The sequence below is a fragment of the Populus trichocarpa genome, chromosome 8 (genome assembly GCF_000002775.5).
Source record: "Populus trichocarpa isolate Nisqually-1 chromosome 8, P.trichocarpa_v4.1, whole genome shotgun sequence".
In the NCBI taxonomy this organism is placed as follows: domain Eukaryota; kingdom Viridiplantae; phylum Streptophyta; class Magnoliopsida; order Malpighiales; family Salicaceae; genus Populus; species Populus trichocarpa.
In genome coordinates, this window is record NC_037292.2 from 17,003,919 (window position 1) to 17,076,007 (window position 72,089).

A 72,089-nucleotide genomic window follows, 5' to 3' on the forward strand; every position below is an offset into this window, starting at 1 on the left:
GCCACGTGTTTATGCAAACACTCATCCCATTAGCTTTTCGTGATTTGTTGCCAAAGAGGATATGGGATGCACTCACGGAGATCAGTCATTTCTTTAGAGATTTATGCTCCGGCAAGTTGAACGTTGATCACATTGAGAGGCTTGAAACGAATATTGTCGAGACACTATGCAAACTTGAGATGATATTCCCTCTATCATTTTTTGACTCAATGGAGCATCTCCTCATACATCTACCGTTCGAGGCAAAAGTTGGAGGACCGGTCCAATATAGATGGATGTACCCATTTGAATGGTTAGATATTACAGTTACAATGTAATTCATATATAAAAGTATTTTATTTGTTTTTCTTCATTGAAAATACTTGATTAATTCAATACAGGTACTTGTTCAATCTCAAGAAAAAAATTTAGAACAAGGCGCATGTTGAGGCTTCGATATGTGAGGCCTATATTGTTGAGGAGATCTCAACATTTATCTCGTACTATTTCGAACCTCATCTGAGAACGAGAATCAATCGCGTTCCACGGCATGATGATGGCCGTGAAGTGTCTTCCAGTGGGAATTTGTCAATATTCTCCAATCCTGAACGACCCACACCTAAAAATGTCGTAAGAAGAAGATATTTGTCAGAAATAGAGTTCAAACAAGCACACAATTATGTTCTATTTAACTGTGATGAGCTAAGACCTTTTATTCAGTTAGTGTATATATGTGTAATACTAATTAAACTTTGTCAATAATATACTGTTAATTAGATATTGTAATATAATACATTCATTACCACTTGCAGGGAACATCGACAATATTTGCTGTCCAATAACTCACAGCTGATCGAATCCCAGATCTTTCAATTACAAGATGAACAATTTGTCACATGGTTCAGAACACATGTAAGCACTATCACAAACTCATTCTAACTTGCAAAATTATTGTATGCATGTCATTACGTGATTCTCATTTACTGTTCATTGATGTACATTATATACAAGGTTTATCAAATGGGAAGGGGTGTTGCTAAGTCATTGTCTTCACTAAACCTGGACCCTGAAAGAAAAGTTAAGTGCTACAACGGGTATTTTATCAATGGATATGTTTTTCATATTGAAGAATACGGGCATGGTAGAAAGACATACAACAGCGGTGTTTATGTTAAGGGATCAACTAGTAGTGAGTTCGAAGATGACTACTATGGTAGATTAGAAGAGGTCGTCGAACTACAATATCATAGCAAGCAGAATAAGGTGTTTTTATTCAAATGCTATTGGTATGACACAATTGACAGAGGAATCAGAGTTGATCTGCACTATGGTCTAGTCGAAATCAACTCAAAAGCTAGACCCCGCAACGTAAACGATGTCTTTGTTTTCGCAAAGCAATGTCAACAAGTTTATTACACATACACCCCTTCTTTTAGAAAGGATCAATCAAGAGTGGATTGGGTGTCCGTTTTAAAAACAAAACTCAGGGGTCGTGTTGAGCTTGTTCAGGATGAGAACGAAGACACAAGTGTGCGAGATGAAATCTTTCAAGTTAGTGAGTTGGTTGAACCATATCGAGTTGCTCCTTCGGTTGACTTGGAAGAAAATTCAAATTTTCATGTTTTTGATGATAGTCTTGTTGATGTTGACGCAGAGGAGTTGAATGTTGTTTTGAGCTCTAGCGGACAAACAAATGTCGATGAAGATGATGACCATATTGAAGATTGCGATGAAGGTGATGACTATTCAATTGATGACGAAGAAGAAGAAAATTCTGACTAACTATCAGAATGAAGCCCTGTGTAAAACCCTTTTTTCATGCAATATAGATTATGGATGATATATTTTGTAACACGAAATATGTATTGTTTAAGTGATGTTGTTATTGTTTTGTGCGATGGACAATTTATCATTTAAGTGTTTGCAGGAAGGTAAATAGGCAATACAAATATAATCTTTCTTGTACACTTACCGACGTCCATACCGACGGAATAAGGTCCGTCGGCATTTCACATAGAGTTCGAAAATAATTACTTGAAATGCCACCATTACCGACATCTATGCCGATGGACCTTATTTCATCGGCATTTCACAAAGAATTCGAAAATAATTACGTGAACTGCCACAATTATCGACGTCCATACTGACAGATTAAGGCCGTCGACATTTCACAGAGAGTTCGAAAATAATCACTGGAAATGCCACAATCACCGACGAATTTACCGACGGACTAAAGACTATTGGTAAATTGTCGGCGGATAATATTACCGACAAAATCACCGACGGACTATGCGAATTCCAAAGGGCGGTGCATTAAATGCATCCCTGATTGCATGATTTTTCCGACGGACTTACCAATAGAACGCGAAAAATATGGAGGGTAATTAAAATTGTTGGTGCAAAATTCAAAAATTACCGACGGATTTTCGAATGTCACCGACGGAATAAATTAAAATAATATTTTTTTATTCTCTGTCGGTAAAACTGCCCTATATATCCCAGCGACTGCCCCTTCAGTTTATTTTTTCATCTTTTCCGTTCTTCACTTTCAATTTTGAATTTTTTCCTCTGATTTCTTCAAGGCATTCACCTACAATCTCTAGCAAGTGTTCTTGTGAATCTTCATCAGATTAAAATGTATGTGTTCCTCTATTTCATTTACTTTAAGGGTTTTTTTTTGTTTTAGCTATTTTTTCTGTGTTTTTTGTTTTGGTGTATTTTTATAATGTAGATAAAGTCTTGAAATCAACACATTATTAAGGTAAGCATGTTTCATTCCTAGAGTATATAGTTTTTGTTTTTGAATTTATTGGATATAGTTTATTGTTGTATTGGCATAATTATTGAATAATTTGTTGAATTGTGATTGTTAATATTGAATTTACCTTAGAATAAGTAATTGAATATGTTGGAATAATTAGTAATTTTACTACATTATTGCATGATTTGTGTTTAATCATTAATTTTAATTGTTAGTCTAGAGTTTTTGTTGAATTTATTGAATATTTTTTATTGTTTGTATTTATATAATGATTGAATATGTTGTTAATGTTGAATTTATTTTGTAATTAGAATGAATGTTATATGTATAGATGTTATGTTATATACAATATTAGTATAGATGGAGTCAATTGGTTGTGGCTTTTGTCAATATTTGCAGGTTTGTGGATTTGGGTAGTATCCAGTATAGGGGAGGTGCTGTCGAATTTTTTTTAACATTCGAATTTAATTATATAATTATTCGTATACAATTGTGTAGATACGTAGAACAAAAACCAGAGCTGGTCGCTCACGTATGGTCGCAACTAGTTCTTCTAGCAGCGAGGATGACGTATCCTTAGGTGCCTCTCAAGAAGAGGCACCTACGCCACCTGCATCGTCAACCAATGCTGCCTCTTCCAGCGCGGGTTCACAGCGCAGAAGTGGCATGCCTTCGCGGCGGAATCAGTTCACCCGCAAGTACGAGGCACAGTGGAAGGACGACCTTTCAATGTAAGTTTGTTAAGGTTTTATTTTTTTCTTTTAAATTATAACATAACTTATGAACAACTAATCAATATTTCATGAATTTAATTTATTTTCAGGTTCACAAACATTGAGGCCGCCCGAGTAATATCATCAGCGTTTAAATCGTCGATGGAGATTCTATTATTTCAATGGAGTCAGGTATCCAGACATCCTGAATGGATACCTCAAATCGATGCATGGTTTAACAGATTTGAGGTTGGTGTTAATTTCTAATTTCCAGCTTATTTCTAATAATTTATTAATATAATTGTAAATAAATTATTATTTTTATTTATCTAATTATTTATACACAACACAAATTCGCCTAGGACAGGGCACATGACAAAGTTGTGAGGAGGGTGTGGGAAAATCACGCGGCAACTAGGTAACATCGAAAACAATACAAGATTTTTTTAGAAAAAAAATTATGTTTCAACTTCTAATTTCTCACAAAAAAGGAAAAAAAAACTGCGAGAGATAGGGGTCTCCAAGGTTGGAATGACGTGGCGGTTTGGAGGGATTTCAAACCGATATACATCCCAGAAGATATATGGCCGCACTATCTTGAGCACATGACGTCTGATCGGTTCACACAACGCTCACAGTCCGGTGCTGGCAACTGGAATCGGCCAATTCATGGCTCAGTGACAACGAACACCGGCGGCTCCATTCCGTTTGCTGCACATGCGAAACGGATGGTAAGATTAATTTAAATGAAATATATCGTTAAATTAATTTGTTGTTAATTAATCTTTTTATATTATAGGCTACGTCTCTTGGACGTGAGCCGAGCCCGATGGAGCTGTTTGTGGAGACTCACGTGCGGAGTCAAGACCGCCAAAAGGGGGTGCAATAGTTCGTTGACAACCGTGCTCAACACACTTCGTGGTATGTTTGTTCGACCATTTTATTTTGTAAGTTATTATTTTTATTGAATTGAATATGATGATTACTTTTTTTTTATTTTCAGGAGACCTATAACAGCCGGTTGAGGGAGAGATATGGGGACGATCTGTTGACCCATCCGGAATTCGATCCGGATTTGTGGATGGAGGTTGGATCGTCTGGTGGACCCGAGAACACTACGGCCGAGAACTTGCAGGCGACCCATAGTGTTTCAACCGTTGGGAGCTCCCAATCAGTATCGAGCACCCAATCTAAGGAGTTCGTGGCCTTACAGCAACACACGACTCAGCTCACCGAAAAATACGAACACCTATCACCGGAGCATACACAACTCAAAGCAGAGCATGCACAACAAAAAGCGGAGGATGCACAACGATATGCACAACTCAAAGCGGAGCATGCACAACTATATGCACAACAAAAAGCGGAGCATGACCAGCTTCGCGAATTTGTCATGAACATGGCATCACAGAGTAGTGATACATGTGCGCCTCCTCTTTTTTGGCCGTATAACAACCAGCCTCCTCCTTCTCCTCCAGCTCCACCATTATGTTAATTTGTAATGAATATTATTTAACTTTAATAGTTAATTTAACATTTAAAAAAAAAACACATTCACTTTGTAATGAATATTATTTAATTTTATTTCTTTTGTTTTTGATGTTTATTAAAAAATTTATTTGCATAATTGGTTTTTTATTACCATTAATTTATATAATTTTATATTATGTATTCTAAATAATTTTTTAAAAACATATTTAAAAATAATCACAGAGGGTTTTATCGACGGACTATATCCGTCGGCATTTGACAGTAGCTACCACCGTCACCGATGACTTTACAGACGGATATATTCGGTCGGTATTACAGCCTCACCGACAACTTTACCGACGGACTTAATCCGTCGGTATTTTACAGTGCCTGCCACAATTATCAACGAATTTATAGACGGATATATTCGGTCGGTATTCCAAACACTCACCGACCAATTTACCGATGGTATGAATCCGTCGATATGTCACACTATCACCGACGGGATAAATCTGTCGGTATATTTCAAGCGGGAAAATTTTTTTTGGCACGCACTTTCTATCTGTAAAACCATCGGCAAATGTTTTTTTTCCGACCAATATAGCGACGGACTATGGTATTACCGACAAAAGAAAAGCCGACGGACGTCTTTCGTCGATGATTACGTTGGTAAATAAATTACCGCCAAAATCTTAATCACATACCGATGGAATATTTCCGTCGATGAAACTGTGAAATCTTGTAGTGATTGGTTTTGGAAGAATAATTCATTTGTCTTTACAAACTTACTATGTAATGCACTTAGCAAGTTTTTGCTCTATAAGTATTGTAAAGAGGAGGCATTTGTTGCTATCCAATTTTTACCCTATTTTTTAAACATTTTCGAGAAAAAAACCAAAAATAAAAAATAAAAAAGAAACCAAAAATTATGTTCTTGACATATTTGCCTTGTTTTTGACGTTTTTTTTTTTCAAAGAATTTAAAATCAAAGAAAAAAGAGAAAGAGAAAGAAAAAATAAAATGAAAAAATGCATTTTATTTTTAGTGATCTATTTATAATTGTGGAAATGAGAGGACCAATTTGAAAATTGAAAACCTTTTCACCAAGCAATCCATTTTTTTAAATCAAATGTTTTACAGTCATTCTCTTAATCCAAGAGTCCATTTTTTCTTTGTTTTATCTCCAAGTTATCAAATGAATGGTTGAGATTCATTATTGAAATCTAATAGGTGATCTTGGTTTGCTTTGCCTTCAAACAACATAATTTTATTTACCTATAAATATGTGGTTATACCACATACAAAGGGGGGATAAATTTTAGGAGAGAAAAAAAATTAAAAAAAGTATTAATACATACTCTCCCCACACCCACACAACACAAAAACCTTAAACCTATTATACCCAGACTAGCCGCCAGCCAGACGAGAGGCAAAGAAAAAGTAAAAAACTAGCAAAAAACGACCATAAATCCCCTCCCTAGCCTTAGATCATCCACCATTGTCAATAACCTCAACCAACCATAACAACTACTGAGCTAACCACCATCTTCCCCAACAACCCGCAACCATTCTAGCCGACCAATACCCTTGAGCCACCACACCTTTAACCGTAAGCTATACCCACAGCCTTCTACCCCATCGAGAACCAAACCAGCCCTCTGTCCTAGAAGCCCCCATCACCAGCCACCCTCACTCCACACTAGCCTTCCAATTGACAACCTCTTGTCCCTCTCTCAGCCTCAACACCACAAGTGGTGGTAGGTTTCCCCAAGTCAGCCCACCAATCCACCCTCAAACCTCATAAAACAGCCTTGAAGCACCCCTTATCTCTTGTCCATAGCCTTCAACCTTCCACCCGTAAAGCCAACAAGCCACCACGACAGATCGACTCTCCTTCCTCGATTAAACCCCATGGTAGCAGATCTGAACCAAGACCCAGCTGAAATCGCAAAGCCGGGTTGACTCTCACAATCCAGCCTATCAATTAAATGACAACCAACAAACCGAGAGGAAGAAAGAACCACATCTAAAAAAGAAAAAAAAAACAATTGTTGTGTTTTTTTCTTATGTTTGCAGGTGACGGTGATTCTCACAAATGGCATATGTAAAAACCAAAATAAGTAAGTGGTGGAGGTCGATCTATTCTAAATAGAAATTGAGGGTGGAAAAACCAACCTACCTTAGATGGGGATTGTGGGGGATAAAACCAGCCCTAAGATAACCCAAGAGATGGATAAGAAAAAGGATGACTAGCACCCAAACACCTTCATCTCATTTAAGATGAGTATAAATGTTAGGGAAGAAAAAGAGGACTTTTCCTCTCCCCCATAACCGACTGTAGCCCTAGCTACAACAACTCCTCTCTAAGAGAAAAACTCACCCAAACCCAACTGCATGCTACCTACCTTAAGTGTTTAAGGGAAGGGAGAGTTAGAGAAGAGAAAGATGGTCAAAGCCATGGAAGAAGGAAGAGCATAGGGGGCTGACTGGTGCAGCAGGAGAAGAGGAGAAAAAGAAAACCGAGAGGGAAAGAAGAACAAGATCATCAAAGACCTTTCCTAAGATTTGTTAAAATCATGAGGTAAGAGTAGTATCACTTCCTTGGATGGTTGTTACCTCAAAATTTCAAACAAAAGAGAAGGAGAAAACTCAAAATGGAAGATTAGGTTTCTTACATTTTAATTCAAGATTAAGGAACTAAATGAGAAGAACCTAAGTAGATTAATGAACGAATGAACACATGTGCAGACTCTTACAAAAGAAACATGAATGAACATGAATGATTTTGAATGTATAAACCTAAAGGAGGGTCGGCCAAGTTGAAGGGATGGATAGATTGTGAAATGAAATGATGAAATGCATGAATTGTGATCTCGTTAAACTCTTAGGAACATACTTGAACCAAAATAGAATTCATGCTTATGTTAATGTCTTGATTTTTGCATATATGATTTGAAGAACTTGTGTGAAGGTGAAATGAAGTGATAGTATGTGCAGAATTGTGATGTTGTTAAGCCTTTATAAGCATGCTGGAGCTAAAACAAAAATTATACCATGTTAATGCTTGATTTTGTTTATGTGATGAATGAACTTGTATGATTATGAACCAAGTGAATGAATGTATGATTATGACATGTTCTTGGGAACATAATTGTGTTAGAAATGATAATATACATGTGAAAATTTGAAAGAAATGGACTCCTATGTTCGGCCAAGAAGATGAAACATAGAGGAAACCTTGCATGATGAACATCCCTAGAGAAACAAGACATATGTTGGAAATGGAACTCTTGTGTAATGTGAATTGACTATTAAATTGTGTTTATGAATTGGCATGATGAAATTAAAGACATAGAATACATGATTGTGGCAACATTAGGTTTCAGTCTTGAAGTGATAGTTAGGAGAACCTTTGAAAAATATACATGTTGAGACATGGTTGCGTATTGCTTGATGATTTTATGATAAATTGGATGTGATTTGGTGACGTTCTATGTCCAACTAGGTAGGGGTATGTTGGAAGGGGGGAAAGCTTAGCGTGGACCTTACACTTAGCCTAGGGAGAAAGTAAAACTAGAAATAATTCAATCGTTACTAATGATTTCTGAATCAGTAGCGACATAGATTTCATTGATGATTTCTAGATCAATAGCGACTCAATTTTTGTTGACGATTTCTGAGTCAACTGTGGATTGTGTTCACTGATGATTCCATGTGTCAGCCATGGAATTTGTTTTTATCAATGATTTCTAGGTCGGCAGCGACTTAGTTTTCGTAGATGATTTCTAAGTCAATAGTGGATTATGTTCGTTGATGATTCCATGTGTTAGCTGTGGAATTTGTTTTCGTTGACAATTTCTAGGTCGTCAGCGACTTAGTTTTCGTTGATGATTTCTAAGTCAACCATGGATTGTGTTCGCTGACGATTTTATGTGTCATCCGTGGAATTTGTTTTCGTCGATGATTTTTAGGTCACCAGCGACTTAGTTTTCATTGACGATTTCTGAGTCAACAGTGGATTGTGTTCGCTGATGATTTCATACGTCAGTCATGGAATTTGTTTTCATCGATGATTTTTGGGTCAGCAACGACTCAGTTTTCACTAATGATTTAGGTGTCACCAGCGACGATTCATGTGTCATTAGTGACTCAGTTTTTCGCTAACGATTCCTATGTCGCTAGCGACCTAGTTTTTGCTGACGATTTATCTTTTCATTTTCATTATATAATCTATTTGGTAATTCATTTTTATATGTATTTGAATCAAATTTTGGGTTGTGGAAAAAAAGATGGAGAATTTTGCTGAACATGTCAGTGTTTCCGTATAAGACATGGGTGCAGATTGTTGTTGCATCAATAGTTTTTCATAACTACATAAGAAGGAATTCTATACAAGATGTTGCTTTTAATGAATCTGAACGTCATCCTGATTTCGTGCCTCAAGATTTTTTACGTGATGTTGTTCCATGATCACAAACATATGAAGGTAATAGTACTTCGCATATGAATTATGTTCAAGATAGAATTGCTTCAAGTTTGATGGGAGAACTGTAGGATTTTTAACCCTAGTAGTAGTTAATCATAATTATGTATTAATTGTTCATTGTCATGTATTGAAAAAATTAATGTTCTATTTGGTCATTTTATGTCTAACCATAATTTCAGTCACAATTTTAACTAAACACTAATGATATGTTTTTGATGAAAAGCAATTTGAACCACAATTTTAACTAAACACATAATTTACATAAAGCAAGCACATAAGAAACTGATTTTTCAAAAATCACTTTTCTCAAACCATAATCATATTTTTTACCACAAAAACAAACATACTAACTTAAAAATGATTTTGGCCTAGATTCAACAAGAAATACCAGCATAACATCATGAGAATCATGTAATAAGAAAAAAAAAATAACACAACAACAAACACATGATTCTAGAAATCAAAGTTTAGAACCAAAAGACATGATTTTATGTAAATATCAACATTGGCGCAACTAAGGTCACATTCAGATAGTAACATCATAAAAATTCGAGCATGATATGAGTTTAAGGCAACAACCAATTGAGCATAAAAAGCACGCAATCAAAAGAAGACCAAACCATTAACATTAAACACCAACTTGTTACTCCTCAAAAGTCCTCGATGATCTACTACCTCGAGACATCATGAACTAAGAATGACCAACCACACTTCCATTAAAATTGTGAAAAAACAAAATGAAATCAATAACAAAAATCATTGAAATGAATGTTTATAAAAGAACATAAGTTTATTTGTTAAAACAAAAAGGAAAACGCATGATTGTTTTAATCCTTTTCAAACTAGGTGCAAATTTTGATATTCTAAAATGTACACACACACACACACACACACACACACACATATATATATATATATAATTTGCTTCTGATGATACTCTTGAAAGAGCTTTAAATATATGTGCATATATTTTTAGGCACCAGACTATAAAAATGGCCGACACCAAGTTTCTAAATGCATAGACTAGCTAACTAGTACTTCTTGCCTAATGATTCTCCAGGCAACACGAGATGCCAAAAAGAAGAGATAAAAAGACCAACTTATACTTCCAACTTTTCGTGGAGGAGCTCTAGTATTGCTTCATTTTTCTTGAAAAAGGTAGATAGGCAAATATTCATCCTGTCTAAGGTGTGTGTGGTGGAATTTATTCCACTTTATCTTGAAATAGAAAGAGAAGAAGCAGTGAGATTAACTCCTTCCACAAATCTCAAATTCATTTATATTTCTTTTCGTGGTTGGCCTATAAGTTTAAACTTCAATCATGCAACACTAATACTGTGAAATGTGACTGAGAAAAAAAGGGGGAATACTTCATTGTTACGCTTCAAATAGTAGCTACTAATATTAGTTGTTATCAATATTATTTATCTTTATTTTTGAAGATTAACACCATCATCATCTTTAATTTAAATAATAAAGTAAAGTTTTAAATTAATTCTTAGTTAGTTCTTTTTTATGATGAATTTCATAATAATTGAGATAGAATGTGATGTAGAATAAAATAAGAGGTAATATGTTAAAATGAAAGTGATGAAGGGAAGAATTAAATAAAGTTTAAGAAATAAATGGAAAGAAAATAAGTTGACGTAAAAAGAGATTGAGTTAGAGTGTGAAAGGGGGATGAAGAGAAAATGTGTTTGAGTGATGGATGTTGGAATTGATTTATAAAACATATAAATGCAAGTGCAAAATCAATATATTTTCAAAGAACTTTTGGATAGCAAAAGTTTTAAACCTAAAATAGATTTATTAATTGGACAACAGGCCTATAAGCTCATAAGTTTTAGTTTGGGTTTGAATAAAAAAAATATTTGTTATTAAATCCATATTATAGTCTCTAAAATATCTTATTACATGAACCAATACATTAATTATATGATGAAAATAAATGTTATTATAAATTAATTTCTGAACTATGAATATTCTTGAATTATGAGTAATTCATGAGTTATAAACATTCATAATTATTTTTTTATGAACTATGAACATTTATGAATTCTTTCATGAATTATGAGTAATTCATAAATTATAAACATTTAGACTCATAGTCATAGATATATGACTTATAAGTGAACTTTTTTTCTTTCCACGAAGAAGGGGACCTTATGAGCTATAAAAAGAACCAATATAAGCCTTCACGGGATGAACATTCAAACCCACAGTCATAGATATTTTATCCTGACAAGACGGATATATTTGGCTGATGAGTGAATTGATTTAATCATTGAAGAGTCTCCAGACTTGAATGAGGGGAGCTTTTGAAGGTATTGAGCATAATCTATCAGTCATTTCATCAAGAAAAGATGGACTAGATTGTCATAACCAAGAGATTAACAATTTTATTGACTTGGCCTTCAAGTCCATAAGATAAAATCGGATCTCATCAGTGGTATTATCCGTGGAAACATGATCAAAAAGTCATTGATCGCTCTTCTAGGAGCTATGCCATTATCATTTCTAATCACCATTGGATTGGGAGCCTCAAAGTTTTGAAATATTTTCAACATGTACCGGCGAGATGTTGGTTCAAATCGTGTAACTTTAGGAGTTATAGCAAACCAAGAGTTCCATTACCATTATCACCCTTAATTACTATTAGAGTTGGGACTTCAAGGTTTCAGAAAGCCTTCAATGGCTACCAACAAAGTATTGGTTCAATCCGTGCAACTTCAAGAGTTATTGCTAACAGAGTTAGTGGACTTGACATGGTAGAGAATCCCCATGTAGGGGATTACCTTCTATTCCACTAGTCATATTTTCACTATAACCAAAGGAACTGTGTTTATCTGGGAATAATACTTTTGACGATTACATAGAAAATCTTCATCAAATAAATGTTATTCTCTCTCATCTTTAAAACTAAGAAATTAACTATTTATTTAAGAATGTTATTCTCTCTCATCTTTAAAACTAAGAAATTAACTATTTATTTAAGAAATAAGTTTTTAATTGATGGATGTTAATGTGAATAGTTAATTAGTATGTGTAATAGAAATTAGAATGAGAAGCTGTGGTTGAATAAAACATGAAGTCTTACATTTTGATTTTTTGTTACAAGATTTGAATTGTAAAGATTAATTTTGTTGAATTTGGGAATTTTTTGTGGTAATTTGTTTTAATCAATTATGTCTCATAAATAAATTATTTTTAATATTTTTAAGTTTAGATCTTTGTAATTTTTTTCATGTGTAGCCCCAATTAAACCTAACAGAACATCCAATGCAAGTGCAAAATCAATAAAAATATTTGTATTATAATATAATCCATAAGAAACAATATAAAGACATTATCCCAAGGTATGTGCACAAATACTTCAAAATAGTTTTAGTATCTATCTTGGGCCATATGAAAATATGGAATTGCTATGTATAGGATATGGAAAAATAATTAAATAAATTAAGAATAATAAATGAATTTTTAAGTATGTTATGATTACATGTGTTGATATGGAAAAATACATGGCAATATGGTTGAATATATTTTAAAGGTGATAATTTTTTTTATCAGTTATTATATGGTTATAAAATTAATATGTAAAAACTATCATTAACTCTTTTATAATGGATTATATATGTAGCACAACATTATAATTTATAGATCTCGAATTTAATAATTTAATATATACCTTAAGATATTTATAACATTATAGTCATATAAATTTCAATGGGTTATTTTTTATTTTTTTATTGTTATGTTTTATTATTTTCTAATGTATTGTCAAATTTAAAATGTCAGATTAATAATTTAAAAACTTTCATGTCTGCATATCCTATCCTTTTTTTAATTTTCAAATTGCTGCATTCTCATGTTCGTATCATACACTTTTGTCTAAAATTCATGTCCATATTTCCTAGTTGAAGAGTATCAATACGGTGGGATGGTCTCCTTTCCTATCCTATATTTCACATATTTGTCAAATCCGGGCTGGAAATTTATTTCTTTTATATATCGATACATGAAACCTATGCTTTCCTTTTCAAATTCTTTTTCTTAATGTAAAGAAATTAAAATAAAAACTCAAAGAACTCAGTCTTTTATTGTGCACACACTCACATTTCACTATGAATTTTTACAGTTAAATTATCATTTTATCCTTAACAACTTAAGCCTTATAGCATGCTTTTAAGGGTAATATGGTACTATCCACGAGAAATATTTGTGATTACAAGATTGAATTGGGGGTGGAGAAATCTTTCAACCTTTTATTTGCACAATGTAATGTCAAAAAAACCCTCAAAAGTTGAATTTTCTTAACTGCTAGTGTAGAGGTGTATTTGGTTTTTTCTCTTTCTTGGAACAATGTAATTACTAAAATACCATTTGAATTAAATAATCTATAGCTTACACTGAGGAGGGTTTTGGTCTTTTTGTTATGGTTTTTTCGTTAATATTGTGTGAGGTCATAGGCACTTAGGTATTTGCATAAATTAAATTAAAAGAGAGAGAGAGAGAGAGAGAAGCTGCTAGTGTGTGCATTGCACTCACCAATGTGTGGGATGTGTCCGCGCTTTTTGAGCGGCGCATGCAGTGCCTTCCAGTGGCAGAACACCCATTTTAGGGTGGTGCTCAATGCGTCTTGTCGCCCGTTTCATTATGGTGAGGCACGTGCAGCCGCCTCGTAAACTGTGGAGCGACCACAAATTTTTTTCTTTTCCCTCTCTTTTCTCTCTCTTCGACCTTGAAAAAACTAGAAGAGTGTTATGTTTTAGTTTTATCACATTCAGTCTTCATTATTTTAATTGTATCAAATTTGATTCATTTGTTTTTCAATTTCATCCTTTGACATTTGATTTTTATATCAAATTTATCCTTTTATTTTATGATATTTCAGGTTTGACCCTCAATATTTTGATTTTTAATTTTGATTCTTAGTCTTTTTATCAAATTTTAATTTGTTTTCAATTTTATCCTTGGATCTACGATCTTCTTTTTAATTTTTTTCACTTTTGGTCCTCTTTCTCTTGATTTTGATTTTTATTTTGGATTCTTTTGTGAATTTGATTTTTCTTTTCAATTTGGCCCTTCAATTCAAAATTTGATGATATTTTAGGTTTGACCCTCAATGTTTTGAATTCTAATTTTGATTCTTAACCTTTTTATCAAATTTTAATTTATTTTCAATTTCATCCCTAGATCCATAAGCGTTATTTTTTTTTAGTTTGGTTATCATTCTCTTGATTTTTATTTTTTGTTTTGGATTCATTTGTTTATTTGATTTTGTTTTTTAATTTTGCCCTTCAATTCAAAATTTTAGGTTGTCCTCTCATTGGTTTTCTTCAAATGAGTTCTTTATTCTCTTTATTACTATTTTTTTATCCTTGAATTTTTTATTATTTAATCATGCAACATTTGATTTATTAGGATTTGGGCTCCTTTTTTCTTATTGTTTTATGCCCAACCTAGGAGTCAATCCGAGATAATTATCGAGTCACGGGTTGAGTGGGTTGACTCGAGCTAACCAAAGTTAACCAAATCTTTTTATTTTTAAAAAATAAAAATGATATCATTTTGGAAAAAAAGAAGAATTAAGGAAATGAGTCAAGGAGTTTTGACCCTATTTTTACTGGATTTGCCCTGATTTAACTCGAGTTTTCAGATCTTTTTTTATTGATTTTTTCCCGATTTTATCCTTCTACATTTTGATTTTTGAGGATTGACAATCGTTATTCTTTTTCAATTTTATTTCTGTAATATCGAGTCATGGATTTTTTTTTATTCTTTAAAATAAACTGATAGCATTTTAGCATTATTTTTTTTATCTAGTTTGTTAACTAAATAGGGGCATTCCCATCCATGTCCGTTTGTTTATCAAGGGAAAAATTAATATCCTCCATACTTGCTCGTATTGGGTTGGGTTTTGTAATATACCTATTGAAACGAGTAATTTTGTCATCCTTAATCTTGTAAGAAGTGAAATCACATTACTCCTGTGAGTAATTACATGCATCGATTTTTCTCTTTATAATATTTAATGGTTTTAACTGCTTCATTGTAATTAAGTTAAAACTTGCAATTTATTTAATATTTATTCAATAATATGTAAGATTATTGCCCTCTTCTTTGAATCCATATATTTGTACATATTAGATAAAGATGGTAAAAAAAAAAAAAGCATTATCCCCACACTTTTTATACCTTGCAATGACAAAATTTCCATATATAGGTAATTAAGACGAAATATTTATCAAAGTGGAAATATATTTCCTTTTAACTTTCCAAACCCAAAAAGAAAAACTTGATTTGAACGGTCCACACATTTCTAAGAATATGTGGAGATGAGAATTGAAATAGAAAGACTTTGGATTAACACACTGCTTGTTGTTATATATGTTTATAATAAAACTTAAAATTAATTTTGTACTCTTCAATAATCTAGCAATTAAAGACAAAATTCAAAAATTATGAAAAATAAAAAGAATGAAGGCTCAAATTTATACAAAAACTATCATGAACATAACCCTCACAAAGATCAAAGCAAAGTTAAAATCTAGATGTTAGACAACAATCTTCGGAATATCCATCAACTTGGATTGGAAAAATAGGCATAAGAAAGTTGCGTTATGAAAATATTTCAAAATCAAACATGATTAGTAGAAAATATAAATGCTAAAAATTCTCTTATCACTGAAGTGATAAACAATTAATTTGAAAGAATGCAAGCTATTTAATATATTCTAATTTTAAAATAAAACTTAGTGAAAAGATTTAAGAGGTAAGTTTTTCATTGTAGGATATAAAATATTTAAAATGGTGCACCATTAGACAAAAAGAGTGTGCCAATAAATGTAAATAAACTAGAACTGTGAAAAATAATAAACAAAATGATTTCTTTAAACCAAATCAAAGTATAACAAGTTTTTTATTGGTAATGCAAACATGTATCCTTAGTAGGGGCAATAAATGGGTTGAATAGTAGGCTTCCACATTTATCAAAAATTAAAAATAAATAAATAAACATAAGAACACACACATGCCAACTTAATTAGAAAATCTTCTTTTGTTATTTTACTTTCTTCCCATAAACATTCTTTTACATATTTAAAATTTACAATGTGCTACTATTTTATTTAAGTAGCTCACTCCGATAACTTGAATGACAATGAAACAAATAGCAAAATAAGCACAAGCTTTATTTTTAAGTTTTTTTTTTAAGTTATTACTAACCCAGTTATTAATTACATTTAAATATAATTTTTTATATTAATATTTATTTGTACTTTTTTTGTAACATATATTTGGATTTATTATTAGAATTTGAATATATATATGATACTTAGTTCTGGCATCAATTAATTTATGTTTGCAAAGTTATGGTCATTCGTCATTCCGTCATTCCATAAAATGTGAGAAAAACACCAAGATTTAAGTTGGTATATAGAAAAGCATATATATATATATATATATATAACCTAAGTTTGTTGTCTATCATATCAAGAATATGCATTAACAAAATTGTTGTTGTAGAACTTATTGTATTCTACTTCTATGATTGTAGTTGTGTTCTTGATTTTGTCCTTTTTTTTTATTTTGATATTACTTTCAAGAAATGTTAATTACAATAGTTAATTATATGATTGTTTTTGCTATTTTTTTTAAGTTTAGTATATTATGATAGAAAGCAAAATTGTGTTATTCTATTAACAAACAAAAATTATAAATAAGTTAAAACTAATGTAGATGATAAACACAACGCTACATCGAAGCATTACAATTTTTAATGATACAATTCATGTAAGGATTGAACGATTAAATTCAGATTTTAGCGTAATGTTACCTATTATCTAGTTTTACGTTATCGAGCATAACTCTCAATTTGACCGTTTGATCAAGCTAAAATACTTCCAAGTATTTTTAGATGTATTGTTCTATATGGGATTCAACTTTCAAGTCAATCGGAGGTCATTAAAGTCTTGTAATATAAGTCAGAAAATACAATATGAATTTTGTTATTTGTTGCTTTTTGACTCGTGAACTTTCTACTTGGAAATTATTTTTTTTCTAATAATATAGATATTCAGTAACATATTTTTCAAATGTGGTAAGGATTCTTTTAGTGTTTCAAAATTATTTTCTTAGAATGATTACTTATTTATCATAGCTACATAGTTTTGGGCTGATTCTTTCTTAGCATATAATTTTATGCTAACAAATATAATTTTAAATCTGATCATTTGATCGATTTGAAATTTTACCTGAAGTTCTCGAAGGTCTTATTTTATATTAGGTTACAATTTCATATCAATCGGACATTGAGAAGAGCTTGTGATAAAGTCTACAAGCTATTGTACATGAATTGCAAATTAGTTTCCTAGTTGATATATGATTCTTTTACCTATTTTATTTAGAACCCTTTTATTATTATTTCATATTTGTTTAGGATATTTTTACCTAGTATAAATAGGATTATTTAGCTTGTACTTAGGTTTCAGCTTTCAACCATTATATTTTGAATAAATTTGTGTTTTACATGATGTAACGCTTTTTTTTTCTAGGACAAAGAACAAATATAACTTATCAAAGTATAACTGACCTTATGACATATTTCTTAAACTTTTCGTTCATGAATCGGTTTTCATTGGGTGGAGGTTCATTCCAATAGTATTTGTACTTTGATTTAGGTAATCTCTATATCACACTTCTATCAAACTTGATTCTTTAGCTTTTCGGGATTTGTCTTTCTTGCGTGTAGATTTTATGATCATGTGATCATAGGGTTCACATCATACAATACACATCTATTATATTTAAATAGCATCACTTAAATTATTTGAATGACAATAAAATAAATGAAATTTTTTTTTATTACAAACGTTATAGTTAAGTTTGAGAAAATATTTATCACAAACCCAGTTATTAATTACATCTAAATATGAGTTCTAATATTATTATTTTATCTATAATATTTCATTGTAAGAATTTTTTTTTGTAATATATATTTGGACTGATTTATGGAATTTGAATACATGATACTAGCATTAGCTTCAATTAATTTATGGTTGCAATGTCATTCCATAAATTGTAAGAAAAATTTCAAGATTTAAGTTTCATATATTCCACATCGAAGTGTTACAACTTTTAATATTAACATAAAATAATTATTTCCATACTTGATTATCGTCGGTCTTGGTAACGCAAACTCGTAACCTAAATGGGGGCAATACATGGGTAGAATAATCTAGCAGTTACATAATAGTTATAAAGAAAAAAAACACATGGACAGACACAAACATATTTGCTAACTTAAACAACCCACCTTTATTTTTTAATATATAGTTTTTTTTTTCCTTATATAATACTTATTAACATTAGCAAACCATGCAATTGTTTTAGGCATCGATCAAAACTTTTGTGCTCGATTAAAGATAAGATTATTGGTATAACAAATAATATATTGAATTAGTTCACATGAACTGAAATAGAATTATAATTTTATGAAAGTGATGTTTAGTGCTTTTTTTATTTTAAATTCTAATGAAATTGGACTTTTAGTTTCCAAATTATTAGAAACTTTGTAAAAATGTGGGTATTTTAAGCTTCATGCACAACACTTATATATGATTAAAAATAGTTTTATTAGTATAAAAAATAATATATTAAAATTCATTATTTTGCACTGAAATATAATTGTAATTTATGAATGTGAAGCTCAATGCTTTTTTGCTTTTTTTATTTTTAAATTGTAATGAAATTGGACTTTAGTTTCAAAAGTTTTAGAAATTTTATAAAAATGTAGGTATTTTTTAATAAGAACAAGTATTTATCAAAATGAAAAAAACTTTTCTATTAATTTCTCAACTCGAAACCTAGATTTTATAGATTCACACTTTAATATATTTAAATATCATCACATATGGAATGAGAAAATTAAATCTTCATTCATGGTCAAGTTTGATAAATGTAACTATACTTGCAAGCAAAAAATGGAGTGTGAGATTTTTAGTACTCTATATTAGAAGCAAGAATTCTAATAGTCATTAATTAAATATTCAAATCTCACATATTTAAAATCGACATTGTAGAATTATTATATTTAAATAGCACCACTCGGATTATTTGAATGACAATGAAACAAATGAAAAAAATAATCATAAACTTTATATTTAAGTTTGACAAAAAAAAATTATCATATACTCATTTTGTAATTACATTTAAATATGAGTTGTTATATTACTATTTTATCTATAATATTTCTTTGTACGTATTTGGATCTATTTATGGAATTTGATTACATGATGCTAGCATTGGCATCAATTAATTTATTGTTGCAATGTTATGGTCAATTATCATTCCATAAACCATGAGAAAAATGACAAGATTGAAGTTGGTGCGTCGAAAGGCATATATATATTTTTATTATTTTTATTATTATTATTATTTTGATAACCCGGGGTGTCCGGGTCAGCTTGCACGCACCACGACTATTCCTCGGGTCTATTGAACATCCTGCAAGCCCAGTAGACAGGTAAGGCACCGCGGGGGTGACATGCGTGCACATGGAGGGTCGAACTCGGGACGGGTGCAAGGCAAGCCTCACCTGTTGACCACTGAGCTAGACCCTCAAGTGCGTCGAAAGGCATATATATAACTTTAGTTTGTTGTTTATCTTTCCAAGAATATATATTTAAATATTGTTGTTTAGCTCTTATTGTATTTTACTTTTATAATTGTAGATGTTGTCATCATTTTATCTTTTTTTATACTACTTTCGAATTTATCACTTCAAATGAAGAAGAGTTAACTACAATAGTTAATTAAATGATTGCATTTGCTATCTCTTTGAAGTTTAGTATATTATAGTATGGAGCACAATTGTGGGTGAGAAGGGCATTGCTTTCGTTATCCCACATCGAAGCGTTATAACTTTTTATATTACCATAAAACAATTACATACACACCTTGTACTTAACGGGTTTGGTAGCACTAGCGTATATCCTAAGTTGAGGCAATAAGCGGGTTGGAGAGTTATAGAGTTGCACAATAATTCTAGAGAAAAAACACATGAACACTTGCTAGACAACCCTTTTTTGTACACATATTTTTTCAGAATTGTTTTATATAATACTTATTATTATTTGCACACCATGCAATTATTTTAGCTATCAAACAAAACTTTTGTGCTTTATTAAAGATATCTTTATTGATATAACAAATAATATATTAAAATAGCTTTCAGCACAACATATATACATGGTTAAAGATAATTTTATTACTATATAAAAAATAAAATATTAAAATTCTCTTTTGAACTGAAATAGAATTGTAATTTTATGAATATGAAACTCAAAGCTTTTTTATTTTTAAATTGTAATCAAATTGGATTTTGGTTTTTGAATTTTTAGAAGTTTTATAAAAATGTAGGTTTTTATTTTTAATAAGAACAAGTATTTATCAAAAGAAAAAATTCTCTTAATTTCTCAGCCTGAAATCTTGATTTCATAGATTCACTTTTTAATACATTTAATTAGCATCACATATGGAAGGGGAAAACTAAAACTTCATTCATAGTCATGTTTGATAAATGTAACCATAGTTCCAAATAAAAAATGGAGTATGAGATTTTTAGTACTCTATTAGAAGCAAGAATTCTAATGGTCATTAAATGTTTAAATACACATATTTAAAACTTGAAGTGTGCAATTATTATATTTAAATAGCATCACTTAGATTATTTGAATGACAATTAACAAATAAAAAAAAAATTATATTCATGTTTGAAGTTTTTTTAACCACAAACCCAGTTATTAATTACATTTAAATATTAGTTCTTATATTATTTTTTTCTATAATACTTATTTGTACGAGGTATTTTTCTTGGTAATATATATTTGGATTGATTTATGGAATTTTAATACATGATACTAGCATTTACATCATTAATTTATGGTTGCAATGTTATGTTCAATCTTCATTCCATAAACTATGAGAAAAATAACAAGATTTAAGTTGGTATATAGAAAAGCATATATGTAACTTTAGTTTGTTGTCCTTCTTTTCAAGACTATATTCTCCTTTTAATATCTGCATATTTCTTTTGCTTGTCTTGAACGACCTTTATCTAATCCTTGATGATTCATACGCTTTCAATAGTAACTTGGATTAATTTCGCGCCATACAGTTTCATATCCCCAACTTCTTTCTAGCACAAGTGAGTTATGCACCTCCTACTATATAGAGCTTCATACGGGGCCATCCCTATTGTCGCTTGATGATTATTGTTGTATATGAATTCTACCAATGCTATGTGTTCCTCCCAGCTTCCTCCAAACTTTAAAACACACGCTCTTAATAAATCTTCTAGGATTTCGATGACCCTTTCATCCAAACTCTAAAGCACACGCTCTTAATAAAGCACATGCTCTTCCAGTGAGGTTAGTCTCACCACATGGTTTTAAGACAAGATTTGGAGAAAGTTTTTGTGGTTTTTCCTCTTCTCCCTCTCAGTTTTTCTCTCCTTCTTCTGCTGTTCCAGTCGGCCCTCTACCCTTTCCCTTTCTTCATGTTTTCAGTTTTCTTTCCACTCTTCAACTCTATTCTCACATAAGTGTTCAGGGGGGGGTGATATGCAAGGGTGGTTTGGATGGGAGTTTCTTCACAAGAGGGGGGTTGTTGCAACTAGGGTTGCTGCCGGCTTTGAGGGAGAGGAAAAATCATCTTTTTTTCCTCTCCATGTATTTATACCTCTTTTTAAATGTGGTGAGTTGTGTTTTGATGCTGAGTGAATTTAATATAGGATACAAAGTATTCTTGAGGGTAGCCCTATGGAAGAATATGTTGAGATTCAGACTGAAAGGGAAGCTAACTCCTATATTCATTGGACCCTTTGAAATCCTACAACGCATCAGACCCGTAGCCTACAAAGTAGACTTGTCCCCGTAGTTGGCCAAAGTTCATAATGTATTCCATGTCTTCTTGTTACGAAAGACCAACGTAGACCCTACATGAGTACTACCCCAGATTTCAGTAGAGATCAAAGAAGACTTAACTTTCAAAGTGAAACCCATAAAGATTCTAGATTGGGGAGAGAAAGAATTGTGGAATAAGAGGATCCCCATCGTTAGGATCTTATGGCGGAGCTCACAAATTGAAGAAAAAACTTGGGAGAGGGAATCTAAAATGAGGAAGAAATATCCTGAACTATTAAAAAAACTAGGTACAAAATATTGAATTTATAAACACAAAAAAAAAAAGTAAAACCAGAAACGACTTCACCGTCATTACTGATTTCTGAATCGGCAGCATGACAACTTTTTGCTGCCAATTTTTGAATCGGCAGTGACATAGTTTTCATTGCCGATTTTCGAATCGAAAGCAACAGTTTTTCGTTGCTGATTTTTGAATGGCTGGGTGGGCTGACGAATCCATGCATTTTGTAAAACCTGAAAAATCTTGTCTTTGGCTGAACAATACTAGGAAGAATTAAAGGGTGAAAAACCGGCCAACTTTGGAAAAAAAGAAATTAAATCCTAGCAAAAACTTGAACAAAAAGCCAACCAACACGAAACAAAATTAAGGGGACCAAACCAATTTACTCTTGAGAGGCCTTGGGAAGGGGGAAAACCGGTTCTGGGATAACTTAATGAGGAACAAGGATAAGGTAGAACATCCCCTAAACACCCCAACACATTTTTAGGGGCTATAAATATAAGGAGAGAGAAAGGGTGACCCTTCCTCTTCCCAAAGACCAGCTGCAACAGCTACATGTGTCTAGCTACATGCTCCTTTTCCTCTACCTCTCCTCCACATAAAACCAGACCTAATCAAACTACATGTCCTCTTCATTGATTGTGTGAGTAAAAGAAGAGCTAAAGAGTGAGGTTAATGGCTGAAATCAGGGAAATAAAGGGGGTGTAACTGGCCTGCTGGACAACAAGTGAGAGAGGGAAGGAACTGGACTAAAAGAGAAGAACAAACCGCCAAACTCCTTTTTAAAGCTGTTGAGAACCGTGAGGTATGAACCAAAACTCTTCTCTACCATTGTGATTTTAAAACCAAAAAATAAGATGAAAACCCCAACTAAATTACCTAGGATTTTTCAGCAGTTGCTAAAGAAGATTAGACTAGGATGAAGGATGAAAATAGGGCTGGATAAGGGATCTATATCCAGAATATACAACAAGGGAGATGGAAAATTTTGAATGTACAAACCTAGTTTAATGGCTGGCCATAATAATGGTTGGACAGACTAGGAACTTAGGTGGCCAAATGCTTGAAGGATGACCTTGTCAAAAACAAAATCATACATGTATTTGTGATGTAATTTCTGCATATATCTTTGACAAAATTCTATGGAAATGTGTTAATATGTGATTGAAATGCAATTGTGTTGTTGGTAAACCTTGAAAGGGCATGTTGCAACAGAAACAAGACTCTTTCTAGTAATGTTTTGGTTCATTGATGTGTTGTATGGATGTGTGTGATTGTGAATCGAGAAAGCAACTATGTAATTGTAAATTGTATGAGTACATATCCATAATGCAATTGAGAATGCATGAATTTATATAGTAGTTATGCTAGATACCGATGTTGGAATGAATGAATTGAAAAAACCTTATTAAATGAACTTGTGTTGATGTTGCATTGTTTGATGATGAATGATGAATGATGAATGGAGTGTGATTTGGTGAGTCCTATGTCCACCCCAGGTGAGAATCATGGGTAGAGGGAAGCCTAGCTTAAGCCTTACGCTTGGCCAAAAGGAAGTAATGAAACAAGAAATGATTCCATCGCCGCTGCTGATTTCTGAATCGACAACGACAGGAGTTGCGTTGATTATTTCTGAGTTGGGAGCGACAGGAGTTGCGTTGATGATTTCTGAGTCGGCAATGACTCAGTTTTCATTAACAATTTCTGCATTCGCCGAAAACCATATGCGTTGTTGAATTGTGTTGTCCGTAGCTGATAAGAGAATTTTTAGCATGTATATTTTTCACTATTCATGCTTGATTTTTAAATATTTTGGATATGTTGCACAAGAAAATTAGAATGTTGAATCTCTTTTTGCACTATTGACCTCGTGGGAAATTAATGTGTTTTCAGATATTAGGTTACTGAACAGGCAGAGCCCGGCAGTGAAACTGAACAGTGATTCATTATGTGCTGCAAAAGAAGCTATACAACTTAGTTTCAGATGTTTGTCACCATTTTCAAATAGCTGAGATGAAGGTCTACAAAACATATGAAGGGCATATAACTCAGTTTTGTTGTTTCGAAGCCCAAAAAGCGAGTTGAAAAACAAGGATTGAACCAGCCCGAAATTCCTGCACTGCACAGACTGTTTCGGTTTATGCCCCTTATCTCAACGCTCAGAGGTCCAAAAATTGCAAGATCAGTGTCGTTGGAAAGAAAATTTGATTCTCTACAATTTCTCTAGAAATAGAGATCTTTGAATTCGCACTTTTCCTACCTCACATCTGGCCCGCAATGTCTGGGTAACAAGGAATTCGATGCAGAAAAGGAAACTTTTCTCATTACTGCAGGGGTAGAACAACCACAATATAAAAGAAGAAAAACAGAGTGGAGACGAGAAGAAACCCTATAACATAGCAAAGAAAAATAGAGGAGGTGGCACCAAACAGGAACAAAAAGAACAGAGGCAAAAATATTGAAGACCGGGAGGACACCTATCTCTTCCACTGAAATTCTCTGCTTTTGAGTGATGTTCATCGTATCAAGTTTGTTTCTCTTTAATTTAACTATGGAGTAGACTTTTATTCTGGGATTTTTGATGTAACCTTACTATGAATATGTGAACAATTTCTTCGATTGAATTATTACATTAAGATGTTGAGTACTTCATTCTATGTGTAATGCTTGCGTGTGTTTGGCCAACATCTGCATGATTTAGAATTCAATTTGAAACTGAGAAGTGATAATTGTTTTAGCTATTGTTTGAAATACCTTAAGAAATCTATAGGATATAAATATCCTAGGAACTTTTGTAATCGTTACAGGTTTTACAGTATTTAATTAATTTCGACAAGTTCAGAACTTTCGTAGAATATATGAAATTTGGTTGTCGAAATAATTTATTGATGCTCGAGAGAGATTAATATTTACATTAGGAAAACCTGATTATCAACATTAGGAGTAATTAATTTAATCAAGAAAGTTCACATAGGCATAGTTACGGTAAGTCAGAAATCCTAGAACCAGTACAATTGAATTCATTAATATTTAATCATTTGGTTGTTTGTTTTTTTTTAATCATTAATTTTTGTTTCATAAACTATCTCATTCGATTCCTCAAATAGATCATAATTTAAAAGACTTTGGTAATTAGTAGTAATTTTTACAAATCCTCGTGGGACGATACTCTACTCATCACTTTATTACTTGTTACGATTCGTGCACTTGCGAAATTAACCAACAAGTTTTTGGCGCCGTTGCCGGGGATTTTAGATAAAATTACTAATAATATCAATATAAATTAAATTTGATCTAATTTGATTGCCTTCTGTCTTCAGCTCTTTAGGTGTGTTGTCTAGTGCATGAGAAGCAACAAAAACCAGCAGCTGCTACCTTATAATCCTTAGATTGAGAAAAATGCAAGGGGATTAAGAAATAAAACGCGAGAAACTCAAAACAGTTCAGGCATCATGGCAGACAATGAAAATCCTAAGCAAGACACACGGGCATTGAGAGATTTTGCTCCCCCACAGGTGACAGGAATCCGTTCTGTTATCAGGATTGAGGCCACTAATTTTGAGATCAAACCAACAATACTGCAGATGATTCAGACCTCAATTCAGTTTCATGGGTTGCCAAGTGATGATCCTAACGCCCATATTGCAAGTTTCTTGGAAATTTGCGACACATTTAAGCATAATTGCGTTACTGATGATGCCATTCGTCTCAGACTGTTTCCATTTTCTCTGTGAGATAGAGCGAAGAACTGGTTAAACTCCATGCCTGCAGATTCAGTTATCAGCTGGGAAGATTTAGCTTAGAAATTCCTTGCTAAATTTTTTCCACCAGCCAAGACAGCAAAAATGCGCATTGAGATAGCTAACTTTGCCCAACTTGAGAGTGAACCATTGTATGAGGCATGAGAGAGATACAAGGATTTGCTTAGGCGATGCCCCCACCATGGACTACCGAAGTGGATGCAGGTGCAGAATTTTTACAATGGATTGAATGCCTCCACAAGAACACTAATTGATGCAGCTTCAGGAGGAGCTTTTATGAGTAAGTCACATGATGATGCTTACAACTTATTGGAAGAAATGGCTATGAACAATTACCAATGGCCAAATGAAAGAAGCATACAGAAGAAGACTGTTGGGGTGCACGAAATTGATGCAATCACGGCATTAACAGCTCAAGTCCATTCACTAACTCAGCAACTGAAAACCACTCAACTGTCAGCAAATGCCATCCATACAACGTGTGATTTTTTCCATGGAAATCACACAAGTGAAGAGTGTCAGGTTGGGAACCCATTCTCTCAAGCAGAGCATGCTCATTTTGTGTCAAACTACAGCCGGCAGAACAACCCCTACAGTGCAACATATAATCCCGGTTGGAGAAATCATCCTAATTTCTCGTGGAACAATCAAACTGTCATGAAGAATCCAGCCATGCCATCTTCAAGTGAGCACATGAAAGAGAAATCAAAACTTGAAGAAGCTATGACACAATTAGCAAACAACACCAGCAGATTCATGACTGAAACAAATACTAATCTGCAGAACCAAGCAGCTTCTATTCGAAATTTAGAGGTTCAAGTTGGTCAGTTAGCCAACATGCTTACGGGTAGACAATAAGGAAATCTACCAAGCACAACTGAAATTAATCCTAAGGAGCAATGCAAGGCCATAACTTTAAGAAGTGGAGCAGACCGCTGGAAACAAGAGTGCAGGAAGAGAAGAGGAGGAGCAAGTGGCCAAACCACTTCAGAATATGAAAAAAATCTGATCCTCTACCAGAACCAACGCAAGAAATAATGCAGAGAATTCCATTTCCACAACGTCTCAAGAAGAATAAACTTGATAAGCAATTTTCTAAATTTCTTGATGTGTTTAAAAAATTGCAGATTAACATTCCTTTTGCAGATGCTCTTGAACAAATGCCAAGCTATGTGAAATTTTTTAAGGACATCCTCTCAAACAAAAGAAAGCTAGAGGAATATGAGACTGTTGCTCTTACTGAGGAATGCAGTGCCATTTTGCAGAAGAAACTGCCTCCTAAACTTAAGGATCCAGGGAGTTTTACTATACCATGTTCCATTGGAAATTCTATATTTGAAAAAGCTTTATGTGATTTAGGTGCAAGTATTAATCTCATGCCTTTATCTATCTTTAAGAAGCTTGGTTTAGGTGAAGCAAAGCCAACTACAGTAACACTGCAGCTAGCTGACAGGTCATTGAAGCATCCAAGGGGAATAATTGAAGACGTACTGGTGAAAGTGGGCAAGTTCATCTTTCCAGCAGACTTCATCATTCTGGATATGAAGGAGGATAATGAGATTCCTATCTTGCTTGGCCGGCCATTCTTGGCCACTGGAGGTGCGTTAATTGATGTGAAGAAAGGGGAGCTGCGGTTAAGGGTGAATGAAAAGGAGGTGATTTTCAATGTGTTCAAAGCCATCAAACAACCAGATATGGGGGAGAGCTGTTTCAGCATTCAAGTGGTGGAATCCTTAATTAATGACAAAGTCAAGCTTCCAACTGACCCGTTAGAAGCATGTCTTTTAAATAAGGTATGGGAGGAGGATGCTGAGATAGCAGAATATACATGTTGGATGGACTCTTTTGAACCTAACCGCAGAAGATACTTTGAAGATTTGGGACAACCAGCACCAAAAATAAAATCAACCAGTGAACAAGCACCGGTTCTGGAATTGCAACCTCTGCCAGAACACCTTCGGTATGCATATCTTGGAGAAGCTTCCACCTATCCTGTGATAGTCTCTGCAAAGCTATCCAAAACAGAGGAAGAAAAATTATTGAGGGTGTTGAGAAAACATAAGGCAGCTCTCGGGTGGGTATTGGCAGATATCAAAGGCATCAGTCCCTCTATTTGTATGCATAAAATTCTGTTAGAGGATGAAGTCAAGCCAATAGTAGAACATTAGAGAAGGCTTAACCCGACCATGAAAGAGGTAGTCCGAAAAGAAGTTCTGAAATGGTTAGATGCTGATGTTATTTATCCAATCTCTGACAGCTCATGGGTGAGCCCAGTCCAAGTTGTGCCAAAAAAAGGAGGAATGACAGTGGTAAGGGATGCAGATAACAAATTGATACCTACTAGACCAGTAACTGGATGGAGAATTTGCATGGATTATCGAAAGCTCAACAAGGCAACACGTAAAGATCACTTCCCCCTACCATTCATTGATCAGATGCTGGACAGGTTAGCTGGGCATGAATACTACTGTTTCTTAGATGGTTATTCGGGATACAACCAAATAGCCATTGCACCTGAGGACCAAGAGAAGACCACTTTCACCTGCCCTTATGGTACTTTTGCTTTCAGAAGAATGCCTTTTGGGTTGTGTAATGCACCAACTACCTTTCAGAGGTGCATGATGGCTATCTTTTCAGATATGGTGGAGCAGATCATTGAGGTCTTCATGGATGACTTTTCTGTATTTGGAACTTCTTTCGATGATTGCCTTGCAAAGTTGGTGTTGGTTTTGGAGCATTGTGAAAAGACAAACTTGATTTTGAATTGGGAGAAATGTCACTTCATGGTAAAGGAAGGTATAGTATTGGGGCACCGAATTTCAGAAAAAGGAATAGAGGTAGACAGAGCTAAAATTGAGGCAATAGACAAGCTTCTGCCGCCAACTACAGTCAAAGGGGTTAGGAGTTTCCTTGGTCATGCGGGATTTTATAGGAGGTTCATCAAAGACTTCTCTAAAATATCCAAACCACTATGCAATTTGCTGCTAAAAGACACGAAGTTCCAGTTTGATGAGGAATGCAAGACAACCTTTATGCTATTGAAAGAAAGGTTAGTGACAGCTCCTATTGTAATTGCACCGGATTAGGATAAATCATTTGAGCTGATGTGTGATGCAAGTGATTATGCAATTGGAGCAGTACTGGGGCAGCGGAAAAATAATGTGTTTCACACCATATATTATGCCAGCAGAACACTCAACGATGCCCAGCTAAATTATGCCACAACCGAGAAAGAGTTGTTTGCTGTGGTCTATGCATTTGATAAGTTTCGGCCTTACCTGATGGGAAACAAAGTGCTGGTGTATACTGATCATGCTGCAATTAGACACCTAGTGTCTAAGAAAGATGCCAAGCCTAGACTCATCCGTTGGATCCTGTTACTGCAAGAATTTGATGTAGAAATTAAAGATAAAAAGGGGACTGAGAACGTGGTGGCAGATCATCTTTCAAGGCTAGAATTGACACAGCAACTGGAGCCTAAATTCACGGTTATAAATGAATGTTTTCCTGATGAAAGACTCCTAGCAATTTCCACTAACAAATTCTTTCCTTGGTATGCAGATTATGTCAACTTTCTTGCAGGTAAAATCATACCGCCAAATTTTTCTTACCAGCAAAAGAAGAAATTTTTTTCTGAAGTCAAACACTACTTCTGGGAGGAGCCGATACTCTATCGGCATTGTGCAGATCAAGTCATCAGGAGGTGCGTTCCAGAAGAGGAAATGACAAACATATTGAAGCATTGCCACACACTTGAATATGGGGGGCATTTTGGAACACAATGTACTGCAACCAAAGTTCTGCAGTCAGGTTTTTATTGGCCCACTATGTTTAAAGATGCTCATGCTTTTGTTACTGCTTGTGATAGATGTCAGCATACTGGGAATATATCTCGACGAAATGAAATGCCACTGCAGAATATCCTAGAAGTTGAATTATTTGATGTTTGGGGCATCGATTTCATGGGACCTTTTCCTTCATCATATAACAACAAATACATTCTCTTAGCAGTGGATTATGTATCAAAGTGGATCGAGGCAATTGCAACGCCTACAAATGATGGCAAGGTGGTACTTAATTTTCTACAAAAGAACATCTTTACCAGATTTGGTACTCCTCGAGCCATCATCGGTGATGAAGGAACTCATTTTTGCAACAAGCAGTTTGAAGCACTGCTATCTAAGTATGGAGTCAGACACAAACGAGCATTGGCTTATCATCCTCAGACAAATGGCCAAACAGAGGTATCAAATAGAGAGGTGAAGCAAATCTTAGAGAAAACAGTAAGTAATTCTCGGAAAGATTGGGCACGAAAGCTAGATGATGCATTGTGGGCATATCGGACAGCATTCAAAACACCATTGGGAATGTCTCCGTATCGATTAGTTTTTGGAAAAGCATGCCATCTTCCTGTTGAATTAGAGCATAAGGCATACTGGGCAATGAAACAACTGAACATGGATCTGCAGGTTGCAGGTGAGAAAAGAATCCTGCAACTTAATGAGATGGATGAATTTCGCAATGAGTCCTATGAGAATGCCAAGATATACAAGGAAAGAACCAAGGCATGGCATGACAAACACATTGTACGCAAGGAGTTTGTCCCTGGTCAGCAGGTATTACTTTTTAATTCACGGCTCCACTTGTTTCCTGGTAAGCTTAAATCACGATGGTCAGGACCATTTACGGTTGTGAAGGTATTTCCTTATGGAGCAGTAGAGGTCACTCATGATGAAAAGGGAACATTCACAGTGAATGGGCAGCGTCTGAAGCATTATAGGAATGAAGAGTCTATTGGAAAAAGGGATGATATCCCTCTCACTTCATCTTAGCTAAATGGAAAAGTCAAGCTAATGACTATAACTAAGCGCTGATTGGGAGGCAACCCAAAAAAAAAAAAAACCCTTATTTGTTTCATTGAGTTATGCAGGGATTGATCATACAAGCAAATAACCAGGAGCAACAACAAACTCACGCCCACATAGTCAAAAGGAAGTATTCGTAAGCCTTTCTATTCTTTGTTTTTCCATTGAGGACAATGTGATATTTAAGTTTGGGGGAGACATTGCATGCTTTGACTATGAAAGACACTGCACACTAGAACCATGAAAACAGAGGGTGAAAAGTGATATGCATTTAAAACCAACTTTGACATTTTTAGGTGCTTCATGATGTATCCATGATATTCCTTGGCTTAGAGCGGATAATATCTTATAAAGTTGGATTAAGCATGACTATTTTCTGTTGAATTATTGAAGTACACTTTTCCAGCATAGTCATGTGAATTGTGTAGTTATGCATAAGAGATAAGTGTGCTGTTCTTTCTTGTTATTACCCTCTAAGAAAAATATCAAAACAAGGAGTGATAATGAGTATGAAAGTGAATGAATAAGTATATGATGTGTATCTACTCCAATGTTTTGAGTTGCTTAGTAACTAGGAGTATTCATCACAAATGTTTACTTTTACGTCAAACGGCAGCTTAAAATATGAGTATGCAAAGCATTTTAAGTTTATGACTTGTTAAGTAACCGGGTGCATTCATCACAAATGTTTGTATTCGCATCAAAAGACAAGTGATAAATTTAAAAAAATCACCCTTGTCAAAAGACAAGTAAAAGTGTGTTATTACTCCTAAAGTTGGCTACCTTGTTCCAAAAAAAAAAAAATAATGGCAGAATGACTGTGCACGGTTCAAGGATGCTAAACACATGAAATACATGGATGAGTTGGAAGTTTGTACAACGGTCTGCACAAAGAGTAGGAATGCTTAGTTTTCCATTATCTAATATTGTCTATGAGCTAAGTCAAGAAGTGAATGTTGCATGATGGAGCCTTTTAAATGTCAAAGTTGAACTTATCATGAGCTTTTAGCACTCTGCTTTCATGGTTTCCTTTTTGCTTAAGCAAACATTCAAGTTTGGGGGTATTTGATAAGAGAATTTTTAGCATATATATTTTTCACTATTCATGCTTGATTTTTAAATATTTTGGATATGTTGCACAAGAAAATTAGAATGTTGAATCTCTTTTTGAACTATTGACCTCGTGGGAAATTAATGTGTTTTCAGATATTAGGTTACTGAACAGGCAGAGCCCGGCAGTGAAACTGAACAGTGATTCATTATGTGCTGCAAAAGAAGCTATACAACTTAGTTTCAGATGTTTGTCACCATTTTCAAATAGCTGAGATGAAGGTCTACAAAACATATGAAGGGCATATAACTCAGTTTTGTTGTTTCGAAGCCCAAAAAGCGAGTTGAAAAACAAGGATTGAACCAGCCCGAAATTCCTGCACTGCACAGACTGTTTCGGTTTATGCCCCTTATCTCAACGCTCAGAGGTCCAAAAATTGCAAGATCAGTGTCGTTGGAAAGAAAATTTGATTCTCTACAATTTCTCCAGAAATAGAGATCTTTGAATTCGCACTTTTCCTACCTCAAATCTGGCCTGCAATGTCTGGGTAACAAGGAATTCAATGCAGAAAAGGAAACTTTTCTCATTACTGCAGGGGTAGAACAACCACAATATAAAAGAAGAAAAACAGAGTGGAGACGGGAAGAAACCCTATAACATAGCAAAGAAAAATAGAGGAGGCGGCACGAAACAGGAACAAAAAGAACAGAGGCAAAAATATTGAAGACCGGGAGGACACCTATCTCTTCCACTGAAATTCTCTGCTTTTGAGTGATGTTCATCGTATCAAGTTTGTTTCTCTTTAATTTAACTATGGAGTAGACTTTTATTCTGGGATTTTTGATGTAACCTTACTATGAATATGTGAACAATTTCTTCGATTGAATTATTACATTAAGATGTTGAGTATTTCATTCTATGTGTAATGCTTGCATGTGTTTGGCCAAGATCTGCATGATTTAGAATTCAATTTGAAACTGAGAAGTGATAATTGTTTTAGCTATTGTTTGAAATATCTTAAGAAATCTATAGGATAGAGATATCCTAGGAACTTTTGTAATCGTTACAGGTTTTACAGTATTTAATTAATTTCGACAAGTTCAGAACTTTCGTAGAATATATGAAATTTGGTTGTCGAAATAATTTATTGATGCTCGAGAGAGATTAATATTTACATTAGGAAAACCTGATTATCAACATTAGGAGTAATTAATTTAATCGAGAAAGTTCACATAGGCATAGTTACGGTAAGTCAGAAATCCTAGAACCAGTACAATTGAATTCATTAATATTTAATCATTTGGTTGTTTGTTTTTTTTTAATCATTAATTTTTGTTTCATAAACTATCTCATTTGATTCCTCAAATAGATCATAATTTAAAAGACTTTGGTAATTAGTAGTAATTTTTACAAATCCTCGTGGGACGATACTCTACTCATCACTTTATTACTTGTTACGATTCGTGCACTTGCGAAATTAACCAACAGTAGCAAATTAGTGTTCGCTGCCAAATTATGTTGTCTGCAGCAAATCAGTTTCGTTGCCGAATTGTATGTCTGCAGCGAATCAGTTTCGCTGTCGGTTTGTGGTGTCTACAACGAATCGGTTTTCACTATCGAATTCTGGTGTCGCCAGCGAATTAGTTCATTGACGATTTTGTGTTTCAGCGAATCAGTCTGCTGACGAATCTGTGTCACTAGCGAACCAGCTTTCGCTAACTAACTTTTGCAGCAGAGTTACGTATTAGAATGAGTTCAATGATTAAAATGATTGCATTATATGGTTGTAATATGTGGATCACTTGAATATGAACTTGTGTATGCTTGAGACATGCATGGTGAAGAGTTGTGCAATTACTAAATACAAATGTTCTGATTTGTGGCCATCGATGTTTTAGGTGGTGCAACTGGGATCGGACCTTTGTCAAGACAAGGACACCCCACGGGTGAAACAGCTAGGTGGTTTCCTCCTTTTTCTTGTATAACGTTAATGTTCTAAATAACTTATTTGAGGATGATATATTATTGCGTTGTGATGAATGTAAAATCGATTATGAAATGTTGATTGAGTTGATGATAAACGTTAAACCAGTTATGAAATATTGATTGAGTCGTTGATGAATTTGAGTTGCTGATGAATATTAAACCGATTATGAAATGTTGATTGGGTTGTTGACGAATATTAAACTGATTATGAAATGTAGGTTGATGAATATTAAACCAATTACAAAATATTGATCGAGTTATTAATTAGCTTCGTCTAAGGGTATCTAAGATGGATGGCTAGACTGTGTTTGATGATTAGCTTCAGCTAATGGCATCCAAGATGGATGATCGGGTTGATATCGATGACTAGCTTCGACTAATGGCATCCAAGATGGATGACCGGGTTGTGTATGATGATTAGCTTTGGCTAATGGCATTTGAGATGGATGGCCGAGTTGATTATGATGGTTGGCTTTACCTAATGGTATCTGTAAAAATGACGGGTTTGATTTCATGATTAGTTTTGGGTTAATGGCATCCAATATGGATGGCCGTGTAAACACAAAAAAGGGGTTAAAGTAAAACTAGAAATGACTCCACCGTATTTGTTGATTTCTGAATCAGCAGTGTCATAGCTTTTGGCTGCTGATTTCTGAATCGGTAGCAACAAGTTTCCGTTGCCGATTTCTAAATCGGCAGCGATATATTTACATTGATGATTCATGAGTCAACAGGGGGTTATGTGCGCTGACAAATTCATGTGTCATTCATGCTTGTAATGCCCGACAGAAATCTAAGTAAAAAGGTTGGCTCATGCTAAGTGATAGTTTAGGGGAGCAAGCCGACTTGCCTTAAGGAGTTAAGAGAGGGGGGGAAACCAGTCTTGGAATAACCAAAATGGGGACAAAAACACTTCTAAACGAACCTCAAATACCCCACCTCATTTAAAGGGGGTATAAATACAAAAGGAGAGAGAGAGAGAGGGTGACCCTTGCTCTTCCCCAAAATCCGACTAACTGCATGCAACAGACCCCTTCCCTCTTTCCCAAAAAGAAGACCCCCAATCCAGTTGCATGCATCCCTCTCGAACCCTAGAGAGGAAAGGGGAGTTAATGAGTGCCGAAAATGGCTGAAACCATGACAAAAGAGGGTGTGTAACAGGCCGGCTAGTACAACTAGAGAAGGAGGGAAGGAAAACCAATACCAAAGATGAAGAAGAAGAAGAAGTAAAAAAACAGGAGCAGAGGAGGGAGAAAAACATGTTAAATTCCTTCTTAAAACTACTAAAAACAGTAAGGTATGAACCAAATCTTCTTCTTCTTTTTTTGGTGAAATCGAGAATATATATAGAATAAAAAGAGAAAACCTGAACAAATAGAGCAGAACTTTAGCTACATAGGTTATAACCTAGGCATCAGCCTAATTACAAGGAAGAAAAATAAGGAAACAAACAACCCTACTAATGGAGCAACAACATAAAACCCAACGAAATCAGAACTTAAGCGGACTAAGCTGAAATGCATTCATGATTCCTATACAGACCAGCACTTGTATACCAAAATGAAGAATTCAGATTTCTGATCCAACCTGCTGTAAAGTAGAACAAATGCCATAGGACATCTTCCCAGATTGGCTGCTTTTCCTCAACTATCAAAATGTTCCTGGCATTCCATATAGTCCACACAATGCTAAACATAAAGCCCCCCAAATAGATCTTTCAAACTTACAATGATTTTCCTGCAAAAGACCTAGCCATTGACATTGAAGGTCATCAAGGGCATATGGCATTACCCAGCTCAGACCTTTCTAAGCTACAATTTTATTCCATAGTTTCCAGACCACTGAGCAATGTATGAGGATGTGGGAGACAATTTCAGAATGATGCTCATAGAAAGGGCAATAATCATCTTAAGGGCTCAGGATGTGTCTCTTAACCAGGAAGGCTCTTGTGCAAAGGCCTTCATTTAAGGCCAGCCATAAAGTCATTTATGTTTTTGGAGGGCAAATAGATTTCCAAACATCTATAACATAAGTTTAATTCTAGCAAACTTGATCCTTTAAAGGGTAAGCATGCAAGAGTTTATAGTATAGCCTCCATCCTTCCCCTATTCCCAAATCAACTTGTCTTTTTTCGATCGATGAATAACTGCAAGATTAAGATCAGACAATAACCTTTGAAACAATAGATTCTCACTAGTACTAAGGGGTCTTATCCATTACAGATTCCAATACCAAGTATCCTCTATCCAGTATCCCATCTAGTTAACAATCCCTGCTTTGGAGGAGGACAAGCGGAAGAGAGCAGGATAAGAGTTAGCTGAACAGCAGTCAGTCAACCAAGTATCTGACCAAAAGTTTACATGGTTACCATTACCCATTTTAAGTTTATAGCCAACACGAATAAAAGTGTTATCAAGATCCTTACTAGTAATGGTAGAGCAGATACCTTGCCAAATCCCTGAGAGTTTTTTCTTGAATTAGGGCACCTCATTTATGAACTTTAGACTGTATTTTTCCTTAATAAAATCTTCCTAACTAGCTTTGTCATTGCTTTCCAATTTCAAAATCCACTTGAAGAGGAGAGCTTAATTTTTTGTCGATATAGTCCCAACACCAAGTCTGCCCCTGTCTTTTGCTTTCGCCACTGTTTCCCATGCTAATCTGTGAATTTTCCTGTTATCAATACTCCCACCCCATAAAAACCGAGACTGCATAGCTATGATCTTACGGGCCACTGCCTTTGTGACAACTCAATTTCGGCAACGAATCACAAATTCGCTGCAGCTACCACACTTTCAGTAGCAAATGCTAATCCACTGCAAAGAGCTCAATTTCGATAGTGAATCACAAATTCACTGCAGACAACTCAATTTCGGCAGCGAACGCTGATTTGCTGCAGACAACTCAATTTTGGCAGCGAATCACATATTCGCAGCAGAACATACACTTTCAGCAGCGAACACTAATTCACTACAGAGAACACAAATTTTGGGTAGCGAATGCTGATTCGCTATAGACATGCAATCTCGGCAGCAAACACAGATTCACTGTAGACAACACAATTTGGGTAGCGAATGCTGATTCGCTGCAGACAACACGATTCGGCATCGAAAACTGATTCGCTGCAGACAACACGATTCGGCAATGAAAACAAATTTGCTGCAGATAACACCATTCGACAACGAAACTTAATTCACTGCAAACCATGTAATTCGGCAGCGAAACCAATTCACTGCATACAACACAATTCGACAGCAAAACTGGTTCGCTCCAGGCAACACAAATCGGCAGGGAAACTAATTCGCTGCAAACACTCCAAATCAGCAGCGAAACTAATTCGCTGCAGACAACACCCTCAGCAGTGAAACTAATTCACTATAGGCAACACAATTCGGCAGCGAAACTAATTCGTTGAAGAACACACAATTCGGCAGCGAACTAATTCACTGTAAACAACATAACTCTGCACATAACATCATCTTAACATATTATACAATTTCATCAAACACAAGTAGAAATTTATGTCATTAACACCAACATAGTTCCAGTTTTGGTTTCAGTAAGGTCTAAGGTCCCAATGACTGCACAATTTTGTACATAACCCTTTCTAACACAAGTTCTTCTATCATACATGCAAGAATCAAGATAACAACGCCATCATACATTTCGTTTAGTTCAAGTATGTCCTTAAGAGTTCAACAAGATCATAATTTCTGCATTTCTTCATCTCATTCCACATTTCATTCAAGTTCATCAATCATTCATTGGAAGTCCAGACATTAATATCAATACAAATTTTGCCTTAGTTCACCAACTTGGTCGGTCCTCTTCTTAGGTTTACACCCTCAAAATCACTCATGCTCACTTAGATTTCTTTGGTAAGAGTCTGCACATAAGTTCTTATATTCATCATTCCACTTAGATCTTCCATTTAATTATTTCTAAAACTATGACTGCATGAACACTAAACCTTCTACTTTGGGGTTTTCATCCCTTCCTTGTTCTGAAATCGTAAGGCAACAACCAGCCAAGGAAGAATACTTCTCTTACCTCATGTTTTTAACAACTTTAGAGCAGGTTTTGGTGACATAGTTCTTTCCTCAATCTCGGTTTTTCCTTCTTTTCCATCTCTGTTGTATAGCGGGTCTTTCACACTCCCTCTCCTCTCATGGTTTCAGTCATCAACATAACTCCATAGCTCTCTTCTTCTTCAAACACTCAAGGTATGGGACATACAGCTGGTGTAGGTGGGTCTTTTTTCTTGGAGAGGGTGGTTATTGTTGCAGTCACAGCTGTTGGCTGGTTATAGGGAAGGGGTCTAGACTCATTCTCTTTCCATGGCTTCGACCACTTTTGTCTTTCCTTTGGTCACCCTTCTTCTCCAGCATTTAAAGGTGGTGTATGCAGCTGGGTATGCAGCTGTTGCAGACAGAATTTTAGGGAGAGGAAGAAGGCAAGAGCATGCAGCCCGTTTTGGAAAGAGTGCCCTTTTCTCTCTCCTTGCTGCATTTATACCCCTCTTAAATGCAAAGGGGGTGTTTGGATGTTGGACCAAGGCTGTCCTTATCCCCCTTTTGGGTTATCCCTAAGCTGGTTTCTATTCCCATTCTCCCCTAGGATAGGCTTGTCCAACACTAATTTTTTTTGTTAGGTTTTACAGTGTTGCTATAAATTTAGAAATCGACAGCTAATAATTGCGTCGCTGCCGATTCAGAAATCAACAGTGAGAACGACGTCACTGCCGATTCAGAAATCGGCAACCAATAACTGCGACAACATTCAGAAATCAGCAGACAAAAACTGCGTCGCTACCAATTCAGAAATCAGCAGTGATGGTGGAGTCATTTCAGCTTTACTTTTTTATTTTGTGTTTACATGTTAGCTTTCTAAAAAACTAAAAGTGCTTAATTTAAAGTTCTATAACTCCAGATATGGATGTCAAGGGGTCAAACCAAATCTTACTGGACATAATTGATGACATGCGGTGATGGGTAATTTTGAATGTGTTCATAACAGAACTGGGTCTTCCACCCTTAAGCAACATTGTAGATTTGTATCTTAGCTTTCTAAAGGGTTAAGTCGTGCTGAAAACTGAAGTTTATAACTTTACTTATGATTAAAATAGTAAGCAGTGCTTTTAAATATAAAAAAAATCTGATCTATAAAGTGTAATAAACCAGTTGAAGGAAAACAATCGGGAAACAAAATTAATACATAGCAATGGATTTATGTGGATGAAATTGGAATGGTATGAGAATGCTTGTTATGGTCAACTTACAAGAGGTTACTAATGTTATCTCTTAATTCCAAACAGGAGAGGCACCTAAAACAAGGTTGACCGTAGTTGGAGGAACTTGGGCAATTAAAGAAGCAGGTAGATGTATCACACCTCTTCTTTTCAATTCACATCAAATTAATGCTAGGATATATATAATTATGAATTGCTAGTTATGACAAGTTTTGTACTTGAATATGGATATATTGTGCACAATGAAACTAGATGGATATATGATATGCATGATTTGTTACAAAGTTGTTGGTTGATGGTAAAAAAGTGTTAAATTAAAATTGGAAGGAGAAGTGAGAGAAAATTATCACCATAGTGTTGATGACTAAAGCTCTGTTATGAAGATACTTAGTGTCGTAACTAAAATCGTAATAGGAATAAGGCTTGGCAACCCTAGTAAGGAGGTTAAAGTCAGATTATGATTTTGATACTTAGTTACTATGAAGAGTAACTAAGGAAACAATACGGTTGGATACTTAGTTTCCAAAAGAGGGCAACTAAGGTTAGGTGTTAATACCAAGTCACTATAAGATTGGTGACTATGAATTCAGTGAAGTCGATGCTTTATTATCAAAATATCAATAATTAAGGAAGTAAATAGCGAACAAGAATTATTAGTAATGAAGAAAATAAACTATGAATATAAACCATCAATGATGAAGGAATTAAATTATAAGTAGATGTCTTACACCTATATCCTTATTAAATATACATAATTATGAAAGTTTGTTTAATTTTTGGATTTTATTTATAAATGTTGCCAAAAATAGAAACATCTAATGAAATGGGTGAGAAATGAAAACAAACTTGATTAATTATTTTGGTTATGATTAGTTAATGATATCAATGGGTTCCATTAATATCAGCATTTTCTGGATTGGATTAGTTGGTCCCGAGTACAAGAGGCTAATGATGTTAGTAGGGTTTACTAACATCATCATGATCACTCCAGGACATGGGGGAATATTGAACTTGATTAACTATTTTGGGTTAAGAATAGTTAATGATATTGATAGGCTACATCGATATCGGCAATTCCTTGAATCTTGATTAACTATTCATGGTATGAAGGCTAATGATGTCAAGGATTCTTGACATTGATATTTCCGAGGATATTTTAAAGTATTATTGGGACTTGATCGACTATTTCAGGTTAGGAATAGTTAATGACATCAATGGGTTACATTGATATCGGCATTCACGATAAACTTGATTAATTGGTCCTAGTAAGGGAGACTAATGATAGTAATGAGATTCATTCGTATTGGCATTACAATTCCAAGGTTTGTGGGAAGAAAAAATTGATTAGCTATTCAGTAAAGGATAGTTAGTGATACTAATAAATTGGTATCGACACTTTCTTTAAGGAATTGTCTTTTGGTATTAACATATGATATTGGTTAGAAATTAAGGGTGTAATGGAAAATGTTAGTGAATTCATGAGAAAGAAATCCTAAAAGGACCAAGTGGGGAATCGTAAAGAAATATGAATGTATGTTAATCTTGAATAAATTGCTTAATTACCAATGTTAATATTTTTTTCCATGATATTTATTATCTAATGTTATATTTTTTAGGTTTGGCATACTCACGACATGAGTGATTTTTAGATCTTTCTATCCTTTTGTTATCTAGTTTTAAGTGAATGCTTATGTATTTTGTATCTTAAGAAACTGTCATGACTTGATTTGTAATAATATCTTTCAAATTGAATGTATAAACTTAAATTATATTTTCATGTATTTATATTTTACATGTATATTTGTTTATTTATTTAGTGTCATCTAATATTTCATTTCTATTGTAGTTGCATTGATGTGAGTTGTTGGAATTGAGACCTGAGATGATTGGGTCATGATTGGATAATGGTTAACAGAAGTGAAACAAGTTGTTTGTCGATAACTTGGGACTTCCTAGTATAGGGGAGACTCTACCAAAATTTTAATAGAAATTTTGGTGGACCTTTGCATGAATTAAAAAAAAGAAAGAATTTACTATGTTTTTCCTATATTACAATTGGTGTGTTGTCCCAGTAATCGGGACGTTACATGTTGTTTCTAATTCAAACATGTTTGTTATTAACAATGTGGTTTATATGGACCAAAAACTGGAAGTTTAGAGACCTAGAAGGTTAATTTTTTGGTTTGGCAATAATCCATGTTTTCTAGGCAACCTGGTTTTATGTTCATATTCATTTGAACAATGCCTTGAGAACTAGTTTAAGGTTTCTTTTTAAGTTTATTTTGATTTCTACATGTTTGTACATCATCATTAGTCAATAATCTATGTTTATTAATCAATAACACGTTTTTAAGTGTTTTAATCTTAGGGTTTGGTTTTGGACCAAAACCTTCTTTCAAAAAAATCGTGTTAATTTAATAATAATCGAAGCAAATGGACCCTTAATTCTTGATCTATACTTGATTGCAAATAAAATCTTGCCTTTTATTACTTGAAATCTAGTCTAGTTTGATGTTTATGTTGCTAGGTTTGAATTTGAATGTTTTTCATTTTTCTTAGTGTTTGATATGTTTTCGTAAGAAAGTTTTATAATTTTTGTGCTTTTTTTAGTTTTGATTTTATTTTGGTTTAAATCTCTGTTTTGGTTTAGTTTTTTGTTAAACCTTGGTTTTTGGTTCGGGTCATGGTTGAATCAATGTTTTCGAGTCTACCCGATCGGGTCAAAATTGGGTCACTTGGTAAAGACCTGTTTGGTTTGCTAATATTTTTGTAAAAAGGTTTTGGCCGAAGGGATTATTTGACAAGCGCACTTTTAGACCTATTTTGATCGTTTTGTTTTTTAATAAAAGTGGGTTTTGCCAAATAGACCCAAGTAAATTCAAAAAAAAATTATTTGTGGGTTCCTTACACCTTTTTCAAACACTTTTATATCAGGATAATATACTTACACTGTAAAATACAGGTCTGGTATTAAAATACCTACTTTTCACTGAAATTTAAAAAAAAATAAAAAAAAATAAAAAAATCTTCTCATTTCAAAAATATAAAAAATGTGTTTTATTTAGTGTGCATACAGCCAAGTCTCTCAAAAAATAAAAATAAAAAATCATATTTTGAAAAAAATAAAAATATATGGTAAGTTTTAGCACTTTTTTTATATACTTAAAAAAATATTTTTTCATGTATTTTTGGATTTAATAAACAATTTATTAAATTTATGAGAACTTGGTCAATATTTCACTACCCCTATAAAAATTTTAATTCATGAGATTTATTGGTCAATATTCTAACATAAATGTTAAATCTCCAAGTAGGCTGGTATTTAAATACTAGAAGTTGGTTAGAAAATTCTCAAAATTATTATGAATATGCACCAATTCTAATTGAGAGTATTTTTCATCAGAGTACATGAGTTGTGAAAAACTCTTTCACCTTCCATGATAGTTGAACCCTGTTAGGGCACCTACATGGATTTTATTTATAAGAATTTATCTAGGCATACGAGCCTATAATAAATTCGAAATGTCAGTTTTATTCATAAGAGTAAAAGTTTTTTAGCCATTTACTGACCATCATTTAAAAACCAATCAAAACCTTTAAACCACATGAAGACCACACAATGCAGCTTACCTTAGGTATGATGCTATAACAACATGGCTTTTCAAGCCAAAACAATGGTATTTTTTATTTTTTTTATACATACTTGACATAACATCACATTGGATTTCAATGAACTTGTTTCCTCTCATTATCGAGATGCAATTCATACATCAACATCAATTTACATCATGTTTAAAAGTAAAACTTACATATACACATAATATTATGATTGCCTAATCACAAGTTTGCATTAAAATAAACATACATGGACATGAGTTTGCATTTTTATCCTACTAATAGTCATCATGGATTGAAACAAAAGCATCTAATGATAGTTATACATTCAGTACATTTTGTTCATACAAAATATATCGTGATTTAAAATGCAACTACATGGTTCCTTGCAAAAGTAGGTTCCTGGGTATTGGTTTTCTAGGCACCTCGTTGGTGTGATGTCCCTGCTACAGTACAAAACATTTATAAGAATGCGATTACTTAATAATAATAAGCAGTCTAGTAGTTTAATGAAGAATTAACATTATCCCATGTTTGAAGCTTAACATTCATATTTCCTTTATGTACTTGGTATGCACGACTTATAGTACATATAAATGCATCAATTCTTGCAATCAGCCATGATCTTAAATCTGGCTATCCTCTTAAGGCATCATTAGCCGAGGTTAACTATTCACTCATCCCGGTCATCCACTTTGGATGCCATTAGCCGAAGGTAATCAACCATTTATCCCGGTCATCCATTCGAAAGCCATTAGCCGAAGCTAATCAACGAATGTCATTAGTCGAAGCCAATCAACCATTTATCCCGACCATCCATTCGAATGCCATTAGTTGAAGCTAATCAACCATTTATCCCGGTCATCCATTCGAATGTCATTAACCGAAGCTAATCAATCATTTGTCCCGGTCATCCATTCGAATGCCATTAGCCGGAGCTAATCAATCATTTTTCAACATTTACTCATTTGGTAGTTTGGTATTTGTACTAACACAATACAATAACATTCATGATAGAGTATTTTGTAAATCAATGTTATGAAAAAGGAAGGTGAAAGTCACCTACCTGCTGCACCTGCGGGTGGTCTTTGTCCTGACAATGGTCCGATCCCGGCCACACCACCTTTCGAATCTAAGTTTATCTGGACAGTTTGGTAGAATTCCTTCTCTCCTTCTTCCGGTTCTCCTTCTCCTTCTTTCTCTCCCGGTTCTCTTTCTTCTATCAGTTTCTTCCCACCCATTCCCACCCCTTATCCCTTCCCTCTAAGCAGTTGTTCAGCCTTCACTCAAGATCTCAACTCTCTTTTTCTCTCATACGTTCAAAGAGGTACTCTTTGCTAGTTTTGGTTTAAGTTTTTGTTGGGAAGGAGGAAGAGAAGAGAAGCATGCAGCTGGACATGCAAATGTTGCTGCCAGACTTTGGAAAGAGGAAGTGTCACCTTCTCTCTCTCCTAGCATTTATACTTCACATGAAATGAGGTGGGGTGTTTGGGGTTGGTTTAAATGTGTTCTTGTCCCTGTTTTGGTCTATCTAAAACTGGTTTTACCCCTCCCTCTTAGCTCCTTAAGACAACCTGATTGTTTTCTAAACTTTCAATTAGATTGAGTTGCTGCCGATTCAAAAATCGACAGTAAAAACTGTCTTTGCCGATGTAGAAGTCGACAACGAATATTGCGTAGCTGCCGATCCAGAAGTTGTTTGGACTTTCATTTTTTTAATTTTTTTTGGTGTTTACATTCTCCCACCCTTAACATGAATTTCATACTTGAAATTTAAGATTTCATAATCCATACCTGATAACTCAAATAAATTAGGGTACCTCATTTTAGACTCCCTCTCCCAAGTTTCCTCTTCTATTTTAGCATTTCGCCATAAGATTTTGATGATGATGATCTTTTTGTTTCGTAGCTCCTTCACTTCCCAATCTAGTATCCTTGCGGGCCTCAATTCGAGCATTAAGTCTTCCTTGACTTCTACTGGAACTTGAGGTAGGATCCGGGTGGGGTCCACGCCAGCCTTCCTTAACAATGAGACATGGAACACATCATGGACCTTGGCTAACTGTGAGGGCAAGTCTACTTTATAGGCTACTAGCCCCACTCGCTACAAGATTTTGAAGGGTCCGATGAAGCGGGGAGTTAACTTCCCTTTCAATCTGAATCGTAACATGTTATTCCACGGGGCTACCTTCAGGAACACCTGGTCTCCCGCACTGAACTCGAGAGATGTCCTCCTCATATCAGCATACTTCTTCTGTCTATCCTGTATGGCTTTGATACGATCCCTGATGGTTCTCACTTCCTCCGTCGTGACTTGAACCAACTCCGTACCATATAACTTCCAATCCCCAACTTCTTCCCAACATAAAGGAGTCCTGCACCTCCTACCATACAAGGCTTCATAAGGGGCCATCCCTATTGTGGCTTGGTGACTATTGTTATATGTGAACTCCACCAATGTTATGTGTTCCTCCCAGTTTCCTTCAAATTCTAGCACACATGCCCATAATAGGTCTTCCAAGACCTGGACGACTCTTTTCGATTGGCTATTAGTTTGAGGGTGAAACACAGTGCGCATGTCCAATCTTGTCCCCAAGACATGTTATATGCTCGGCCAAAGTTGAGAGGTGAACTTAGGATCTCGATCCGATACAATGGACACTGAAATCCTATGAAGTCGTACCACCTCGTTTATGTAGATCTTGGCAAGCTTGTCTACCGAGTCGGTCATCTTTATGGGCAAGAATAGTGCAAATTTCATCAATCGATCTACGATGACCCATATTGCATCATTTCCTTTCCTCCCTTTAAGAAATCCCGACATAAAATCCATGGTGATCATCTCCCACTTCCATTCTGGAATTTGTAATGGTTGTAATGGTCTCGCGGGCCTTTGGTGTTCAACCTTGACTTGTTGACATATCCCGTACTTAAACACATACTCAGCTATTTCCCTTTACATATTAGGCCACCAATAGAGGTGTTTCAGGTCTCAATACATCTTAATGCTACTAGGATGCATAGAGAACTTGGACTCATGTGTTTCTCGTAGAACCATCCGTGTGACTGTTTCTTTATTAGACACGTACAACCACTGTCCTATTATCAATGATCCATCATTCGCTATCTGAAATGGCATTTCTACCCCAACCTCCAAGTTCTTCCTAATCTTGGACCCCTCATTGTAACGGAATTGGGCTTGTAGATCTGTTCCCGATATGTTGGTCGCACCAATAGTTGGGCTACTAACCCACCTTCTGCATTAATGCCTAATTTTGCACCCATCTCTTTCATTTTCGTTAATTGCCGATCCTTTCCCACTGTTGGCTTACTTAGGGCAGCTTTATTTTTGCGACTGAAGACATTTGCCACCACGTTTGCTTTCCCCGGGTGGTATTCTATAGTGCAGTCATAATCTTTAATGAGCTCTATCCACCATCTTTTCGCATATTCAACTCCTTTTGCGACATTAGATACTTCAGGCTTTTATGATCAGTAAAAATTTAGGTTCGAGACCCATACAAGTAGTGTCTCCATATCCTCAAGGGAAATACTATAGCAACCAACTCCAGGTCATGCACCGGGTAGTTCACCTCATGAGTCTTTTACTACCTCGATGCATAGGCAATCATCTTTCCATGTTGCATCAAAACACACCCTAATCCCTTCCCCGAGGCATCATTACAGACTACAAAACCCTCGATCCCTGAGGGAAGTGTTAACACTAGAGCGGTGGTGAGCCTCCTTTTCAATTCTTAGAAGCTTTCCTCATATTCTTCTTACCATACCCATTTCTTATTCTTCCTAGTTAGCTAGGTCAAAGGGGTTGCAATCAGGGAAAACCCTTCGATAAATCTCCAGTAGTATCCTGCAAGTCCTAGGAAACTACGTATTTCAGTGACCGAAGTCGGTCTTTCCCATTTCAAGACTGCTTTGACTTTCTGAGGGTCTACGAGAACACCTTTAGCTGAAATGACGTGTCCTAGAAATGTCACTCTCTATAGCCAAAATTCACATTTACTCAATTTTGCATACACTTGGTGATCTCTTAAGGTTTGTAAAGTCTACCTCAAATGTTCTTCATGCTCCTAGAAAGAATTCGAGTACATCAGTATATCATCAATGAATACCACCACAAACTTATCAAGGTATGGTTGGAAAACCTAATTCATTAAGTCTATGAAGAGGGTTAGGGCATTCGTTAACCAGAACGGTAGCACCAAAAACTCAGTGTTCATAACGGTTTCTGAATGTGGTCTTTGCTACATTTGCTTCTTTAATCTTTATTTGATAGTACCCTGATCTTATATCTATCTTCGAAAATGCCCTCGCTCCCTTTAATTAATCAAATAAATCATCTATCCAAGGTAACAAGTACTTATTTTTCATCGTTATTTTGTTCAACTGTCAATAGTCAACACAAAGTCTATAGGTGCCATCTTTTTTTCTTACGAATAGAACCAACACTCCTCGAGGAGAATTACTGGGCTGTATAAAGCCTTTGTGACACGACCAAAAGATTGATGTCTTCTCCCAAGTGTAGGAGTATCGAAGTAATAAATAACCCAGCAAGACCGGGGTCGAACCACAGGGAGGTTAACTATATAAATTATAAATAATAATAATAATAATAACAACAACAACAACAACAATAATAAGTTAAAGAGGACTTTGAGATGTAAGATTAATGTGAGGATTAAACAATGATAAAAACAATTGTCAATGTTAGAGGATCCACTAATGGTATTTCAAACAAGTATAGTATAAACTCTTATTACTCAACTGGAAACCACACACAAAGGAAGTTCCAATCGGATTATAAATTATTAACATGATTACATTAGTTATCTTATCCGAGTAATGCTAATACTTGTAAATGTTGTCAGGCATTCATGATTATAACTTATGTTAACAACAAATCAAGTTCCTTTCATAGCACAGGTGTCGGTTATACTATACACAGGGGTGGAGCAAGACAAAAAAATTAGGGGGGGCCAAATTATAAATTAGAGGGATCAAATTTTTTTATTATTATTTCTATTAAATATTTACAAGGGAGGGGCATTTCTTTGCAGGGGCCCCCTACCAGCCCCCCTCCCTCCGCCACTGACCATACGGTTTGGGCTATGAAAGTGCCAAGTATTTGTTGTACCAAGGGTTATACAACATAAATCTAGATTAACCATTTAACAAGCAAAGTATTAAAAGTGAACAAGATAACAAATATAAAACATGTTAGTATTAAACATTAAAGTCCATGTTGAGTTTACACTATACTTATTCTTACACCATTAGTGTAACCTTTTCACCTTGACATAACAAACTTAGCTAAACATAATGAAGAAGAGAAACATAAATAAACAAGATAAGAACATAAATAAGATATAAGTTAACTAAGTAAAGGAAAGGAAATGAAAAGCATAAACAAGAGATTAATATAAACAAAACTTAACATTACAAAAATATAAAGAGAGAACAAGAACATGATCTTGATCTAAAAACCAAGATGCCTAAATACATGACAAATGCCTCTTTTTATAGGTCAAAATTTAGAACTATTGATTTGTTGACTAATTGTTAAGTGGATGGCCACATCTTGACTTAGTGACAATCCTTATCTTCTTGTTTACCAAAAAGTCATTGATAACGTCATAATTTGAACCGACTTAAATCATGAAAGTTATAGGAAATTGTCTCAGCTTTCAAAGAAAAAAAGTTGAGGTCATTTGAACTTCTAGAACTTGAGATATGGGCTGAACACTGAACAGTGTCTGGGCTGCAGAACAGATTTGGACTTCTCCATTGTTGCTATAATTTGGACTTGAAAACAGCCTTTTTAAATCTGGGACACCTCATGAAAGTTTTAGGCCTATGTCTTAGCTTTCCATCCATATAAGGCAGACCTAAATCCAAGATCTGCAGCTCCAGATATGTCCCAATGACCGAACAATGTTCCAGTTTGGATTGAACCAACATCTCTTTTCTAAGTTTGGCCCTCTCTTTATCCTTTTAATTTCTGTACTTAAACTCATCAATCAATCCTTTCATTTATGTGATAGGCCTGCATTTAAGATGAACATTTACCATAAATTAAAGGTATCTTATCATATCATACTTGTTATTATAAAACATACTTTAGTTGAGTTATTGATACTTCAAGTGCAAAATGATGATATAAAACCTTGATAAAAATGCACTTTTAAGTACTAATCACTTTGTCTAACAATTTCCTGTGGTTGAGTCTTTAACTTGTTGAGTTCTGTTGGAGCCATCTAGTATGGTTGTTGGGCTATAGGTGAGACTCTAGGGAAAGTATCTATAGACACTTTTACCTCTCGCTCTAGGGGTAATCTTGGTAGTTCTTCAGGGAACACGTCCAGGAATTCCTTCACCACAGGAATATCCTTCAGTTATGGACCTTCATCATTAGAGTTTAAGATGTATATGAGGTATCCCATACATCCCTTTTCTCAAAAGTAACTGAGATGTTACAACCGATACTACGGTGATTGGTTTGAGAATTCTCTCTCCTTCGAAAATCATCCTCTCACCCTCAAGTGTTTGGAATGTAACAGTTTTAGCATAACAATCTATTAGGGCCTTGTATTTACTCAACCAATTCATGCCTATAATTATGTCAAAATCATGCAACTCCAAGGGAATCAAGTCTACTTATGTTTCATACCCAGATAGACTAACCCCCACACCTACATATACAATATTTGTTTCAACCATGTTTTCCATTGGAGACCCAATTACAAACCCTTTTTCTACTACTTCTACTCCCTTTCTCAATTTAGTGACAATTCTCCTGGAAATGAATAAGTGGGTGGTACCCATATCAAACAACATATGCACACTGAAATTACTCATTAGTAGTGTACCTATCACCACATCCGATGCAACCCTGACTTCCTCCTGTGTCAAGTGGAAGACCCTCCCTAGGGTTTGATCATTTTGTGCCCTCGATCTCCCTTGATTGGAGTTTGCTCTTGATTGAGAAGATCTCACTGGTCTATTCATGGTGACTGACTGTTGATTGTGCATCAAAAATATCATTAAGTCTCTTATTTTACATATGTATTATGTATTTATTGTTTTTATTTGGGTTTTTTTATAATATGTGCTTTTTAATAATGAAGTTTCTTTTAATGTTTCGATAGGTTTTTGGAGATTAAATGAATTATTTCAGAGAATTTAACATCGGAATTCAAAACAAAGAATTGAAGAGAAATTTAGTTGAAGATTGAAGCAAATCTTGGTTCAAATAAGTGCTCTAAATTTGCCCCAAATCAATTCTATTCCAATCCTAGAAAAGATTATCATATGATCCATTTCAAGCCCAAACTTGTCTTATGTTGTGTGCAAACTTCAACCATCAAACACTCAAGGTTTCAATGTCAATCTTAGCCCAAATAATAGGTACATTTGTATCCTTATTTGATGCTTAAATTTTGCCCCAAATTAGCCCAAGCACAATCCATGATCTTACAAGTCCACACAACAATAACATTTGATTTATTTTGGGCAATCTATTAATCCAAGAAGGCAAGACATGTATGGAAAGCTGTAGGGGAAAATGTTACATTATTTTGGGTCAAAAGGAAGAAAGAGTCAGCTCAAAAGGGAGGAAGAAAATCGTGCACCAAAGTGTTCTCCAAGCTGCCTAAGTTGACTTTCCAGAACACCTTTCGGTGTTGTAGCCATAACTTTTGACTCAGAGATCGAAATGAGCTGTTCTTTAATGATCTGGAAAACTAACAGAATTTCCTATAAATATGTCTCTAATAGCCATTTCTAGAAGAGGCTTCTAAGAGGGTCGAATTGCTGTCCAAAGTTAGAGTCAGATTTGTGTTAGAATTTTTACTGAAATTGTGTTGTGATCTTCTTTGTAGATTTTGGTTCTTTAGTTTGTAAAACTTATTATTTCAGTTTGATTCAAGTTATTTTATGTTTATTGAAGTGTTCTTATATATAATCATGGTTGCCTAATCTCTTTCTTGGATCCAAATCAAGGATGATGGTGGTTGAGGTGAGTTCTTTAAGATATGAATGAATCTTAATGTTTATCTTCTCATTTTCTTCATGAATGTTTTATTATTGCAAAGAAATTTTAGAAATCATTTAGGTAATGTTATAATCTTGAATTTTTATGCGCAAACCTTAGTTTTGGTATAGAGATTGCTTGATTCAATGTTTTACTTAATATGAAAGTACTTGTTTATTTTTAAGCAATAATCAATCTTCATCTTTTTAAACTTCATTGTAATATATTCCGATCTAATATCACCATCGTTGATATTAGGTTGAGTGTTATCTTATATATGTTGAAGGAATCACCAATACATCACCATTAAAATTGATTTGGACCAAGACTTACTTTTTCTTGTCATTTAAAATCTATTTACACCTTTTCATCGTTGAAAACAAATCCATCAATTATTTTCAACCAAGTTATTGTTAATTTAATTTCTCTAGAGTTTTTTTTGTTACCTAGCTTAATTTCCAGATCTAGCTCTCTATGGATATGACCTCGATCTTACCGAGTTAATTGCTACATCGCACACCCGTGCACTTACGAGTTAAAACAAGCCGATCATAAAAAGTTGTCAAGCAACTATTGATGGCTCTGACTTGGCTGCCTATAGCTCTGTACCCATCCAGTGTTCTTGTTGGGGCAGTCCTTCTTATAATGACCTCTTCCGCCACAGTAAAGACACCCTTGCCCTAAATACTAGCAATTTCTCCACCCATGACCTTCTCCTCTATATACAAAGCATCGTCCTAGGGAGACTGAGCAGTCCCCAAGGTGTTTTTGTCCACATTTTACACAAGAAGGATATTCAACATCTTTGCGGTCACCAGTCCCAATTGAAGAGTTTGCCCTCGAGTGCGACTACCCAACCATCACTCTCCCACCTGACTGTTGGTGGGGTGGTACCATCAAACTCTTCTTTTTCCTGTACTATTCAAACACTCCACTTTTTCCTTTCTTCGAAAGTGGTGGTTTGCCACTGAAGTAATCCTCGTCTCTCTTTTTGCCTATACTCTGATGTACCTGTTGACTTTCTCCAATACAAGCCTCCAGAGCTTGTGCAGTCTCAATCAACTCCCTCACAGATTTAAACCATAAAATGAGAGATCATGGAACCTCTTTTTGTACTCCAATACCGACATATCACCCTGTCTTAGCGTCAAGAACTCTTATTCCTTCATCTTGCGATGGTACCTGGAATAAAACTAATTCTCAAACTTTGTCTTGACGTCACTCCAAGTCAGTGTCTCGGTTGCACAATTTACCCTCAAACCCTCAAGTATGTTTATCTGAATTATGGTCTTCTCTACTTTCCCAATCCATCTCTCGGCTATCTTTGCATCTTGTTCCCCCATATACGATTCGTAACCCATTTCCCTCATACTTTTGACTAGTCGCACCAATAGCACCATGTTGTTCGTGGCTGCGCCATTCATAGGGGTTATCTATGGAATCTGCGTGGCAGGAGTTGTTTGTGTCGCCAAGCCAGCCATGCCCTCCATCACTGCTTTCACTATTTGTACAAGGAGTCTTGCGTCTACATACTACGGAGGCACACCAATTGGAATAGTCGACGGTTGTGCCTCTGATCTTTCTTGTTGCTCAGCTGCAACTGGGGGTACTCCCTCTGTTTGGTTAAGCCTCTAGCCTTCCCCCGCTACCGCGGCTCCTCCTTGCAAGATTTCGGGTGGTATTACCAGAGCATGAGATGTCATATCATCCAAAGGATCTTCATCTTGCCAGCCTTGGGCACCTTGGCCCTCACTCCTCCTTTCTAAGGAGGGCGGCTTAGTTTGTGTTCCTTGTCGAGTGTGCACCATCCTGAAATTTACCACAACAACATAATTATCCATGATCCTCAGGATCCAGACCAAGTGCTCTAATACCAACTATAACAACCCGGCTTTTCAAGCCAAAACAACAATATTTTTTTATATATATACATACTTGACATAACATCACATTAGATTTCGATGAACCTGTTTCCTCTCATTCTCGAGATGCAATCCATACATCAACATCAATTTACATCATGTTTAAAAGTAAAACTTACATATACACATAATATTAAGATTGCCTAATCACAAGTTTGCATTAAAATAAACTTAAATGGACATAACTTTGCATTTCTATTCTACTAGTAGTCATCACGGATTGAAACAAAAGCATCTAATGATAGTTATACATTCAGTACATTTTGTTCATACAAAATACATCGTGATTTAAAATGCAACTACATGGTTCCTTGCAAAAGTAGGTTCCTATGTATTGGTTTTTCTATGCACCTCATTGGTGTGACGTCCCTGCTGCAGTATAAAACATTTATAAGAATGTGATTACTTAATAATAATAATAAGCAATCTGGCAGTTTAATGAAGCATTAACATCATCCCATGTTTGAAGCGTAACATTCATAATTCATTTATGTACTTGGTATGCATGACTTATAGTACATATAAATGCATTAATTCTTGCAACCAGCCATGATCTTAAATTCAGCTATCCTCTTAAGGCATCATTAGCCGAGGTTAACCGTTCATCATCCCAGCCATCCACTTCAGATGCCATTAGCCGAAGCTAATACCATTTGTCTCGGCCATTCATTCGGATGTCATTAGCCGAAGCTAATCAATCATTTGTCCCGGTCATCCATTCGGATGCCATTAGCCGGAGATAATCAATTATTTTTTCAACATTTACTCATTTGGCGGTTTGGTATTTGTACTAAAACAATATAGTAACATTCATGGTAGAGTATTTCATAAATCAATGTTATGAAAAAGGAAGGTGAAAGTCACCTACCTGCTCCACCTGCGGGTGGTCCTTATCCTGACGATGGTCCGATCTCGGCCGCACCACCTTTTAAATCTAAGTTTATCTGGACAGTTTGGTAGAATTCCTTCTCTCCTTCTCCCAGTTCTCCTTCTCCTTCTTTCTCTCTCGGTTCTCTTTCTTCTGTCAGTTTCTTCCCACCCATTCCAACCCCTTTTCCCTTCTCTCTAAACAATTGTTCAGCCTTCACTCAAGATCTCAACTCTCTCTTTCTCTCATACGTTCAAAGAGGTACTCTTTGCTGGTTTTGGTTTAAGTTTTTGTTGGGAAGAAGGAAGAGAAGAGAAGCATGCAGATGCTGTTGCCAGACTTTGGAAAGAGAAAGTGTCACCTTCTCTCTCTACTTGCATTTATACTTCACATTAAATAAGGTGGGGTGTTTGGGGTTGGTTTAGATGTGTTCTTGTCCATATTTTGGTCTGTCTAAAACCGGTTTTACCCCTCCCTCTTAGCTCCTTAAGACAACCTGATTGTTTCCTAAACTTTCAATTAGACTAAGTTGCTGTCGATTCAAAAATCGACAGCGAAAACTATGTCGCTGCCGATGCAGAAGTCGGCAACGAAAACTGCATAGCTGCTGATCCAGAAATCGACAGCAAAAATTATGTCGCTGCCGAATCCAGGAATCGGCAGCGAAAACTGTGTCGCTTTCGATTCAAAATTCGGCAGCGATGGTGGGGTTGTTGGGACTTTCATTTTTTTTTTTTGGTGTTTACAGGTGCGCTAGGAGTGCTACTTCCTTCCCTAACCATAATCAGTTCCTCACCCTATAATTTTTTATAAGACCAATATATTTGGGTCTCATAATAACCCTGAACTAAACAACTAGGTGGTGACTCCTCAATCCCGACATCTTGCTCACGCCGCGCGCCCACATGCGACATTTAGTTTGTTTAAAATTCTTGTATGTGTAAGGAGAATAAGTAAAAAATAATGTGTTCCATATGGGAAAGTTTGAAGAAAAATTCATATCCTCTCTTATTAAGTATATTTCAGAACAATAAAAGGAAAAATAAATTTAGAATTCTTAAATTTAAAATAGTTAGAAGTTAGTAAGTTTTATATGTTTTGTGTAATTTGTTTTGAAGAATGTGTCAATGAATGAATAAATTCCTTATGCCTAATTGGAAGGAAATGAATTCTAATGAGAATTGAAGTGGAAATGAAGGTTAAATTGTTAGGAATAAACCTAGAATAATATTATGTAAAATGAACATGAAAAGAAAAGTAATATAGTAAACATGTTGATACAAGAGAGGCCATGAGAGTTGTGCAGCAATAAGGAGGTATTACTCAAGCTACAACAACAGGTAGGCGTCGTACACCCTATCATTTTTCTTTACTCAATTTATTGCATTAGGTTTTTTTTTTTTTTGTAAATGTAACAATATATTGTGTTCAAATCATGGTTTAAGATCGAAGGGATTAGTTTCTTGGTAATGGGACTAATGCCCAATAAAGGGCAAAGAGATTTGTTTCCCCGTAATGGGACTAATACCCGATAAAGGGTAAAAGAATTAGTTTTACAATAATGAGACTAATACCTGGTAGAGGATGAAGGAATTAGTTTTCCTATAATGGGACTAATTCCTGGACATGGGTGAAGGAATGAGGTACCCGATAACCTAGAAAATTTGGCTTTGGAATTTGATAACCAGCAAAAAAGGCTATTACAAGAAATGAGATGGTCACCTTAGGTTGAGGATGATCAGGAAATTTCGATGTGATGAATGAATTCTATTGACTAAAAAAATGGGATTGTCGATAAAGACAAGTTTGCAATTTAAATGTATTATTATGTTTATTCTTCTTGATAATATTTCATGCAGTAACACTACTTTTTATTGTACAAATTATTTACAGGTACCTCACAGCCACGAGTCGAATAATAGATATTAGGATGGCTTTTTTGTTAATTTTAAATGAACGTGTAATAGAAACTTTTTGTATTGTAATAGGCTATGTAACAAATAATAATCACATTGAAGTTTATATTGCTTTAACTAAATTGTTTGTGTAAGTTTATGATAATTTATTAGTTTCCTTTATTGTGTTAAAATTATTATTGTATGTGATTGTATTGCTCTAATTTTATATGAACTGATCATTTATGCGTGTGTGTAGTGATATATAATGAATATGATGAATGATAAATTGAAAAATTGAGATACCTTGATTTGATGATTTGATGAGTCCATGATGTTTAGACAATGTATGGGATGTGAAATTGTTGAGTATTGGAGTGTAACAGGTTTTTAGTCAATAACTTGGGACCTCCCGGTATAGAGGAAACTATACTGAAATTTTGGTAGATTTTCCAATTAAATATTTCCAAATATAATATAAAAAAAACTCACCCTAATAATTATAAGAAATCATGTATTGATTTCATGAAAATAATTGAGGATGTTACAGCTTGCTTCACTAAATTTTCTTTGATTACTACCATTAGAGTCTTTATTGCATTGTTGTGTTTGCGCTTTGATTTTTGTGTTCGTATCGTTTTTTTTTTTTTTTGCTATTTTGATCTCGTATTGTTTTCGTATTCGTAACACATTTTTTTTTATTGTTTTTGTTGATTGTTTTGAGTCTTAAGATTTGTGGTTGATCGTTACGAGGCTTTGATTTTTTTTAATTGTTTGTGATTAGTTCCTTAAAGAATTGAAAATGAGAGCATAATAGGTAATATGCGAAATCGTGAACATATTATCATGAAAAGCTAGAATTGGGTGAAGCAAGAGTGGAATGACATCATATTGAATGTAAACACATGAGGAAATGTGTGAGATATTTTTTGTTATTAATGTAAAATTTCAGATTTGATGATATCTCATAAATACGGGTAATCCCCTAAGGAAGACAAGACACCTTCCTTTCTTACAAGTTGTGCAACAAGGATTTGAGCACATGAAGAAATTTAATAAAATGCAAAATCAAATGGATAGGATTAAAGCTATACTTACTAATTTGTTGTAATTCCAAAGAGATCCTAATGCAAAAAGGTAAGAGAAACTAAGGCTCCAAGCTGTGAATGTTGATGATAAAAAAAAATTGTATGCAATTCATTAAGGTGAGCAAGGATGAACAAATTGCAATGCTTATTAAAAAAACAAATAAACTACTGGATGAATGGAAATCAGCATACCAATACCAAAAAGGAAAAAAAAATGATTAAATGGTGATTCAAAGACGTCAAATTTTAAAACTAAAAGTGAGAAGGTTGAAAACTTGTTAGGTTCTTATAACTTGTTGGAAAAGAAAATGAGAAAGAGTTCAAAAGAAAAAAAAACTATTGATACAACAATGATTTCATACCAAAACCTAGATCATTCACTAGAGGATAAAGGGGAAATTAAGCATGAACTTTAAAATGAGAGTAACAATGATGTCTATGAAGTTAAAGATTGCAAAAAAAAAAAACAAAAAGTTTTCTGAGATTTGTGATAATTTAAAAATTCTTTCACTAGACAATAAAAGTGAAATAACCAATGAACTTAAATACAATAACAAGAATAATGACTACGAAGTGGATCATTGCAATTTTATTTTAGAAGGCTTAGATGAATAAGATGAAGACAATAATGAGAGTTTGGTAGTTTTGGAGCACATACAAAATGCACTAGCTAATGACCATAGCATAAGAGTTCTTTCAATTGGTCTTATGGAACAATGTAAGAGTTTGTTGAGGAGCTTTGAGATGAAAGAAAATGGTGAATTGGTCAAAAGGAAAGAAAGAAAAGAGGTTATTTATGAAGAAAAGAATAGAGAATGTTGTGAACAATGTCTTTTACAAGAGAAAATAAGGTTTTTGATTCTTTGTTGGAAGATTAATAATAAGATGTATTACCCATAAAATAGTGTTTTTATTGTTGATTCGAGGTAGAGGTGAGCAAAAAAACCGAATAACTGATTAAACCGAGAAAACCGAAAAAAAACCGAATTAACAAATTAAAAAATCACAAAAAAATTCCAATTCGGTTCGGTTTTCAAAGTCTGAAACCATTGAACCAAACCAAACCGAACCAGTTCAACCAGGCCAGCACTTAAAAAAAAACAAGTATAAATAGGATGTTTTTTCTAACCCTAAACCTAAATTAGCATTCCCTAAAAACAAAACTAGCCGCCCCCTCCCTCTGCTCTCTACATCTCTCTTCTTTGATTTTCCTTCATGCTCCATAATTGTTAAGTTCCTACTTCATGCTCCTCCTATCAAAGACACGTCCCTCTTCACTTTTGCTTTTAATTGTTTTATTCCTCCTATCAAAGACACACCCCTCTTTATTACTTCTGCTTTTTTTTTTTATCCTTCTTCTTTCTATTTCTCACATAATCCTTTAATTATTGTATAATTTTCAATGCACATGTAACAAAAGAAGACTATTATGTTGAACCGTAAAAGGCTTTTCTATGCTCTCCTTGATGTTGGTCTTGTAAGGACAACAATTTGGAATCAAGTTTGGCACTCAATAGATGGTGAGGATTTATGTAAACTATTTGTAATTCATTTCCTCTTGTTCAAATAATAATGTTTTGATGGTTTTACATTTTAATAATAGATATCTTTTAGTCTTCCCTTTGTTTTGATGGCTTGTTGAGAAAGTCAAGATTTCTCAAAAAATAGGCACAGAACTATGAAAATATAAACAAGATGAAAATAGAATCCTTGAAACATATGGCCAATGGAAAAACCCAGAAAAAATAATTAGAAACAATATGAAAATAGAATCCCTGAAAAAATATGGCCAGTGAAAAAAAAAACCAAAAAAAAAACTCAATCGAAATAATTTCGGTTTAAATTGGTATGGAAGGGAAAAAACCGAACCGAACATGGTTGGTTCGAACCGATTTTCAGTTCAATTCGGTTCAAAAACTTGAAAAAAAATAATTTTGGTTTAATTATTTATTTTGGCTCAAAACCGGACCGGATCGAAAATGCTCACCCCTAATTCGAGGACAAATCCTTTTGAGAAAATAGAGAATGATGCAAATTAGTGGAATCACTTAAGGACCCATTAGAGGTACTAATTGGGCTTATTACAAGGTTTGAAATTAATAGGATCCAAGAGAAATTGATTGATATGATTATGGATATTAGGGTTATTAAGTTGCAAATTTGCTAGACTAAACCTTTATATACTGTTTGTGACATATATGAAGCTATAAGTGGAATTTTATGATGATTATAATTGGACTGGAAACTAGACATCTTAATATTTACATCTATATTTGGTAGGCTAAATAACTCATCCAGACATGTGAGAATGACGTGTTTGAAATCAAACTTGAAATCTGCCAAGAAATAATCCCTATTGTTCAAGCATTCCTTATGCAACAACAATCCTTCTTTTACAAGGAATCCTTAATTTTCAAAGATACCAAGTTGATAGCTTGCAAATTGGACAAGGAGAGGAGATTTGGGCTTATTTTTCATAATGCATAATTTTACGTTAACAAACATAATTTCTAATATGCTTGTTGGATTATGCTTAAATTTTGTTAGAAGATTCTAAATGCCTTGTTTCTTATACGGTAAAAATTTCATTAGACATTAGAAAAACCTTGCGATAAGGTCCAAAAGCTATTATGCAGGATTTATATTATTTTTCTAGTTGGTTTAAGAATTTTTTTCCTAGGTGGTTTAAGATTCTTTTTTTCTATTTAGATTAATACTATTTTACTTCTTTAAAATATTTTTAGATATTATAAATAGAATTATTTATCTTGTATTTAGTTTTTTTACAAACTTTGATTTCAAAATAATATTTTGTTTGTTTGTGTGAGGATTGCTCATACTTATTGGTTTCTCATTAAACTGTCATAAACTTATAAGAGATCAATTGTCTTTGTGGTATTCTTTTTTATATTTTTCGTTCGCGATTCTTTATAATTGTGAGGTAGAGGTTTTATTCCAATAGTTTTGGTTCCTCAATTTAAGTAATCATTATCAACCATTCTTAGCCTTCAAGTTCACATCACCATGTCTTTTATTATTTTAATAAAAAATCAGGCATGCCTCTGCTTGATTCTCTTAGTCCTTTCTTTTTTTTGTTATTTAAAATTTTTATGTTTTGAAATTTTAAAATAAAATACTAACTATGATATTTTAAAATTAATCATATAATGTTATACTTTAAAAAATAAAATTTTTAATGATAGTTTTTAATCATATATATATATATATATATATATGTTTATTTTATTAATAGCATAGTTTTTTTGAATAAAAATGTATAATGATTCGAAAAACAAGATTTAATTAAATTTATGTATGATCAATAAAAAATATTAATTAATTTTTTAATAATAATTTTATATAAAAATAATAAAAAATATTTTATTTCAATAAATATTCATTAGTAATTTTTTTTAATATATATATATAAACATGTTTATTTTATTAATAGCATAGTTTTTTTGAATAAAAATGTATAATGTTTGATCAGTAAAAAAAAGTAATTAATTTTTTTAATAATAATTTTATATAAAAATAATAAAATTTTTAATGATAGTTTTTAATCATATATATATAAAGTTTTAACTAAAAAGTTTTTCTTATTAAAATTAAAATTTTAATATTTTTTAAAATATTTCATTATCATATAATTAAAATAGAATCCTCTAAAACAAATCGTGATTGCATTGTATGAATTTGAGTGTGTTTAGTATTATGGTAGTTTTTGTAGTTATATTTTGAAAAATATTGTTTTTATAAAAACTACTTTTAGTTGAGGTTAGTTTGGAAAAATATATGTTTGGTTAAAACTGTGGTTGAAATTGAGGTTGAATAAAAAATATTTTAATATATTTAGTTAAGAATGTTTTTCATGGCTTCCTGAATGTACAACAATATCAGATAAAATATCATCAGGGATAAAATTGAGATTGCGATCAAATTTTACAAATACTACTTCATCATGGAATCTTCTTCTAATAGAATTATATAGTGTTATTATTAAACATTAATTTTTCAAATAAAATATAATATCTAAAAAATTTTATTAGAATTTTTTTATTTTACTGGACCAGTTCAATACATTTAGATTGGGAGAGAACCCGTCTGCATCATGCGTATCCACTGTTTATAAACAGTGAAGACGCTCCACTTAAATTAATTCACGTGAACATTGAACAATGAAGCAGACGCATAGAAATTTTGCTTTTGTTAAAATATGATAACAGCCTTAATTTAAATGGATTCCATCCAAACAAAACTTAATATAACAAAACGTGCTAATATTTGTGGCTGACTGTCACCCTCTGCCGCAGCCTCAATGCCACACGTGCACTTAAGCTCTAACATCAATCAATCAATTTCTTTTTTCCTTCTCCTGTGAAACGAAGAAAACAAACTTGTGTGATTCATTCATTCATCAATCGATACCATCAGAAGTAGTAGCAGACTAACAGTTTGTAGTGTCTCATCACTCACCCATTCATTTATTACCATTTCCACCCCCTCCCCTCCCCTTGGTTTCGTTCTGTCTTTCCAATCACTAGCTGTCGGTGATTCCTGTTAGTTACCCTTCATTTCCATTGATCGGATCGGACTCTCCCCTTCTCTCTATCTCGCATTTGGTAAATAATTGAAGGGAGACCCTTTCAATTTCATTTTGCTCGATTTGAATTTCTTATTCCCTGCATTGTTTGTTTGTTTGTTTGTTTTTGTTGGTGATCTAGGGTTTTGTTTTCAATTTTGATTATTTTGCTATCTTAGATAAATTTAGTTCGATTAGGTCATCCTAACTCACTTTTTTTTTCCTAGTGCAGGAGGTCTGTTTTATTTTTTTTTAATTTTCTTACATACGAATGAGTTGAAATGGATTTAGATGATGTGGAGGAAACCAGAGAAGTAATAACAATTTACATACAGAGGTAGAGAGGAAGAGGAAAAGGAAGAGGTGGGTTTTCTTCTCTTGCTTTTGGCGTAAGGAAGCAAAGCACAAAAAAGGCAAACATGATTGTGAATAAGCCGTTGGTGTTGACTTATCTCTACCTTTTGATTTACATTTTGCTTTCGTCTGGAGTCATTTTGTACAACAAGGTAACCTCCATCACCATCTCCATCACCATCACCATCACCATCACTATCTTCCTTATTATTATTATGCAAGTGTATCAGCCTAGGATATTATTGCAGTTTGCCACATCGTTACTGTATTATTTTGATGCTGTCTTTTCTTTTATATTTGAACCCTGAAATTGCAGTTAGTTAGCCACCACATCCTTTTGTTCATCAGCCAACATCTGGTCTTTGACATTGAATTCATAAAGAAATGAGCTGATACTCGCACCCAAAGAAGCCTAATTGTGTATAGTCACGCATTTTCTAACTGTTTGGTAGTCACTATGGCTGCCTGCTCATGTAGTTGACAGGCATCCAGTGTTTTCTTTTAATTTTCTATAGCATTTTCTTGCCTTCTATGAACTTTCCCTTGGGAATTAAACTCAATTCTTAATCTCCTCGGGACCAATCTGGTAAGGATTGCTTCAGTGTCCCAGTTATTCAATTCTTCCACCAGGGTGTAAGCTCTGAAGTTATGCCTAGTTTAAGCCAGTTCCTAGCACTTGTAGAGGTGACCCACTTTTGGTTCTCTACGGTAAATAAATCCTTTTTTGGACATATGTACATGTTTACTTGGTGGTTAATGCCATTTTCATTTATGCAGCATCGTGGTTTATATGGTTTACTTGAAACTTAAGCTGTAATTCTATGTTTATCTTTTGAACTGAACTATTAATTGAAGTATGATTCAATGAATTTTATTGCAGTGGGTGCTCTCACCAAAATATTTCGACTTTCCATTTCCCATTACACTTACGATGATTCATATGGGGTTTTCAGGGGCTGTAGCCTTTTTCCTTATTCGTGTATTTAAGGTAATGACTTCCTACATAATTTGATTCCCTGTGCTTTTGGAGCCTAGATGGCTATTATGGGAATCACAAAACAGTCAATTAAGTTGTGGGTGACATGGTTTTAATTCACAGGAATGAACAAGACCTTATTTCATATGGCTGAATAGAAGACTGTGCATGTACCTCTTGTTTGAGCTCTTAAGTTATCATTTCTCTATCTTAGAATGTTATAGATTCTTTAAACAATGTTTTGGATTTATCTTTGGAAAATGTGAAGAATGTTAGTGCTAGAGTTTCTCAGTGATCAAGTAAGACATAAAATCTATGATAAAGAGTATCATATTCATTTGTTTTAGCTCATTCATTCATTCCGACCAGAAAAAAAAGAGGTGAAAACTTCTCATTTCAATTCCCATCATTCAGTGAATCCCTTGGCAGGTCCTTTATACAATGAACCTTTCTTTGAAGAACAAACTAAAATAGCCTAGGATTAGGTTTATTCTTTATGTATTCTTGTATCCATTTAGCTATACATTTCAGCATGTATGTGGAGCTCATATATTGAATTTTGAGCAGTTGCTCTGTAACATATGTTGCAAATGTATGGTAACTTTCTTCATGTTTCTCCAAAAAGTGTGATCTTACACTGGGTCAAGCAAAATACTTTATTGAAAGCTCTGTACTTCTGCAATTCGTTGCCTTCTTTTAATCTCTTTGAGTACTGGAATTGATTTCTCCTTCTTTTCTGGACATGCAGGTTGTATCTCCAGTCAAAATGACTTTGGAAATGTAAGTGATATAACTTTGTTTTCATTCTCTGTTTGTCCATTGTCACTTTTCTGATTGTTTTTTTTTTAATAATTTTGCAGATACATAACCTGTGTTGTGCCAATAAGTGCCTTCTTTGCAGCAAGTCTTTGGTAAGAACTTAAATGTGAAAATGCTGTTCTGGTGAGATATGAGTTAATTTGGCTCATAGAAACTGTATGACAATAATATGTGAAACGAGAAATCTGGCATGTTATATATTCTTATGCCAGCCTTTGGAAAAAGAAATTCATCAAAAGATTTATGTTGTCATCAGACCTGGATCGCTGCTGGAATACTACTGAGATTTATCATATATTAAGTAGGCAAAGTTTGGTTTGGCAAGATGATCTGCACTAGGCTCTTGTGCAAGTTTTATAGCAGTTTTGTGGTTCAGGTATTTATGGCCATGGCTTATCTCTTGAGCTTAGTCTGCGATTTGTAACCTTGTCCCAGCTTAAGCTGTTTTCCGAGCACAATTGAGGAAGGGGCCTTCCTTTCCTTAATTATGTTTTGTTTTTGCATTTGACCCAAACTCCTGTCTAGAAGAGCATAACATGAGTGATTTGGAAAATTTGGATTCCTATATATCCATATCCTAGCACACAGATTATTTTCCTGGGTGGGCTTTTGAATGGTACTTTCAATATGCTGTTTCCCATTGGCAGAAGTTTTATTGTACCAAGCAGGGCTTTTCTTAGGCGCTTAATGTTTTGAATTTGCAGCTTGATTTTGTTGTTGACCACTGTCATTTGCTTACTTGTATGCTATTGCACTGGGTTTTGTGCCTCATTTATATGGTAGAACCTAGCCTTTCTATTCAGGGTTACACTCTTCTTCTTCTTTTTTTGTCGATAACTTATAATTGAGTTAGATTTTCTGCTGGACAATTTATTCTATATTTCTGTTCTAGAAATTAAATGCTTCGTGTTCCATACGTGTAGAAAATTCCAAACTCTTATGAATCATGTTGACTTTTCTGAGGGAGTGACTGTTTTGCTGTTTTCAATTCCTTGTCTTAACAGGTTTGGCAACACAGCTTACTTGTACATCTCAGTAGCCTTCATCCAGATGCTCAAAGCTCTAAGTATGTCTATGAAAAGTACAAATGTTGTTTTTTCAATTCTATGATAATGCTCTTTAAGCAAAGCTGCTTGGCTCCTTATATTGGATGGGTATGGATTTTACAGTGCCTGTGGCAACATTTATCATGGCTGTTATGTGTGGCACTGACAAAGCAAGGTGTGACGTGTTCTTAAACATGTTGCTCGTCAGTGTTGGAGTTGTCATCTCATCATATGGGGAAATTCATTTTAATGTAGTTGGCACACTTTACCAGGTCACGGGCATCTTTGCAGAAGCTCTTAGGCTGGTTTTAACTCAAGTTCTTCTACAGAAGAAGGGCTTGACCCTAAATCCAATCACCAGCTTATATTACATAGCTCCATGCAGGTACTGTATATAAATGCTTCAAGATTTTTTTTTATTTCAAAGAAAATGATTTCATATGATGTTATGATATTACTCAAAATTGCAAAATAGTCAGTCTCTCCTCTCTTTATTGTTTTGAGTGTTTTATGCTTGTCAAGTTTTATAGCATAATTGACAATTTGACATCAACTACATATATCCTGAAACTCCATTTCGAATCACAATTAGGTTTTGTAATATGATTTAATGGTGATTGAAATTCCACTTTTAAGTTTCTTCCCATAATTGTAAAATTTGTTTTAAAAAAACCCTGTCATAATGCATAGATAATTAGATATGGTATCTAATGCAAAAGTATCATGATCTGCCTAGCTGCTATCTCAATCTACTGTTAAACACTGAGACTGCTGTCTGGGTGCATGTACTTGTGGATGAAGTGTTCCACGATAGTTTCTATGATTGGTAATGAAATTAGATTGATTGTTGTATTAGGGCTCAGCTGCTCATGTAGGAATAGTATTTTGTTTGCAGTTTTGTTTTTCTGTGTGCTCCTTGGTATGTACTGGAGAAGCCTGGGATGGAAGTTTCACAGATTCAGTTCAACTTTTGGATCTTCTTTTCCAATGCTCTTTGTGCGTTAGCCTTGAACTTCTCTATATTCTTAGTAATTGGTAGAACTGGGGCAGTCACCATCCGAGTTGCTGGTGTGCTAAAAGACTGGATACTCATAGCCCTTTCCACCATCATATTCCCAGAGTCTACAATAACTGGGCTGAATATAATCGGTTATGCAATTGGTATTTCTCTACTCATACAAATGTGGAAGATTTTTATTGTTACTTCATCATTTACCCATACTTAGATTTTGTGTGGTTATTTTAAATATTTCCTTGTCTTCTTTTGTGCAGCACTTTGTGGTGTTGTTATGTACAACTACTTGAAGGTTAAGGATGTCCGTGCATCTCAGGTCCCTGAAAACATTTCGGATAGAATAGCAAAGGTTAATCTTCTTAATAGCCCTTGGTATCATAAGACTTGCTTTTCAATACAAGGTTTTTTATTTCTTTCATGTGAGTGATAAATGACTGCCAATATCAGTGGAAAAAAGTGGTAAAAGAATTTGATGAATACATTGTTAAAAGATACATCATAGTTTATAAATTAATCTCTGTATGACTGTTTTACTTCCATCCATTAGTTTCTTTCTGAAAGATTCAGAAATATTGTAAAATATTGGGAAAGTTACTGCCTGGTTAAAAAACAACACAGAGTTAACATATTTGTTCTATTACTTGAACTGTATGCTAGTAATGTGGATCATATGCTTGAACTGTGGAAATGGAAATCTTGATTGGTTGTTTGAACTCTTTCAAATTGTGTAGCTAACATTGTTGGACAACACACCTCTTAGCGTACCTATTAGCAGTTTATTAGATAATAAGTGAAGCACTGAGAATATTAGCCGAGTTAATTTAATAACCTGAAAACAAAGACACTCTTGTCTGTATAAAGTAAATCCTATCTTGGAGTTCAAGTTGTTGGTTTTGTAGAATTATTATCAATTGGAACAGACAACGACCATACATTAACTAATCCTACTTCCCATAAGACTGTTTTATCTTATCTAATAATTTAGGTTTCCATATTATTTTGTCATAGGATTGGAAATTGGAGAAGTCATCTGATACATTCACACCTAATAACAGCAGTGATAACAATGGAGGAGGTGGCGGGGGAAATATTTCTTCCTCTGATATGAATGTTGATGAAGAAGCACCTCTAATTCCATCATCAAGATTGTCGCACTTTGGTCGTACACAGCTTAGCAAGTAGCGATCACACTGTATGATTTTTGAGCCCGAAGATACAACTGAACTTATTTCAAGAGAAAAACAGGAGGCGAAGAAGCCAGTCTTAGAGAAGATGCTTTCATTCTTTGTTTGTTTCTTTTTGGGTAAATGAGTAGCAAAGCGGAGGGCAATTTATTGTAACTACACTTGTAGCATGTGCATTCATCGTTGTCGTCATATAGCTTATGCAGGTGGTATCTTAGGAACCATAGCTCTCCTTAATATAATTATTGCTGTTGATTTGGATACCATTTTTAGGAGGGTATGCATGGGGTTAGTATGTGTATTTTCTATTCCAGTTGAATTAGATTTGACAGTTATTCATATTCATGGGTGGAACGGGGTTTTTTTTTTTTTTGAAATTAAGAGGGTATTTAAGAAATTCGATATCTTTGGTTGGCTGCTTTTTTCGTTCATTTTCTGAATTACGAGTTCATCTTTATATTTTTTTTTGGGGATAAATAAGTCTTTATTCTGTTCCATAGTGGTGTTTGGAAGTGTGAGTGGTTTTTTTTTTTGGATCCACATAAAAAAAAGTGTATTTTTTATTTGTGTAAGATGTAATTTATACTTTAAAAAAATTGTATTTTTTTAAAAAAACCAACCGCATCTCAAAGTCAAATACACACTAATTGCTTTAATCCAGCCTGTAGTTCACTAAAAGTTGATTCAATTGTCAAAAAAGAAAAAAAATCTGGAACGGGGATTTAAAGCTTGGTTAATGTGTTCAATAAAATTCATTAATTATCATCTGTTAATAAATATTACAAAGAGACGATAAAGTTTAATTAAACTGAGATTTTAAGCTATGGATACATTACATACAAAAAAAAAACATGATGCTACAATGCTTCTTATTATTTAACATTTTTATTTAATTATGTGTTAATAGTTTTTTTTTAAGAAATAAAAACTAAATTGAAATAAAATAAGTTGTCACATTAATTAATTTATTTTTTATTTATCTAGCTTTGCTTTCTATCATGGTTCCTTCCATGACTAGAGTTTTAATTCAATTATGCTGGAGGTAGTTCAGAATGACCTGTTTGACCAAACTAACTCAAACATGACTTGATTATCTTATTCAAAACCCAATCTAGCTTCCAAAATTTTTTAAATTTGTCGCTGTTTTAACTTTTGTCTGACTTCATGAGGCTCAATTGTAAAACTATAAATTGTCAAAGAATAAAATTAAAACAAAAAAAATATAGGAATTAAAACAAAAATATAACATTATATTAGATTGATTTTGGTTAACTTAAGCTAACCCGTTAAATTTATAACTCACATCATGATATGATTACAAGGAGCTAACTTGGCGTAGCCATATGATTTGAGAGAATATAGAGAAAATAAAGGAGGAGAAGAATTTCCAAGCTTCCTCCATGAATGGTGTCGGGTTCTCTTAAAAAAAAAAAGAGGAGATTTTGTTTTTGTTTACAAGAATGTCTCTCCTCAATTGTCCTACATGTTATCTCTGTCAAATATCCTATCATCTATACTTTTCATATTCCAATGTAATTTTTATTTCATCCAAGTTTTTACACCAATTAACTAGGAATTTTAACTCTTAGTCATATTTTTTTTAATTTATTATTTTTCAATTTAGAATGATGCTACTTAACACAAAGTTTACAATTCTCCCATTCTCCTTTTTTTTTAAGATTTTATTTGCAAAATCAATAATTACCTTCTTTCAAAAATAGGTCTAGATACTTCTTTTTAATCTTTGACTCTCTTTTCCAAGTCTCATCTTCTACTTGAGAGCTTCTACACATTACTTTTGTAATAACCCGGTTTTTCAAAGCTAAAACAATGATAATTTTTTTTTGTTCATCACAATATCATTCTGGGAATTGATAAACCGATTTCACTCATTAACGAGGCACGGTTCATATGTAATAACATCAATTAACCTTTCATAAAAAGTAGTTATCACACATACACATATGTACATAGTCATAAGTTTGCATTCCTATACTAATAATAGTCATTATGAGTTTAAACAAAAGTATCGAATAACAGTTATACATTTAATACATTTTGTTCATACAAAATACATTGTGATCTAAAATGCGACTACATGGTTCTTTGCAAAAGTAGGGTCCCGTGAGATGGGTTTCCTAGACACTTTGTTAGTGTGACATTCCTGCTGTAGTACAAATATTTACAAGAATTGTAAACAAATAATGATAAGCAAATAAATAGTTAAAGGAAAACATTATTGTTACTTTCTGTTTAAAGCATAACAATCATAGTTCTTTCATATACTTGGTACATACATAACATAGTACACATGAGCGCATCAATTCTCGAAACTAACTTATAACTTTCAAATCTGGCCATCCACTACGGACGACGTTAACCGAAGCTAATCTTCAAACATAACCAGCCATTCACTTTGGAAGTTAATCATCAATCACAACTCGCCCATCCACTTCAGGTGCCATTAGCCAAAGCTAATCATCAATTCATCCTGGCCATCCGCTTAGGATGTCATTAGCTGAAACTAATCATTAATCACAACCCGGCCATCCTCTTTGGATGTCATTAGCTGAAGCTAATCATCAAACCCAAAACAAACAATTCCTAGACGGCTTGGTATTCATACTAACGCGATATTATGTCATTCGTAATAAAACATTTCATAAATTAGCATTATGTAAGAGGAAGGTGGAAACCACCTACCAGTTCCTCCCGTGGGGTGTCCTTGTCTTGTCGAAGGTCCGATCCTGGTTGCACCACCTAACACATCAATGGTCACAAATCAGTACATTTGCATTCAGTAATCACACAACTCGTCACCATATATATTTCAAGAATACACATGTTTATATTCAAGCGTTCCATATATTACAATCACACAATGCAATCATTATAGTCATTGAACCAATTCTAATATATAAGTCTGTTGTAGAAAATCGTTAGCGAAAGCTGGTTCGCTGGTGACGCAGATTCGTCAGCGAACTGATTCGTTGGAACAAGAAATGTCAGCGAAACTGGTTCGCTGGTGATGCAAATTTGTCAGCGAAAATTGACTCGCTAGTGCCTCATAATTCAGCAGCGAAAACTGACTCACCGGTGCCACATAATTCGACAGCGAAAACTGACTCGCTGGTGACATCGTATTCGGCAGAAATCGCCAGCGTATATAGGCTACTACTGACTTAGAAATTGTTGACGAAAAATGAGTCATTGCCGACTCAAAAATCATCAATGTAACACAGTTTCACAACTGATGCTGAAATCATCAACGCATATGGTTTACGACTGACTCAGAAATCGTTGATGAAAAATTGAGTCGCTGCTGACTTAGAAATCATCAACGCAACACAGTTTCACAGCTGACGCTGAAATCGTCAGCGCATATAGTTTACAAGACTTAGAAATCGTTGACGAAAACCGTCAACGCAGCACAGTTTCACAGCTGATGCTAAAATCGTCAGTGCATATGGTTTACAGTTGACTCAGAAATCATTGATGAAAACTGAGTCGCTACCAACTCAGAAATCATCAACGCAACACAATTTCACAGCTGACACTAAAATCGTCAGCGCATATGGTTTACAGCTGACTCAGAAATCATTGATGAAAACTGAGTCACTACCGACTCAGAAATCATCAACGCAGCACAGTTTCACAGCCGACGCTGAAATCATCAGCGCATATGGTTTACAACTGACTTAGAAATCGTTGATGAAAACTAAGTCGTTGTCGACTTAAAAGTCGTCAACGCAACACAGTTTCACAGTTGACGCTGAAATCATCAGCGCATATGGTTTATGGTTGACTTAGAAATCGTTGATAAAAATTAAGTCACTATCGACTCAGAAATCATCAACGCAACACTGTTTCACAGCTGAAGCTGAAATCATCAACGCATATAGTTTACGACTGACTCAATAATTGTTGATGAAAACTGAGTCACTGCCGATTCAAAAATCATTAAAGCAATATAGTTTCACAATTGAAATCGTCAACGCATATGGTTTACGGCTGACTCAGAAATCGTTGATGAAAACTGAGTCACTGCTGACTCAAAAATCATCAACGCAGCACAGTTTCACAACCGACACTAAAATCATCAGCGCATATGGTTTACGGCTGACTCAGAAATGATCATCGTAATCCATGTCGCAGCCGATTCAAAAATCTGCTGCGACGATGGAGTTGTTTCTAGTTCTACTTCTTTCTTTCGGCCAAGCGTAAGGCTTACGACGGGCTTCCCCCCTACCAACGTTTCTCAACCTATTTGGACATAGAACCTCGTCGAACCACACTCCATTCATCATACATTATCAAACAACACAAAAACATCTCTATATGTTCATCTACCAAGGTTTTTCCAAAATCATCACTTCCAACACAAGCAACTAACATTGCTACTACCAAACATTCTTACATCTATGTTTGTATCATGGTAATGTATCAACACAACTAATAACCATTCTACAACACATAAGGGTTCTATTTCATTTTTATCACAAGTATAATCACAAAAATCATGCCACAACATATTTTTATTTACTTGAACCATTTTTATGTAAACTCATCAATCTCATAACAAAATTCAAGCATGAACATCAATATAAATCTCGGTTCCAGCACACAAAATGTTCCTAGGAATCTAGCAGAATCACACTCCATGTATTTCACCATTTCTTTACACATTTCATGTAAGTTCATCAATCATATGTGAAAAATCAAGGCATTAATCATCAACATACATTTTGTTTTAGTTTGAATATGTTCTTAAAAGTTCAACAAGGTCATTGTCATGCATTTCATCACACAATTACATGTTGTCCATCCTCTCAAACTTATTTAGTTTTACAATTTCATTCATTTCTTTTTGTTGATATTTCTAGAAATATATCCCCTATTCAGCCCCATTTTCATCCCTCTTCCTAGTCTAGTTTTTTTTAGCAGTTGGTGTAAGGATCCTAAGCCATTTACTTGGGGTTTTCTTTTTTCTTTTGGTCTCAAAGTCACAAGAACATGTGGAGAAAGGTTCTGGTTCATACCTCATATTTAGAAAGGGATTTGGTGGTCTGCTATTTTCTTTCTGTCTGGTTTCTTCCTTCTCTCACCAGTTATCCAGCCGACCCTCTAGGCTCTTCTTTCTCTTTTATTTTTGTTT

At 34.3% G+C, this 72,089-nt stretch overlaps 2 protein-coding genes, 1 non-coding gene and 1 pseudogene across 5 annotated transcripts; 3 read left to right on the forward strand and 1 right to left on the reverse strand.

Annotated features, from left to right (window-relative positions):
• Window positions 1-26,457: 26,457 nt before the first annotated feature.
• Window positions 26,458-26,561, reverse strand: LOC112328531 (small nucleolar RNA R71). The gene has a single exon (XR_002983546.1). It is a non-coding gene; the product is annotated as a small nucleolar RNA R71 (small nucleolar RNA).
• Window positions 26,562-27,353: 792 nt separating this feature from the next.
• LOC112328498 (uncharacterized) lies at window positions 27,354-28,541 on the forward strand. Its single transcript, XM_052455431.1, has one exon. The coding sequence runs from the start codon at window positions 27,411-27,413 to the stop codon at window positions 28,539-28,541; it is 1,131 nt and encodes a 376-aa protein (XP_052311391.1). The 5' UTR covers window positions 27,354-27,410.
• An 18-nt stretch (window positions 28,542-28,559) lies between these two features.
• LOC112328490 (uncharacterized) lies at window positions 28,560-31,275 on the forward strand (annotated as a pseudogene).
• A 29,965-nt stretch (window positions 31,276-61,240) lies between these two features.
• LOC18101862 (probable sugar phosphate/phosphate translocator At1g48230) lies at window positions 61,241-67,303 on the forward strand. 3 transcript variants are annotated; one of them, XM_052455304.1, is made up of 10 exons: window positions 61,241-61,580; window positions 61,768-62,046; window positions 62,775-62,882; window positions 63,619-63,650; window positions 63,731-63,781; window positions 64,694-64,755; window positions 64,859-65,120; window positions 65,631-65,896; window positions 66,008-66,099; window positions 66,759-67,303. In XM_052455304.1, the coding sequence occupies exons 2-10, from the start codon at window positions 61,960-61,962 to the stop codon at window positions 66,930-66,932; spliced, it is 1,134 nt and encodes a 377-aa protein (XP_052311264.1). In that variant the 5' UTR covers window positions 61,241-61,580; window positions 61,768-61,959; the 3' UTR covers window positions 66,933-67,303. The 3 variants fall into 3 exon arrangements, with proteins under 3 accessions (XP_052311264.1, XP_024463415.2, XP_052311265.1); XM_024607647.2 differs by having other exon boundaries at window positions 61,773-62,046; XM_052455305.1 differs by lacking the exon at window positions 62,775-62,882 and having other exon boundaries at window positions 61,773-62,046.
• Window positions 67,304-72,089: the final 4,786 nt, after the last annotated feature.

Coding starts and splice junctions, on each gene's coding strand:
- LOC112328498 (XM_052455431.1), top strand. CDS start 27,411: ATGCAGAGAATTCCATTTCCACAACGTCTCAAGAAGAATAAACTTGAT.
- LOC18101862 (XM_052455304.1), top strand. CDS start 61,960: ATGATTGTGAATAAGCCGTTGGTGTTGACTTATCTCTACCTTTTGATT. Junction 63,782..64,693: donor TTCTTTGCAGCAAGTCTTTG/GTAAGAACTTAA, acceptor TTGTCTTAACAG/GTTTGGCAACACAGCTTACT. Junction 64,756..64,858: donor CCAGATGCTCAAAGCTCTAA/GTATGTCTATGA, acceptor TGGATTTTACAG/TGCCTGTGGCAACATTTATC.